General features: G+C 44.9%; 1 protein-coding gene, 2 non-coding genes and 1 pseudogene across 3 annotated transcripts; 2 read left to right on the forward strand and 2 right to left on the reverse strand.

The window, feature by feature from the left end:
• Positions 1 to 26,302: 26,302 nt before the first annotated feature.
• On the forward strand, positions 26,303 to 26,462 carry LOC120970014 (U1 spliceosomal RNA). The gene has a single exon (XR_005764787.1). It is a non-coding gene; the product is annotated as a U1 spliceosomal RNA (small nuclear RNA).
• Positions 26,463 to 27,779: 1,317 nt separating this feature from the next.
• Positions 27,780 to 27,938, forward strand: LOC120970220 (U1 spliceosomal RNA). The gene has a single exon (XR_005764951.2). It is a non-coding gene; the product is annotated as a U1 spliceosomal RNA (small nuclear RNA).
• Positions 27,939 to 27,958: 20 nt separating this feature from the next.
• Positions 27,959 to 31,065, reverse strand: LOC109764382 (uncharacterized). The gene is made up of 6 exons (XM_045230649.1): positions 30,761 to 31,065; positions 29,284 to 29,334; positions 29,066 to 29,199; positions 28,580 to 28,671; positions 28,317 to 28,455; positions 27,959 to 28,219 (listed from the first exon to the last, which is right to left on the reverse strand). Exons 1-6 carry the CDS (start codon positions 31,010 to 31,012, stop codon positions 28,147 to 28,149), a joined length of 741 nt encoding a protein of 246 aa, XP_045086584.1. The 5' UTR covers positions 31,013 to 31,065; the 3' UTR covers positions 27,959 to 28,146.
• Positions 31,066 to 39,895: 8,830 nt separating this feature from the next.
• Positions 39,896 to 41,204, reverse strand: LOC109764398 (uncharacterized; annotated as a pseudogene).
• Between the last annotated feature and the right edge of the window lie 30,885 nt (positions 41,205 to 72,089).

Genomic DNA, 72,089 nt, shown 5'->3' on the forward strand with positions numbered 1-72,089 from the left:
CCCAAAAACTTTGATCACTCCATCAAAGCGTATATTCTGACTCCGAGATGCTTGCTCTAATCCATGGAAGGATCGCTGGAGCTAGCATACCTTTTAGCATCCTTAGGATCGACAAAACCTTTCTGATTGTATCACATACAATCTTTCCTTACGAAAACTGGTAAGGAAACTTGTTTTGACATCCATCTGCCAGATTTCATAGACGCAGCTAATGCTAACATGATTCCGACGGACTTAAGCATCACTACGGATGAGAAAATCTCATCGTAGTCAACTCCTTGAACTTGTGGAAATACTCTTTGCCACAAGTCGAGCTTCATGGACGGTAACGTTACCGTTCACGTCCGTCTTCTTCTCAAAGATCCATTTATCTCGGATTTCATGGCTTCTAACCATTTGTCGGAATATGGGCCCACCATCGCTTCTCCATAGCTCGTAGGTTCAGTATTGTCCAACAACATGATATCTCAGACAGGATCACGTACCACTCTGAAGTAGCACGCATCCTCGTCGTCCTACGAGGTTTGGTAGTGACTTGATCCGAAGTTTCATGATCACTATCATAAGCTTCCACTTCAATTGGTGTAGGTGCCACAGGAACAACTTCCTGTGCCCTGCTACACACTAGTTGAAGTTATGGTTCAATAACCTTATCAAGTTTCCACCATCCTCCCACTCAATTCTTTCAAGAGAAACTTTTCCTCGAGAAAGGAACCGTTTGTAGAAGCAATTACTTTTGCTTCCAGATCTGGAATAGGAGGTATACCCAACTGTTTTTGGGTATTCTATCAAGACGCATTTATCCGCTTTGGGTTCGAGCTTATCAGCCTGAAACTTTTTCACATAAGCATCGCAACCCCAAACTTTTAAGAAACGACAACTTAGGTTTCTCTAAACGGTGTCGTCTCAGCGGAATAGCGTGGTGCCCTATTTAAAGTGAATGCGGTTGTCTCTAATGCCTAACCCATAAACGATAGTGGTAATCCGATAAGAAACATCATGGTATGCACCATATCCAATAGGGTGCAGTTATGATGTTCGGACACACCATCACTCTATGGTGTTCCAGGCGGTATTAATTGTGAAACACTTTCCACAATGTCTTAATTGTGTGCCAAACTCGTAACTCAGATATCTCTATGATCATATCATAGACATTTTATCCTCTTGTCACGACGATCTTCAACTTCACTCTGAAATTACTTGAACCTTTCAATAATTCAGACTTGTGTTTCATCAAGTAAATACACTCAGCATCTACTCAAATCATCTGTGAAGTAAGAACATAACGATATCCACCGCATGCCTCAGCACTCATTGGACTGCATACATCAAAATGTATTACTTCCAATAAGTTGCTCTCTTGTTCCATCTTACTGAAAACGAGGCCTTTCAGTCATCTTGCCCATGTGGTATGATTTGCATGTCTCAAGTGATTCAAAATCAAGTGAGTCCAAACGATCCATCTGCATGGAGTTTCTTCATGCATATATACCAATAGACATGGTTCGCATGTCTCAATCTTTTCAAAAACGACTGAGTCCAAAGATCCATCTACATGGAGCTTCTTCATGCGTTCTATACCAATATGACTCAAATGGCAGTGCCACAAGCATGTGGTACTATCATTACTATCTTATATCTTTTGGCATGAACATGTGTATCACTACGATCGAGATTCATTTTAGGTGTAAGACCATTGAAGGTATTATTCAAATAAACAGAGTAACCATTATTCTCCTTAAATGAATAACTGTATTGCGATAAACATAATCCAATCATGTTTGTGCTCAACGCAAACACCAAATCTCGATAGCAGAGGGAGCATGCGATGCTTGATCACATCAACCTTGGAAACACTTCCAACACATATCGTCATCTCACCTTTAGCTAGTCTCCGTTTATTCCGCAGCTTTTATTTCGAGTTACTAACACTTAGCAACCGAACCGGTATCTAATACCCTGGTGCTGCTAGGAGTACTAGTAAAGTACACATTCATATAATGTATATCCAATATACTTCTGTCGACCTTGCCTGCCTTCTCATCTACCAAGTATCTAGGGTAGTACTGCTTCAGTGACCGTTCCTCTCATTACAGAAGCACTTAGTCCCGGGTTTGGGTTCAACCTTGGGATTCTTCACTAGAGCAGCAAATGACTTGCTGTTTCATGAAGTATCCCTTTTGCCCTTGCCCTTCTAGAAACTAGTGGTTTTACTAACCATCAACAATTGATGCTCCTTCTTGATTTCTACTTTCGCGGTGTCAAACATCGCGAGTTGCTCAAGGATCATCATCTATCCTTGATATTTATAGTTCATCACGAAGCTCTAATAGCTTGGTGGTAGTGACTATGGAGAACCATCACTATCTCATCTGGAAGATTAACTCCCACTCGATTCAAGCGATTGTGGCACTCAGACAATCTGAGCACATGCTCAACGATTGAGCTTTTCTCCCTTAGTCTGCAGGCTTAAGAAACTTGTCAGAGGTCTCATACCTCTTGACGTGGGCACTAGTCTGAAATCCCAATTTCAGTCTTCGGAACATCTCATATGTTCTGCGACGTTTCAAAACCGTCTTTGGTGCCACAATTCTAAACCGTTAGCATTACGCACTGAACTATCACGTAGTCATCAAAACGTGTATGTCAGATGTTTCGCAACATCTACAGACGACGCTGAGGTTCAGCACACCGAGCGGTGCATTAAGGACATAAGCCTTCTGTGCAGCAATGAGGACAATCCTCAGTTTACGGACCCAGTCCACATAATTGCTACTACCAACTTTCAACTAAATTTTCTCTAGGAACATATCTTAAACAGTAGAACTAAAGCGTATGACATAATTTGCAAAGTCATTTTGACTATGTTCATGATAATGAAGTTCATCTGATTATTTAATGAACTCCCACTCAGATAGACATCCCTCTAGTCATCTAAGTGATACATGATCCGAGTCAAACTAGGCCGTGTCCGATCATCACGTGAGACGGATTAGTCATCATCGGTGAACATCTCCATGTTGATCGCATCTACTATACGACTCATGTTCGACCTTTCGGTCTCTTGTGTTCCGAGGCCATGTCTGTACATGCTAGGCTCGTCAAGTCAACCTAAGTGTTTCGCATGTGTTCCGAGGCCATGTCTGTACATGCTAGGCTCGTCAACACCTGTTGTATTCGAACGTTAGAATCTATCACACCCGATCATCACGTGGTGCTTCGAAACAACGAACCTTCGCAACGGTGCACAGTTAGGGGGAACACGTCTCTTGAAATTTTTAGTGAGGGATCATCTTATTTACTACCGTCGTTCTAAGCAAATAAGATGCATAACATGATAAACATCACATGCAATCAAATAGTGGCATGATATGGCCAATATCATTTTGCTCCTTTGATCTCCATCTTCGGGGCACCATGATCATCTTTGTCACCGGCATGACACCATGATCTCCATCATCATGATCTCCATCATTGTGTCTTCATGAAGTTGTCACGCCAACGATTACCTCTACTTCTATGGCTAACGCGCTTAGCAATAAAGTAAAGTAATTTACATGGCGTTATTCAATGACACGCAGGTCATACAAAAATAAAGACAACTCCTATGGCTCCTGCCGGTTGTCATACTCATCGACATGCAAGTCGTGATTCCTATTACAAGAATATGATCAATCTCATACATCACATATATCATTCATCACATCTTCTGGCCATATCACATCACATAGCACATGCTGCAAAAACAAGTTAGACGTCCTCTAATTGTTGTTGCAAGTTTTTACGTGGCTTGTATAGGTTTCTAGCAAGAACGTTTCTTACCTACGTAAAACCACAACGTGATATGCCAATTTCTATTTACCCTTCATAAGGACCCTTTTCATCGAATCCGTTCCGACTAAAGTGGGAGAGACAAACACCCGCTAGCCACCTTATGCAACTAGTGCATGTCAGTCGATGGAACCTGTCTCACGTAAGCGTACGTGTAAGGTCGGTCCGGGCCGCTTCATCCCACAATGCCGCCGAAACAAGATAAGACTAGTAGCGGCAAGAAGAATTGGCAACATCTACGCCCACAACTGCTTTGTGTTCTACTCGTGCATAGAAACTACGCATAGACCTAGCTCATGATGCCACTGTTTGGGAACGTAGCAGAAATTCAAAATTTTCTACGCATCACCAAGATCAATCTATGGAGTACTCTAGCAACGAGGGGAAGGAGAGTGGATCTACATACCCTTGTAGATCGCGATGCGGAAGCGTTGCAAGAACGCGGATGAGGGAGTCGTACTCGTAGCGATTCAGATCGCGGTTGATTCCGATCTAAGCACCGAAGAACGGTGCCTCCGCGTTCAACACACGTGCAGCCCGGTGACGTCTCCCACGCCTTGATCCAGCAAGGAGAGAGGGAGAGGTTGGGGAAGACTCCGTCCAGCAGCAGCACGACGGCGTGGTGGTGGTGGAGGAGCGTGGCAATCCCGCAGGGCTTCGCCAAGCACCGCGGGAGAGGAGGAGGAAGAGGGATAGGGCTGCGCCAAGAGAGAGAGGTTCTCGTGTGCATGGCAGCCCCAAATACCTCAAGTATATATAGGGGAAGGGGAGGGGCTGCGCCCCCATCTAGGGTTCCCTCCCCAGGGGTGGCGGCAGCCCCCAAACCCATCTAGGGTGCGGCCAAGGGGAGGAGAGGGGGGCGCCACTAGGGTGGGCCTTAAGGCCCATCTGGACCTAGGGTTTGCCCCCTCCCACTCTCCCATGCGCCTTGGGCCTTGGTGGGGGGGGTGCACCAGCCCACCTGGGGCTGGTCCCCTCCCACACTTGGCCCACGCAGCCTTCTGGGGCTGGTGGCCCCACTTGGTGGACCCCCGGGACCCTCCCGGTGGTCCCGGTACATTACCGATAACACCCGAAACTTTTCCGGTGACCAAAACAGGACTTCCCATATATAAATCTTTACCTCCGGACCATTCCGGAACTCCTCGTGACGTCCGGGATCTCATCCGGGACTCCGAACAACATTCGGTAACCACGTACATACTTTCCCTATAACCCTAGCGTCATCGAACCTTAAGTGTGTAGACCCTACGGGTTCGGGAACCATGCAGACATGACCGAGACGTTCTCCGGCCAATAACCAACAGCGGGATCTAGATACCCATGTTGGCTCCCACATGTTCCACGATGATCTCATCGGATGAACCACAATGTCGGGGATTCAATCAATCCCGTATACAATTCCCTTTGTCTATCGGTATGTTACTTGCCCGAGATTCGATCGTCGGTATCCTGATACCTTGTTCAATCTCGTTACCGGCAAGTCTCTTTACTCGTTCCGTAACTCACATCATCCCGTGATCAACTCCTTGGTCACACTGTGCACATTATGATGATGTCCTACCGAGTGGGCCCAGAGATACCTCTCCGTTTACACGGAGTGACAAATCCCAGTCTCGATTCGTGCCAACCCAACAGACACTTTCGGAGATACCTGTAGTGCACCTTTATAGCCACCCAGTTACGCTGTGACGTTTGGTACACCCAAAGCATTCCTACGGTATCCGGGAGTTGCACAATCTCATGGTCTAAGGAAATGATACTTGACATTAGAAAAGCTCTGAGCAAAGAAACTACACGATCTTGTGCTAGGCTTAGGATTGGGTCTAGTCCATCACATCATTCTCCTAATGATGTGATCCCGTTATCAACGACATCCAATGTCCATGGTCAGGAAACCGTAACCATCTATTGATGAACGAGCTAGTCTACTAGAGGCTTACTAGGGACATGGTGTTGTCTATGTATCCACACATGTATCTGAGTTTCCTATCAATACAATTCTAGCATGGATAATAAATGATTATCATGAACAAGGAAATATAATAATAACCTATTTATTATTGCCTCTAGGGCATATTTCCAACACTTTGATTATCATTGCGACTTTTGTGTTTGCTGCGTCGTGGCTTGCCATTGCCGTCTCGGATTTCGAAAGTGCCCGGGTCGCAGGCACTGTTGCTTCTACGAGCGAGCCAGCTGTCTTCTCCCACGCAAAAGCGGGTCATTAGAGCGGTAAGGGTTGTCATGGATTTAGGTCTTTCTTGGCCGAGGTGGCGGGCAAGCCATTCATCCCGGACGCTGTGTTTGAAGGCCGCAAGGGCTTCCGCGTCCGGACAGCCGACGATTTGGTTCTTTTTAACTAAGAACCTAGTCCAGAGCTTCCTGGCTGACTCTCTGGGCTGCTGGACAATGTGGCTTAAGTCATCGGCATCCGGTGGCCGGACATATGTTCCTTGGAAGTTGTCACGAAAGGCGTCTTCCAAATCTTCCCAGCTGCCAATAGAATTTTTCGGCAGAATGTTTAACCAGTACCGAGTTGGTCCTTTGAGTTTTAGTGGTAGGTATTTGATGGCATGAAGGTCATCTCCGCGGGCCATGTGGATATGGAGGAGGAAGTCCTCGATCCATACCGCGGAATCCGTTGTAGCGTCGTATGATTCGATATTCATGGGTTTAAACCCGTCTGGGAATTCACGCTCCATTACTTCGTCTATGAGGCAAAGAGGGTGTGCGGCGCCTCTATACTGGGCCACACTGCGACGTACCTCCGATGGAGTTTGTTTACAGTTTTCGGCCCGGGCGTGGCTAGGTTTGTCACGTCCGAATAGGTAGCTGTCATCGCATGTCGAGGCACGTCCTCGCGATCCATAGATCGATCTTGTGTGTCCTGCTCTACTGTCCAAGTCCTGTCGATGGTCGTATGCACAACCCCGAGCTGTTTTATTCTTGCCTTTACAGCGAGGTGGGGCGGTCCGGTGTTCGGTCTGAGTTGCCGCTTTATCCTGACCGCGTGGCGGTCGGTCGGCCGCGTTGTGCGATGATGGTACGGGCTCCAGCGCCTCGTCATTGAACTAAGGTAACAATTTGCGCTTCGGGTAATTTTTGGCTGGGCCGTTGATGCCATATTCTTCGGCGGCTAGGACTTCGGTCCATCTATTGAGCAGATCTTGGTCAGCTTGAAGCTGCAGCTGCTTCTTTTCAGGCTCCTTGCAGTGGCTATTAGCCGCGCTTAAAGCGCTCCTACTCGAGAGGTTCTTCAGGCACGATGAATTCCTCGTTGTCGAGGCTCTCCTCTTCCTCAGAGAGCGGAAGATAATTACTATCCTCCGAGTCCTCGTGTATGGCCTGTTCATCAGGGCTAACGTGCCCGCCCTCCCGTTCATCCTGTCCGGAGATTGCCCCGACAGGGTCTTCATTGTCTTCGGCTTCGTCCGGAGTATTATTTTCTCTGGTGCCGGTGTTGTTGTCTTTTGTACGACGTGACTTAGACCGGCGCCGCTGACGCCGGTGCCGGGGCTGTGTCTCAGGAGGTTTGTCCTTAACTGGATCCTCTTTGTCGTCGTTGTTAGTTTCTTTAGGTGTATCCACCATGTATACGTCATATGAAGAAGTGGCCGTCCAGCGTCCGGTAAGCGGCGGGTTTTGGCCCTGCTCCTCGTCGGCATCGTCGTCCATACCGTTGATGTCATCGGAGTTGTAATCAAGCACGTTGGTTAAGTCTTCGACAATGGCTATGAAGTGGGTGGCAGGTGAGAAGCTGAATTCTCCCCCATCATCAGCCTCTAGTTCGAACCGGACACAATTCGGCTGTGAGTCCCCCGCCAGGGACAGATTCTTTAATGAGATTAGCACATCGCCGAAGGGCGAGTGTTGGAAGATGTCTGCGGCGCTAAACTCAAAGATCGATAAGCGATCAAGTTCGGCGTCCGCAGATGCACGTGGCTCGGAATTTATGACCAGAGACGAGTCCGGAGTTCCGGTGACAAAGACGTCATGTTACTTTAGGTCCATGTTCGGCTCCAACGCCGTGGAATCTGTGGCCTCCGCGGTGGGGTTGAGCCTCCCGTCCTTGGATGGCGCAATATGCTCCGGATCTACGGCTAGAGCAGTTATAGGAGCAATCTCCTGGATGTGGTCCGATGACTAATTTAGGTCATGTTCATTGGGGTGACCAGTAGCGATCGCCGCGGTCTCGAATCCAGCGAAGATCAAGTCTCCACGGACGTTCACGACGTAGTTCAAGCTCCCGAATCTGACCTGATGGCCAGGGGCGTAGCTGTCGATCTGCTCCAGACGGCCAAGCGAGTTGGCCCGCAGTGCGAAGCCGCCGAATACGAAGATCTGTCCGGGGAGGAAGGTCTCTCCTTGGACAGCATCGTCGTTGACGATTGAAGGGGCCATCAAACCTTTTGGGGATGGCACAGTGGAACTCTCAATGAAAGCACCAATGTCTTTGTCAAAACCGGCGGATCTCGGGTAGGGGGTCCCGAACTGTGCGTCTAAGGTCGATGGTAACAAGAGACAGGGGACATGATGTTTACCCAGGTTCGGGCCCTCTCTATGGAGGTAATACCCTACTTCCTGCTTGATTGATCTTGATGAATATGAGTATTACAAGAGTTGATCTACCACGAGATCGTAATGGCTAAACCCTAGAAGTCTAGCCTGTATGACTATGGTAATGAGTCTATATCCCTCTCCGGACTAAGTCCTTCGGTTTATATAGACACCGGGAGGATCTAGGGTTACACAAGGTCGGTTACAAGGAAAGGAATCTACATATTTGGTCGCCAAGCTTGCTTTCCACGCCAAGGTCAGTCCTATCCGGACACGGGTACAATCTTCGGTCTTGATATCTTCACAGCCCATCAGTCCGGCCTATGGCTAATAGGCCAGACGCCCGAGGACCCCTTAGTCCAGGACTCCCTCACTCGCCTCTGGCCACACCTGTGACGCCCGTATCATTAGGCTACAGTAATCCCGCGTTAACGATGCCACGTCACCTCGGTTACTGTTGATGATCTTGCATTAGTTTGAAACGGATTCAAATTCAAGATTCAAATTAAAGTTAAGACAATTAAGTTTTCAAAAGTCAAAACTAAAATGTTCGGTTTGCGGCAAATAATCCATACATTACTTTGATGAAGAAACCACATTTTTATAAAATAATTAAATGCTCTAAGATAAGTAAAACAGTAGTTGAAACAATTATTTGAATGTCTCTTAAATGATTAAATTATTGCAAACCACTTTTTATATTCAAAAATAATTGTGGCAGAGGTATAACTACTATTACTAATTTAGGCGTTAGTAGATTTTGTAAACCTAGATTTGAAAAGAAAAGAAACTAAGCTAAAACAGAATAAGAAATAAAAGAAAAGAAGAACAATTCAAAATTAAAGTAACAGAAAAGGGACCCCCCCTGGCCAACTGGGCCGAACGGCCCAGCCGGCCAGCCCATTAGCCCAACCGGCCCCCTCTCACTCCACCTTATTCCCCCTGGACAGCCAAACCCTAGTGGTTCGACCGCACACTCCCCCCCCCCCCCCCCCGATTCACTCGCTCCGTCTGCCCCTCCCCCGATCCAAATCGAGGGGCAGAGACTCCGGCGAGCGCACCGCCCCGCGCCCGGACTCCGGCGCCCACCCCAGTGCCGCACCTCGCCGCACGTCTCGCCCTCCTCCCCGAAGCCCACCTCGTCGCGAAGCCCCCCCGCCTCTGGATCGTTCCACCGTTGCCGCCCGGAACGCCACCGCCATGGCCACCTCGTCGTCCTCCTCAACACCTCGCCGGAGTTGCCGCGCCGCTGCACCTCATCACCACGTCGTCGTCGTCACCGTCTCCTCCCCGCGCCCCACTGCCTTGACCCTACGCTCCCGCGGTGAGGCCTCGTCCTCCCCTGTCCCCGGGCCGTCCGCGCCTCCCATGATGCGCCACCGCGCGCACGCACACCACAGTGTCGGCCATGTCGTCTCCCCCCTTGCCACTCCTGACCGTGCCCCGCCCCGAGCTGCAGCAGCTGCTACTGTGCTGCGGCGCTGCCGCCACCACCACCGCGCCGGCTTGCCTCGTTGCTGCTCCAGTCGTGCGCGTGCGCACGACACTGCCCATGCACGTCACCTTCCTGCTCCCCTGCTACCGCGGCCTCCCGCCTCCCCCGCATTTGCTCAGCCCGCCGCTCGCCGCCTGTAGCCCCGCCGCCCCTGCCTGCGCCACTTGCTGGCCGCGCCTGGCCTCGCTGGGACCGCGCCATGGCTGCCCTCTTCCTTCCCCGACGGTTGCGGCCGCTCGTTGCGGTGGCCGCCGGCGCATCGCCAGTCCCGCCCCTGGCCTGGGCAAGTGGCCTAACGGGCTGGCACCCACGCGCCCGCACCCGTTTTGGCCTATGGGCCTATGGCAAACGGGGCCCAGCCCCAGAACTATTCTATATTAAAAAAGATTTAAAAAATAGATAATAATAAAAGTAAATTTAATTAATTAATTAACTAAATTAATTAACTTAATTAATCCTGTTTAGTTAACCTAATTAACTATTGTTAATTAATTAAACAGTAATTATATTAATTAAATCCTAATTAGAATAAACATAGTATGACATGCGGGACCCACACGTCAGATTGACCCAGTCGACGCCCTGTTGACTGCTGACGTCATGCTGGCGTCAGCATACACTATTCTGGATAATGTTGAATTAAATTAATTAAATAAATTCTAAAAATGATTTAAAACTTTAGAAAATCATATAAAATAATCCGTAACTCGGATGAAAATACTTTTCTACATGAAAGTTGCTCAGAACGACGAGACGAATCCGGATACGCAGCCCGTTCGTCCGCCACACATCCCTAACCTATCGAAATCACAACTTTCCCCCTCCGGTTCATCTGTCCGAAAGCGCGAAACACCGGGAATACTTTCCCGGATGTTTCCCCCCTTCGCCGGTATCACCTACTACCGCGATTGGGCACCCCTAGCAACACTCATTGCCATGTCATGCATCGTCATGCATTTGTTTGCATTATATTTATTGTTTCTTCCCCCTCTTCTCTCGCTAGACTCCGAGACCGACGACGCTGCTACCCAGTACGACTACGGTGTTGACGACCCCTCCTTCTCGGTTGAGCTTCCAGGCAAGCCCCCCCCCATTGATCACCGGATATCGCCTATTCCTTATCTCTACTGTTTGCATTAGAGTAGTGTAGCATGTTACTGCTTTCGGTTAATCCTATTCTGATGCATAGCCTGTCATTGTTGCTACATCTGCTACCCTTACCTGCAATCCTAAATGCTTAGTATAGGATGCTAGTATTCCATCAGTGGCCCTACATTCTTGTCCGACTGCCATGCTATACTACTGGGTTGTGATCACTCGAGAGGTGATTCACGGGCATATGATATATACTTTATACTGTTACATTACTTATGATACTGGTCGAAGATGAGGGCTGAAGGGGCAGGTGGCTCCATCCCGGTAGAGGTGGGCCTGGGTTCCTGATGGCCCCCGACTGTTACTTTGTGGCGGAGCGAAAGGGCAGGTTGAGACCACCTAGGAAAGAGGTGGGCCTGGCCCTGGTCGGCGTCCGCGGTTACTTTAAAATAACACGCTTAACGAGATCTTGGTATTTGATCTGAGTCTGGCCACTGGCCTATACACACTAACCAACTACGGGAACAGTTATGGGCACTCGACGTTGTGGTATCAGCCGAAGCCTTCTTGACGTCAGCGACTGAGCGGCGCGCGCCGGATTGGAACGTAAGCCTGCTCTTGTATTAAGGGGGCTAGTTCTGCTTCCAGCCGCCCTCGCAACGTGCAGGTGTGCAATGGGCGATGGGCCCAGACCCCTGCGCCATAGGATTTAGACCGGCGTGCTGACCTCTCTGTTGTGCCTAGGTAGGGCTGCGACGTGTTGATCTTCCGAGGCCGGGCATGACCCAGGAAAGTGTGTCCGGCCAAATGGGATCGAGCGTGTTGGGTTATGTGGTGCACCCCTGCAGGGAAGTTTATCTATTCGAATAGCCGTGTCCCTCGGTAAAAGGACGACCCGGAGTTGTACCTTGACCTTATGACAACTAGAACCGGATACTTAATAAAACACACCCTTCCAAGTGCCAGATACAACCCGGTGATCGCTCTCTAACAGGGCGACGAGGAGGGGATCGCCGGGTAGGATTATGCTATACGATGCTACTTGGTGAACTTACCTTCTACTCTCTTCTACATGCTGCAAGATGGAGGCTGCCAGAAGCGTAGTCTTCGACAGGACTAGCTATCCCCCTCTTATTCTGGCATTCTGCAGTTCAGTCCACCGATATTGCCCCTTTACACAGATACCCATGCATATGTAGTGTAGATCCTTGCTTGCGAGTACTTTGGATGAGTACTCACGGTTGCTTTTCTCCCTCTTTTCCCCCTTTCCGTTCTACCTGGTTGTCGCAACCAGATGCTGGAGCCCAGGAGCTTGACGCCACCGTCGACGACGACTCCTACTACACCGGAGGTGCCTACTACTACGTGCAGGCCGATGACGACGATCAGGAGTATTTTAGGAGGATCCCAGGCAGGAGGCCTGTGCCTCTTTCGATCTGTATCCCAGTTTGTGCTAGCCTTCTTAAGGCAAACTTGTTTAACTTATGTCTGTACTCAGATATTGTTGCTTCCGCTAACTCGTGTATGATCGAGCACTTGTTTTCGAGCCCTCGAGGCCCCTGGCTTGTATTATGATGCTTGTATGACTTATTTTATTTTTAGAGTTGTCTTGTGATATCTTCCCGTGAGTCCCTGATCTTGATCGTACACGTTTGCGTGTATGATTAGTGTATGATTGAATCGGGGCGTCACAAGTTGGTATCAGAGCCGACTACCTGTAGGAATCCCCCTTCCACACTCCTTGGCCGAAGTTGAGTCTAGTCGATGAAAATTGTTTTACTAACATGGCTGTGCGGCCCATGGGCCCACGTCGCCATTGGGTGGTATTAGGATCTTTTATTCCTTGACCTATATTCTGGGACTCTGATCTCTCTTCTATTCGGGTTAAATGATTTTACTAACTCCAACTCTAGGTTCTCATAAATACTTTCTTCCGGAGAGCCCCTCGGTCCGAACGATCGCTTGTTTCACCAGAAGATTCCGAAGACACCCTACGATGTTCTCTTGAGGCTATGTGCCATCGCTTTTACAATTCCCTACCATCGATGTATCCTTATGGATAACTACCTACATTTGTCGTTCATACATTCATCCCAGTTGATCTTGTTATTACAAGGTACACCGAAATTCTCTCTATTGTTCCGAGAATACTTTGTGCCTACTGCCTTGCAGTTCTTTGCCACCTGAATACCCCTACGGATAATTCCTCGCTCTTACCGAGTATCCGCTCATCCCCAATTGTTCATGTGTTTCACAAAATTCTTCGAAATACTATCCGATCTTTCAAGAATCCTCATTAGCCTATGGCTCTTGAAATGCTTGTCTGCCTGCATTTTGGTTAATTCCAAATGACTAGCAATATTCATGGATGTCCTTTGCCTGTATCATCTTGGGTCCCTTGATTCAATATGTTGCGAATGTTGCAATCCTTAATCAGATCCTAGAATTCATCCTTTCGGCTCAGACGTCATTTTAAACATGAGCTGGATCTCGACCAATCAAATTGCCATCGATTGTACCCCTAAGCCTACTCAACTTATCCATCCTTGATCAGAGCGTTGCTTCTGATCCCTTGATTTGGAAATCATAATTCTTTTGCATTTGAGCTTTGAATTAGTCAGTTGATTCTATAATCAGATCTCCTTGCATTCTTCTTCCTCTGGTTGAGTACTGATGCTCACATCAGATCACTTGAGGACCATGGGTTCCTTTGTTGGATTTTATCTGAAAGTGTCCTTCATATTGAATAACCTTGTGAGCCTTTCCTTGGGTATATAATGCCTTTGGTAACTTGTATCCTCTGCTTTGTGAACCATGCTCTACTTTCGAGCTTGTATTATTTACTCCGAAGTTTGTGGTATATGTTCCTAAGATGCCCTGATGGGTTGAACCTACGCCTTCCCTAATCCGTGTGAACCCGAAAGATTTCACGGGTCATACTTATCTGGTATTGCACTAGGTAAAAACTTTCAACAACTAATGTCATTTTCGAAATACGAGAGGTGAATGAAAGGTTGTGCGTTGAACAAGTGGGAGTTGACCTTGAACCCTGTGTTCATGCCCATGGACACGATGTATAACTTATCATGGAAGCTTCTCGTAAAAATAATTACCCCCCTTGTTATAAGTTCATCTTGTATCCGTGGTTCGATCATTTATGATCGTGGTTCACAGCCATGTTCTCCTTTAAATACCATTTCTCGTGCAAGTTTAAGCACTTATCTTCTGCAGAGTAATACCCCAGTCCAACCTCTACTTTGAATTGCTGTCGAGTATTACCCCCCTGGTATCTCAAGATTATCACGGAACTGCATAACTTCTTATGAGTTCTTCAGTGCTACATTCTCATTGATTCCAATTTTTCAGGGGCTCTGAGTTATTAAACACTCAAAGACACCGATAACTGACTCGAGCCCGCATCGTGATTAAGCAACTCTTGGTAACCTTCATTACTTACGAGTTTGAACTCAATCACGTCATTCCTAGCCTGCTTGGCTATATCCTTGTCGTGCCAATTTTAACTGTGCTACCTGGTCTTTCTTCCTGGAGCAAAAAAAATTCGACGGTGAGCTAATCTTACGTCGATCTTCCTCGTCATATCAGTTGTCCTTGAACAACAAGCTTGATTTAGAGTTTGTGTCGTACCCATGGTTCCAACAACCTTTTGTTTCATCATTCCTTTAACTTGATGTCATCGCAGATCGATTACATCTTCATGAAGTCTCTCAACAAATGTGTCGTGATCATCATCAGCATTCGGAGCTCTCCCAGGATACCAATTGAATTCATAATGAGAAATACCATCCTTTCCCTCGATGATTTGTGTTGTCATCGACCACTTTAATGCCTCCCCTCCAATGCAAACTTGTTCGTGTTCTGTGTTATACCTTGAGTTCCTTGCTATCCAGCATTTGTTCTTAATTACCTTGGAGTATTACCATCTTTTATGTCAAGAATGTGGTGAGAATTTCACCACCTCCTAAAAATTCTTGGTACAGTGATGCTTCTCGCCATCACCATTCTTTTCTTAGTCCCCGTGATTGAGTGAACTCTGTTGTGCGAATTTATTGTCTCTAGCTACCCTATTGCTTCAGAGTTAATGGACAATAATTCCAATTTGGTGTGTTGGTTGCTCAATCGCCATTCCGACATTGGTCGTGCAACCCAGCCCATATTTTGGGTACACCTTTCAACCAATGTTTAATTGTGTATGTTTTCCTCGAACATACATCATTATATCAATTGATCTGACAAATGTTATCTCCTTGTTCACATAATTGTGGAAATCCATCTTGTTGGAAATCTCGATGAATGGTCGTTGAGCCATCAGCCACCTCCTCACCCTCTCCTTCGCTTAATGATGAACTCTTGTTTCGGAACTCCCTTCCGTAGTTCGTTTCCCGAGAATCTTACAATGTCATCTCGTCAATTGGTGTTGCGCCTTTTCTTCTCAGGCATCCCGAGTCTGAGGTATCCCGACACCAATTAGATCTGAACCTCAATCAGATATGATGGTGGGAACATATTTCCAAGAGTAATGACAAGGGTCTTTATATGACCCAGTAAGGTGATATCGTGCCTAGCACACCTGGCCGGAGGACCTATTGATATAGTTTCCTTTTTGGCAAGGTTAGCCATTCTTCCATGAGGAAATTGTAAAACTTATTCTATAAGTTATTCCTGATGGATCCTTAGAGTATCCAAAGTCGGATCTTTACCCAGTGACCATGTCAATGCTATCTCAAAACATGTTTGCGGTATTCCGATTTTCAATAAGAACATTTGAAGCACAATGCTAAAATTTTCTTTATCAATTATCCAAACACCGTTGTTTGGGTAATGTCATGAAATTCCTCTCCCAATACCTAAATGGTTTTCTACTTTCTATCCTGTCGTGGATATCATGCTCTGCTTGTCCTAGGGAAGGATATACCCCTGATATATGTGTTTAAACACATTTTCCTTTCCGTTGTTTTGTTCAAACTTTCTTATAGTCTACTTAACTGAGTAGTGGTAATTCCCTGCTTAGGTAAGCACCTCGTGGTACAACTCTGCCAGTAAGACCCTATTACTATAATTGATGGCATTCGGTAGCCACCGATGGACGAGAACTTTGCCTAATGGTCCGCCTCGTTCAGCGAGCAGGAAAATGGTTCTCTTCGTCCCTCGCCCTTGGTATCGACATTGTTGCCAACATAACTGATAGGCTACCCTCTGACATGTCTTGCTATCATGACCGTGCAAGATATCAACGCTTCCTACTTTTAATCCACATGGTGGGCCCATAACCCATAGTTCCATAGGATCGAAGCCTGACTCTCTGTACACCCCTGTTTCCAAAGTCAATCATCATGTTTGGCTTCTTATGTAATTCAAGGGTCACCTTCCTAGAGCTCTTTTCTGGTATCAGACGCAATACTTACTCTCATTGCTCCGAACCCCTTTCTCACTCTAGTTCAGACTTCGAGCAACTATCTATCCGCTTGGGACCTCTTATTGTACCTTCGTACCTTACTATCGACGTATTTTATTGGTTCAACTCGAGAGATACTCTTATGCTCATTCATGGGTTAACCCCAGATTGTTTCCCTCATAAGCATTCTGTCATAGCCGAGCTGCCCCTTACCTATTCGTAAGTACGTTGGAGTTCCCGAAGAAAAGGACGACTTCACCATGATGACCTGAAGTAGAGAAATAAAGACGTCAATGTAATGGATCGACCTCTTCGAGAAGAGCAACCCAAGACGAGAAGATCCGTTAGAATTTCGTAACAAAAATTTTCCCGCTTACACCCCTCTTAAATCTCGGGACGAGATTTCTTGTAGTGGAGGAGAATTGTGACGCCCGGATAATTAGGCTACAGTAATCCCGCGTTAACAATGCCACATCACCTCGGTTACTGTTGATGATCTTGCATTAGTTCGAAACGGATTCAAATTCAAGATTCAAATTAAAGTTAAGACAATTAAAGTTTTCAAAAGTCAAAACTAAAATGTTCGGTTTGCGGCAAATAATCCATACATTACTTTGATGAAGAAACCACATATTTATAAAATAATTAAATGCTCTAAGATAAGTAAAACAGTAGTTGAAACAATTATTTGAATGTCTCTTAAATGATTAAATTATTGCAAACCACTTTTTATATTCAAAAATAATTGTGGCAGAGGTATAACTACTATTACTAATTTAGGTGTTAGTAGATTTTGTAAACCTAGATTTGAAAAGAAAAGAAACTAAGCTAAAACAGAAAAAGAAATAAAAGAAAAGAAGAACAATTCAAAATTAAAGTAACAGAAAAGGGACCCCCCTGGCCAACTCGGCCGAACGGCCCAGCCGGCCAGCCCATTAGCCCAACCGGCCCCCTCTCACTCCACCTTATTCCCCCTGGACAGCCAAACCCTAGCGGTTCGACCGCACACTCCCCCCCCCCCCCCCGATTCACTCGCTCCCTCTGCCCCTCCCCCGATCCAGATCGAGGGGCAGAGACTCCGGCGAGCGCGCCGCCCCGCGCCCGGACTCCGGCGCCCACCCCAGTGCCGCACCTCGCCGCACGTCTCGCCCTCCTACCCGAAGCCCACCTTGTCGCGACGCCCCCCGCCTCTTGATCGTTCCGCCGTCGCCGCCCGGAACGCCACCGCCACGGCCAACTCGTCGTCCTCCTCAACACCTCGCCGGAGTAGCCGTCTCCTCCCTGTGCCCCACTGCCTTGACCCTACGCTCCCGCGGTGAGGCCTCGTCCTCCCCTGTCCCTGCGCCGTCCGCGCCTCCCACGATGTGCCACCACGCGCACGCGCACCACCGTGTCGGCCACGTCGTCGCCCCCCTTGCCGCTCCTGACCGTGCCCCGCCGCGAGCTGCAGCAGCTGCTGCGGCGCTGCCGCCACCACCACCGCGCCGGCTTGCCTCGCTGCTGCTCCAGCCGTGCGCGCGCGCACGACGCTGCCGTGCACGTCGCCTTCCTGCTCCCCTGCTACCGCGGCCTCCCGCCTCCCCTGCATTTGCTCGGCCCGCCGCTCGCCGCCTGTACCCCCGCCGCCCCTGCCTGCGCCGCTTGCCGGCCGCGCCTGGCCTCACTTGGGCCGCGCCATGGCCGCCCTCTTCCTTCCCCGGCGGTTGTGGCCGCTCGTTGCGGTGGCCGCCGGCGCATCGCCAGTCCCGCCCCTGGCCTGGGCAAGTGGCCTAACGGGCTGGCGCCCACGCGCCCGCACCCGTTTTGGCCTATGGGCCTATGGCAAACGGGGCCCAGCCCCAGAACGATTTTATATAAAAATAAATAAAAAAATAGATAATAATAAAAGTAAATTTACACTAAATTAATTAATTTAATTAATCATGTTTAGTTAACCTAATTAACTATTGTTAATTAATTAAACAATAATTATATTAGTTAAATCCTAATTAGAATAAAGAGAGTATGACATGCGGGACCCACACGCCAGATTGACCCAGTCAACGCCCTGTTGACTGCTGACGTCAGCATACACTATTCTGGATAATGTTGAATTACATTAATTAAATAAATTCTAAAAATGATTTAAAACTTTAGAAAATCATATAAAATAATCCGTAACTCGGGTGAAAATACTTTCTACATGAAAGTTGCTCAGAACGACGAGACGAATCCGGATACGCAGCCCGTTCGTCCGCCACACATCCCTAACCTATCGAAATCACAACTTTCCCCCTCCGGTTCATCTGTCCGAAAGCGCGAAACACCGGGAATACTTTCCCGGATGTTTCCCCCCTTTGCCGGTATCACCTACTACCGCGATTGGGCACCCCTAGCAACACTCATTGCCATGTCATGCATCGTCATGCATTTGTTTGCATTATATTTATTGTTTCTTCCCCCTCTTCTCTCGCTAGACTCCGAGACCGACGACGCTGCTACCCAGTACGACTACGGTGTTGACGACCCCTCCTTCTCGGTTGAGCTTCCAGGCAAGCCCACCCCCCCATTGATCACCGGATATCGCCTATTCCTTATCTCTACTGTTTGCATTAGAGTAGTGTAGCATGTTACTGCTTTCGGTTAATCCTATTCTGATGCATAGCCTGTCATTGTTGCTACATCGCTACCCTTACCTGCAATCCTAAATGCTTAGTATAGGATGCTAGTATTCCATCAGTGGCCCTACATTCTTGTCCGACTGCCATGCTATACTACTGGGTTGTGATCACTCGAGAGGTGATTCACGGGCATATGCTATATACTTTATACGGTTACATTACTTATGATACTGGTCGAAGATGAGGGCTGAAGGGGCAGGTGGCTCCATCCCGGTAGAGGTGGGCCTGGGTTCGATGGCCCCCGACTGTTACTTTGTGGCGGAGCGACAGGGCGGGTTGAGACCACCTAGGAAAGAGGTGGGCCTGGCCCTGGTCGGCGTCCGTGGTTACTTTAAAATAACACGCTTAACGAGATCTTGGTATTTGATCTGAGTCTGGCCACTGGCCTATACGCACTAACCAACTACGCGGGAACAGTTATGGGCACTCAACGTTGTGGTATCAGCCGAAGCCTTCTTGACGTCAGCGACTGAGCGGCGCGCGCCGGATTGGAACGTAAGCCTGCTCTTGTATTAAGGGGGCTAGTTCTGCTTCCGGCCGCCCTCGCAACGTGCAGGTGTGCAATGGGCGATGGGCCCAGACCCCTGCGCCATAGGATTTAGACCGGCGTGCTGACCTCTCTGTTGTGCCTAGGTAGGGCTGCGACGTGTTGATCTTCCGAGGCCGGGCATGACCCAGGAAAGTGTGTCCGGCCAAATGGGATCGAGCGTGTTGGGTTATGTGGTGCACCCCTGCAGGGAAGTTTATCTATTCGAATAGCCGTGTCCCTCGGTAAAAGGACGACCCGGAGTTGTACCTTGACCTTATGACAACTAGAACCGGATACTTAATAAAACACACCCTTCCAAGTGCCAGATACAACCCGGTGATCGCTCTCTAACAGGGCGACGAGGAGGGGATCGCCGGGTAGGATTATGCTATACGATGCTACTTGGTGAACTTACCTTCTACTCTCTTCTACATGCTGCAAGATGGAGGCTGCCAGAAGCGTAGTCTTCGACAGGACTAGCTATCCCCCTCTTATTCTGGCATTCTGCAGTTCAGTCCACCGATATTGCCCCTTTACACAGATACCCATGCATATGTAGTGTAGATCCTTGCTTGCGAGTACTTTGGATGAGTACTCACGGTTGCTTTTCTCCCTCTTTTCCCCCTTTCCGTTCTACCTGGTTGTCGCAACCAGATGCTGGAGCCCAGGAGCTTGACGCCACCGTCGACGACGACTCCTACTACACGGAGGTGCCTACTACTACGTGCAGGCCGATGACGACGATCAGGAGTAGTTTAGGAGGATCCCAGGCAGGAGGCCTGTGCCTCTTTCGATCTGTATCCCAGTTTGTGCTAGCCTTCTTAAGGCAAACTTGTTTAACTTATGTCTGTACTCAGATATTGTTGCTTCCGCTGACTCATCTATGATCGAGCACTTGTATTCGAGCCCTCGAGGCCCCTGGCTTGTATTATGATGCTTGTATGACTTATTTTATTTTTAGAGTTGTGTTGTGATATCTTCCCGTGAGTCCCTGATCTTGATCGTACACGTTTGCGTGTATGATTAGTGTACGATTGAATCGGGGGCGTCACAACACCCGCCCACAGCCGCCGCCGAGCTCTGCCTCTCTCCCCGTGCGCAGCCGCCGCCGACGTTCCTCCCCTCTCTCCTCAAGCCTGCTCCCTCTTCCCCGCCGCGACGATGGGCGAGCGATTCCCCGACGATGGGGCGGCGGCCAACGGCTTCGGCCGCCGTTCGCTGCACGAGTGGGAGGCATACATACTCTTCGAGGCCAACATTCCGGCGCCTCCCGACATGCGCGCAGGGCCGGGGGGAGGGGGAGTGGAGGCTCAGCGCCGGTGGCGTCCCCATTCCCCCGGTGCCCGATGTCGACGTGCGCCCCGACCTCTTCGCCGCCGAGGTCAACCGCGTGTGGGCGTCGCTGACGGACGAGCAGCGGGGCCTCCCGCAGTACGCCGCCGACAACCACAAGGCGTGGGCGGCGTACTTCCAGCACCGGCAGGCGCGGCGGCTCGCCTCCACCAACGCGGCGCCGGTGGTGCGGGGCACCAAGAACAGCGAGGGCGCCCCCGACCGCTCGCTCCATGAAGTTCTCCGGCACCTCGAGGGCGGCAGCGACCCGCCCTTGACGTACCCCGCCGCCCCGGCCCGGATCGGCGGCCAGTGGATGCCGAGGAGGACGCCGTCCTCTTCTTCCTCCTCCTCCCGCTCCTCCTCCTCCTCCGGGTCGCGGGCGCTGCTCAGCGTCAAGGCCGAGCCAGCCAAGACGCCGCTCGGCCGGCGCACACGCAGCGCCGACATCGTCGTCAACCATGGCGGGCGCGCCTCCTCCTCCGCTCCTCCCCGCTTCGTCAGGCCGAAGACAGAGCCGGGGCTCGCCGCCGTCAAGACGGAGCCAGGGCTTGCCGCGGTGAAGACGGAGCCGGGGCTCTCTGACGAGGTGGCCTTGAAGTGGGCGCACGAAGACTGGGAGCGGACCGAGCTAGATCGCCAGTGCCGCGCCCTAGAGCAGTTCGTCGCTCGTCGCCGCGGCCGCGACGAGGGAGGCGTCGTCGTTCTCGACGACGACAGCGACGACGACGCGCCGCCACCTCGATAGCTAGTGAAGTAGCAGCTGAGATCTTCGATCCGCATGAGTGATCAGTGAATCTCATCGATTTTCTAGTTAATATTTCTACCTAACTGGCGGCTGCCTACATGCATGCTCTGATATCTATCTATGCTTATTTATTTAGTTTTGGGGATATGTCTTTGTCTTTGTGCTAGATAGTTTACCATCCGCTAAGTAATTAATTTATTAATAGCACGAAGACGTGCACACTTTCATACACTGATCAAAACCTCAATAAAAACCTTAGTGAAACATTAGGAAAATGGAGAACTGTTTATACAAAACAAAAGGAATTTAATAACAGTAAAAATAGACCAAAATGAAGGGAATTCTTGAAAGAAGAAAATACGCAGGAAGCTAGGTAAACCATGGACATCAACATATCGGGGTTGTATTTTCTTATACCGACAGCGTGTTGTATATTGTAGTCACCTGTGATTTGCTTTGTTTCGTACCATGTCAGGGTGATCATTAACTAATTGACAGTGACCACAGCAAGGTTCACCTGCTCTCTGTTTGTATGTACGTAGGCGTGGAGGCAAGCAACTGATGCATGGAAATCGATGCATTATTAGCGTTATTAGTTAGCAGCCGGCATGCATGTGTCTACCTGTCTGGTCCTCGTAGCTACTTACATAAAAGTTCATCTCTTCAATTGAAATCGAGAGGGTGCTTATTTTACTTACCTGCGGCGGCTACGGCCAGGGCAGCCGCCTAGTGGAGCAGGAGTTTAGGTCTTTTTCCCGGTGCTTCACTTTGTGTTGTCTCACTCTTTTACATCAGATTTTTTTTGTCCATGTGACACATAACTAATGAAGAGGATAGGATGAAGTTGTCTCTTATCTCATACTCATCGATATTAAACCTCGTACTCATCATCCAATTAGACACAAATAATCTTAATAGACATCGAGTCTACTAGATAAATACTTAACCTACAAATGAAAGATACAATGCATTGAGTTAGTTGTATATAAACATCTAACATACTAGTACACACTAAGAGATAACGTTAAGAGACGGCGCATTGGAAGTGGTCTTAGCTAGAGTATTAATTAGCTAGCTAGGTAAGATGTTGATCAGTCCAACAAATTGATATGGGTTTCAGACTAGTAAACATTCGATTGATTGATAGTGTGGAGATTATACCACCGTTTGAACTAAATAAATGAAGAAACAAATTAATCAATTTGTTCATTTATGTGCTACTAACTAGCAAGTTAAGGTCGTGTGATATTAAGGAGGATCGATTTATGGATGTGAAGTTTTACCACCAAAATTATCCGGCGTCACTTGCACAATTCAGTTCTTATTATTAACATCTTATATCAAACCACAAGTTTAAACATTTTCAAAACTGTAAACAAATGAGTTCAGGATAGATATTCAGCAATTATGAACTTGGACAAAGGTATAAATGCGACTCTCCCTCCATTTCAAATTATACAATGTGTCTTGATTGGTTAAGACAAAGTTTTGGCCAATAATTAGTTGTTAATGTGCCAGGTTGGCATATATTTAACTAGTTGTTGGCCGCTCTGGCATTCTGGAGAAGAAGAAGCAGAAAGGCGGTAGGCGAAACCGAACAATGGACTTGCGGAAGAAGATGAGAGACAAGCATGAGGAGAAAAGGGGCAAGTGGAACAGAAGGGGATGCACATATATCAATGGAAAGATGCGGGTGAATGCCAGGACCAATAGCTTGGAGAGAACTACGGGTTAGCCGGGAGAGTTCAGTTTGTGCTCTGCCTTTTGGTTCCTCTTTTGGAATGGGAAGTTTGTGTGCATGTAGCTGAGCGAATGTTTTCATCTGAAGAATACGGAAGTATCACAACTACCAAGTCAGTGGCTAAATCCAAAGACAAACATGGATGCCACATATGTTGATTGAAAAATTCACATCTAGGTAGAACCAGGATGATGTGCCCTTAATGCGGATGTCTAGGTATTTAATTATTTAAACAAGGGCAATTTTTTGGTTATTTTTGTAATGTAATTAGCATTTATATGTTGTTCCATGCATTAAGCTTAATCATGGTTCACCTGATGAGCAGTGAAGATTTTGTAAAGCTACTAAATAGTGGCTTAAAGAGACATCAAAAGAAGAAGAAACCTATTTAGTTTACCTGTCTCCTTCCCTAACCCTAGGTGGCTAGGGCAAACTTTCCCCTCTATACTTCACCGGCGAGTCCGTGGATTGGCCTCCCCTCTACCTGCCGCTTCGGCAGCCAGTGGCGGGGAGGGGAATCTTGTGCCTCCGCTCCGGTTAGTAGTTTAGGTTAGGGTTTTTAGCCCTTGTAGGTGCAGCTCTTGGGCCGATGGCGGCGTCTCTTCTTCAAGTTTGTCTTCCGGGCTTGGCCCCCCCTCAAGTTTGTTCATTTGGACATAGTCAATGGAGCTCCGGCATAGATTTATGCCGTCTCCTTGGGCGGTGTAGTTTGGGTTTCTCGTTATGTGGCAAGATTTGGTGTCAGGTGCTTCAGACTATGCAAGAGTTCAACGACGACGAGTACTGCTCTAGGACGCTGGTTCTTAGGGGCACGTGCATGAAGACTTCCCGACTGTCATCAGCAAGGTCAAGCCGGCTCCGATACAGGAGTGGCGACATTGGCGCGGCGGCTCGTCCTGGCAGAAGTAGTGATTGTTCGGTGGTCTCGGAATCTCAATAAAGAAAATATGTTTAAGATGCTTCTTTTATAATAGATCTGATCCTTTTCGCAAAAAATAGTGGCATTCTCTCTCTCTCTCTCTCTGGGGTGTGTGTGTGTGTGTGAAAGAACTTGTCAATTCATGTAGGTAAACTGTCAAGTACATGTGCAAGTCACTAAGACAAGTACTACTAAACAAAATGCTAACATGCATAAACATTAAACTTCACGTTAACATGAAAACTGTAACGCAACAACATGTATAAACTACATGCTAGGAAGCATCCTTATGAAAAAGTTGGAGTCCTTTCTTAATTCTTGTCCTTCTCATGCTTCAAAATCTATAACAAGCTGGGATTGAACAGTTACATTTGTCGAGAATAGAGGTTGAAGAAGAAATACATAAAAATCCTTTATATGCTTCAAGAAGAGACATAAGTAATGTTTATAGAGAAGTTGAAAGATAATAACTGCATCCTTTGGCCATGCTCGGTTTATTGCCCCTTGGGTCTTGTTTTTAATGTTGGCAACCTACTTTCCATAGCGTCGGAAGGATGCAAGCGTTGCCCGCTCGCCACCTGCGCGCGTGAGAACCACCTTCATCCTCTCTGTCTCCGGTCGCTGGTGATCGATCTCTCCCTTTGTATCCACGCCAAGAAACGGTGGAATTCTAGTGGTGAGGCATAAAAATCGGTGATAAATGAATGCTTGGAGGGGAAGGAAAAAAGCGAGGTCGTGGAGAGGAGGATTCATGTCGGGCCGCTCAGCAAGAGGAGGAGTTGTGTGCATAGGAAGAGTATCGAAGATGAACATGCCCAGGAGTGGTTGCTAAGGCACAACAATATATCGAAGTAGTAAACATTTAGGCCCATTTTACTTCGGGCCATATTTGATGGAATCCATCAGGTCCTTTAACATGTACCAGGCTCGTTTCCCTCTTGTTTGAGAATAACTAACCAACGGTTACCCCTTTTGCGGGCGACCTCCAGGGGTAATTTTTAGTGGTCTGGGAGCGCGTCAAGTGGTGTGTTCAGCCGCCACCACATGTTGCGTGTTGGGTGCTTGCTCTGGTTTTTTAAAACATTTTAGGGTTTTAGATGGGTTTATTTTTCGGGGATTTTCAGCTTTCTGGTTTTCGCCTATTTTCTCTAGGTTTTGGAGAATTTTTTGCGTGGAAAAATATGTGCTTGCACGGGAAGCACTGATTTGCTTCACGTGGAAGCATTGATTTGCTTCCGGGTTGTGCTTCTCTAAAAAAAAAGGGAAAATCACAACATGTGCCTCCAAAAGAAAGTGAAAAACCACAACCGTGCTTTCAGGCTCTATTTCTTTTCTTTTTGGTATTCATTTTTTTGCACTAACATGCTTTTTGTTTTCCTTTTTTGGGTTTTTCTTTTTCAGTATTTGTTGTCTCACGAATTTCATTTTTTTCGTGAAAATATTCCATCAAAACCTATTAACATAGGATCTAGATTCAAAAATCTTGACGTGAGAGATTCAACGGTGAAAATGGTTCGGTATTTGAAAACACGGTTCAAGAGATAAAATATTTTGTAAAACGAATATATGTAAAAAAAAGGAAAATTCTCAGATTGCGACAAGTGATGCACATACAGTGCGCCATTTGTCGAACAAGAGAAGAGGGGGGAGTGACCTTTGTAAGAGGTACAATGAATTGTGTTCTCTCCATTTTATTATATAAACCGTGATCTACAAGTTGCACCTTGTTGGGCCTAAATGCCATAGTCTCTGCCGCATCTAAGCTACAACGTGGGCCTGAATTAGCAAGTTTGAGTGGCCCCAATAATTACCAAAAAGACAACATTAGCACTCAACTTTCAATAAGTCGCCATGATTTCTTTTTCTTTTATCGGCAAGCCACGAGGATTCTGGTACTCCCGTTTTGTCCCACATCGAAGGCTCAAGCACCCTTGAGAGGAGAGCTGACTATTTAGACGCCAGGCAGGGCGACCTAGAAACTTACCTGAACAGGGTCAATAAGAGATTAAGAAGTCTCATGGCCTAAATCAATGACCTACATTGCACGTTTTAGGCGCATAGGTCTACCATCTGCCTGTGGATAGAGTGGATATTATAATTTGTGGTAGATGGAGTATGCGTTCGCGCGGCCCCTACCAATTCTTGAATTCAAAAACAAATAACACTTCAAATCGAACTACTCCCCCATTTCTTTTTTATTTCGCATATAAGATTTGTCTTAAGTCAAATTTCATAAAATTTGACCAAATTTACATACAAAATTATCAACATCTACAATACTAGGTATATACAATATGAAAGTGAATTCAATGATACATCTAATGGTCATCTAATGATATCGAATTTATATTGTGAATGTTGATATTTTTTCTATAATCTTAATCAAACTTTACTAAGTTTGACTTAAGACAAATCTTATATGTAGACTAAAAAGAAACGGAGGAAGTACTACCCATGAATTGATTCTAATTCTATCAGTATTTTTAGGAGTAACTCTAGGACGTATGAATTGCCATTTGCAAGGAACATACATAATCCAGTGTTCAACAATGGCCAAGGTCTCTTTTTCTTAGACCTCATGAGTGGTGACCAGTAGCCGTGCGGAAGGCTGGAACGTTATGTCCTCAATGAACTACTGACAACCTTCCTCTGAACTACTGACAACCTTCCTCAATTATTGACTGATGTACAGCATGATTATATCGGTAGTTTTATCCTGAAAATATTTACCCTTTCCTTCTTTTACGGAACGGAATTGTTTTACACAATAGTAATATAGTAATGTAAAAGTTGCTATCATGTGCACACAAAGTCATGAGTTAATATCCAGTACTCTGAGAAGGAAAAAGGTAGCATCCGGTAACCAGTCTCCTGCTCATCATCTCCAGCTTCATCTTTCGCCTCAGCAGCTTCGTCAGCCGTGCTGGCAGACTTTTCAGCCATGGACTTGGCAATAATCCTGCCCTTTCTTCAGGCGTCAACTTTCTTATCATCGCAGCCCCTTCAGCCATCCTCATCTCAGACATTACCCTGGCCTTGGGTTTCTTCGTAGCCGCCGTCAACTCTACCGAAGACTCCCCACTCGTTTTTATCTCCAGAGCACCGTGGGCAAGCTCGATCGGTCGCCGCCGCTCTTGTTTTATGGAGGGTTCCTGTTGGAAGTTGGAACTTGGAACGCAATAGAAGCAAGCAGCCGTTCCCGATTCAAACTCGAGCAACGACCGACGCACGTATACGTTGCAGCTTATTGGGCCTGGATTACTACTATAAACTCTACACGGTGGGCCTGAATTAGCAGGTTTGTGGCCCTAATAACCAAAGACGACGCCGCACCCAGCTTTCCAGGAAGACACCAGGATTCTTGTACCGACGTTTTTAGTCCCACATCGAGGGCTGAGGCGTCATCGGAAGGAGAGCTGACTATTTATGCGCCACGCAGGGCAACCTTGAAACTCACTTACCTGGACGGGGTCAATGGGAGATCAAGAAGTCTCATGGTCTATATCAGTGGCCTACATTGCACCTTGTGGGCGCACTGGTTTACCATCTCCCTACGGGGAGAGTGGACGTCATAATTTATGATAGAGGGGGTACGTGTTCGCGCGGCCCCTACCAACGCTCAAACAAAAAGATTACCTGTTATGTAAATATTTCAAGCACAAAATTCAAACTGTTGTGCCAACAAAGATATCAACAGATGAGAATACATAATTCAGTTATCTAAATATGTCCCAAAAAGCTTGTCATGGAATATCTGTATCTAACACTTAAACATGTCAGTTCACCCAATGTAGGACACACTAACTGCCATCTCCTTCTCTTAAACCACACAAGTGGTGACAAATAGCTGTGCGGAAGACTGTAAGTTATGTCCTGCCCGGTTGGACCATACGCTGCTCGTACCATCAGTAACGAGAAAAATTCAGAGACATCGTGTTATCTCACTGTGAGTTATTCGTAGGGCGCTTTGACCAAAATTCTGATGCCCACCTGAAAAGGCTGGCGATGCCGAAGGCTGCTCCAAATCCTGACCGGATGTCCGCAATCAACTCACGGACTTCTCTCACGGTAGTAGCCACCAATGGCTCCGCTACTGCTTTCTTCCGGTTAGCCGCCCCCTGAGCGGTTCCTAAAAAATGGAACAAATGCTAAGGCAAGAAACCTTGGGCATGGTCCTTACGCCATGTTAGAATTTTTTATTGTTTTTGCAGGGTAAGCCATGTAGAAGGTAATGCCACCAGAGCAGAGATCACCTTGTTGGGCTGAGGTTGCCAGCTGGCGAAGTTGAGCGTCAGCTGTATGAACAATGCTCAAGGAACTCCTCACAACCTTCGTCAATTCTTGACTGGTCTAGGGAATGATTATATTGTTAGTTATCCAGAAATTATCCCCTATTAAGGAATTTGAGCTCTTTTACACAACACAGTATGTAATACTGCAAAAGATGCCAACATGCGGACACAAAGTCATGATCTAGTACTCTTGAGAAGAAAAAAGGCAGCATCCAGTAATCAGAATACAATCTCAGAAAGAGTCATGTCTGTGGATGGCAGATACAGCAAGTGAACAATATCTGGAAGTAACTACCATAACCAAAAGTAATTACACATCCAGGTCACTTCGAGTCGAGTCGAGTCGAGTCAATGCAGTTCCATATATGCAAATCAGCCGACCATCTAATAATATATATAAAAGAAAAGATTAAAGGAAACAGGCGTGAGAAGTGTTTAGTTACTTGCCTTAGGTCACTGAGATCAACACTCAAGGCACCGATCTCTTTTGCAACTAGTCTCACTGAAGCCATAGTTTCAGCAAGCTTCTCTCTTGTGAGATCAAAGGACTTTTCAAGAGACTCTGCTGCCCTCTTACCATCCTGAAAATGTTTAGCATATTCATATTCATAGTTGCTACATGTTCCATATAGAAGTTTTAAGTTTTACCAAATGGACCAACCTACCAACATGGAGGGAATCGCCGAAAAGAATATGAAGCTGGCAGACACTGCAACCTACATAAGATAGTAACTGTGATTAACAGAGACAGTAGGCTCCCGACGCCGACAAGCGCAAATTTTGTTTTTGTGCTCAAGATGAGACAATACAACATTTATTCCTTGAATGCCCACTTGCCAAGTTACTTTGGAGAACGATTCATATAGCTTTTAATATCAATCCTCCAGTAGATATTGCGTCTTTGTTTGGGACGTGTTTAGCTGGGGTTGAACAGATCACGGCAGCTCGTATTCGGATTGGAATATGTGCGTTATTATGGGCTATATGGAACTGCAGAAATGATATGATTTTTAACAGACAACACAACTTAACTTTTTTGCAGGTTATCTTCAGAGCTACAGCTTGGATCCGTACGTGGTCCTTACTCACTCCTATGGACTCCAGGGAGCCTTTGGTTACTGGGTGCAACCAATGGGAGATGGTGGCTCGGGTTATATTCAACCGGTTCGGATGGCGTTCGCATAACAGGATAGGAGTCTAGAGAGCTTATCCTTATTATTACCGTATCGGTTGTCTTTGTCCGCTTGTAATTTTCCGGTTTACGTACTTTGTTTTGCTCCGTTTGCGAGCTGTAAGACCTTTACGATGATACTTTCTGGATTTTTAATAAGAGGGCCACATGCATCATCATGATGCAGAGGCCGGGGGTATACCTCCATTTCCAAAAAAAAAGATAGGAGCCAAATTATCCAGAATAAACCTGACAAGATATGGTTCTATATAAGAAGTATTCTTCAGAAGGGAAACTGCGACTTTCACTTGGATGAACCATGCTCGTGCAGTTTTCCCATCATTATCTTTTTTACCAACATACGTTTGCAATGATTTTTTTCTTATCAGAAACTATTTAATTGACGAAAGCACTTTCGCTTGTATGGGAAGTGCTCCTGCATCCAAACTAAGTACCTGCGCATCTAGAAAAAAGAAAACTCAAAATACGCATATACATTATTTACGGACTAGGTCAGTGGCTGAATTTTCTGCAACTTTAACTTGCGGCGTGCTATTTTCAGATTGGAAAATGGAGAGCATTTGGCCTCCGTTTTTTTCCCGCAGGAAGACTGTTGACTTCCTTGATATGTCACTTAAACATCTAAAATTATTGATATTCGTACTAGTATTCATTGTAATTAGGGTACAAAAGTTCAACCTATATCTGTAATAATAAGCCAATCCCTAACGTACGTGCAGCACGTAGATGCATTTCAAACGTGCTTTCAGTTTTGAGTAAGTTTTCCACCCTAAACATCGCTTTAAAAGAACATAAGTTGGTTAGGGATCTGAATCTGCTATGCCTGCACTATTTCAGTGCAGTGACACTAGCCTACCACATGCTAGCTAGCAATCATCTGAGCGAGCGGCTTTGGATAAAGCTCTGGATTAAAAGCTTTGAAATCAGGAGCACGGGGCAGGGTGCCGTACCGCGGAAGCAGCGACGGAGAGGAGGAGGAGGCCGCCGCCGTCTGGGCGTCGGACAGAGGCGCGCGGGGAGGGGGCGGCCACGGAGGCGAGGCGCAGGCTCGAAGCATCCGGGGAGGAAGCCGGCAGATTCTTCGTGGCAGCTCTGCTGGACCCGAGCAGGAGACGGCCGCGCGGGCGGAGGAGGCAGGCGGAGGTGGTCGGGACCTTGGGGTTGGGGCCTTCGGCGTGGCGAGGAAGAGGAAGGGACAACATTTGGTAGTCGCGAGTCCGAGGGATGGAAACGGAAGCGGAATGTCTAATGCCAGGCCGAGCTCGTTTTGATAAAAAAAATACACATATACACATAGTAATATACTACTTCCTCTGTAAACTAATATAAAAATGTTTAAATCACTATTTTAGTATTCTAAACACTCTTATATTAGTTTACGGAGGAGTACATGTTTGTAAATTTTCATTATGAAATACGTTAAAATGAGGGCTCCAAAAGAAATAAATTTGTGGATTTTCAGCACATGCATTGTTCGTTCTAAAAGTCCATGATTCTTTTTTGCAGCTTACAATTCAAGGTACTTCATCGTGAACTTTTACACACATATACATTACATCCTTTTGTGTATAATTGTTTTTAGAATTTTTTGAAACTAAAAAAAAAATTGAATTTTGAATGTTTTAAAATTTCAGTCTCCATGGAGCTGGCCTCCAAATCGCCCTCATGGCACCACAAATATTTTTATATCGTAGGCATTATGCAAGACTTCTCTATTATATACTTAAAAAGAACGTAACCACCTTTCTTCTCATCACCCCTTCATCCAACCTTCCATATATATGATAAGCAATCACCTTAATTTACTTACCTTCTGAATCAAATTTCACTTTCATTTGCTTATCAAACTTCTAATCAAAATATAAGTAATTCACAGTCAGATTATTATTTACACAATCGCATTATTATTGACAGGTAAATCAGAAGCTAATGTGTTAGAATAGAATACTTATATCCCGTTGTAACGCACGTGCATTGTTCTAGTTAATTTTAAAAATTAATAAAGATAAGGCGATAAAGAGCACTGGAAAAGTTTACGCGCAACACCACAACAATTCCTTTCCTTCCTCCCAAGAAAAGTCTTTCCTCCTCCTCCCGCCGGTGCCGCTGCCGGTCCACCTCTTCTCCGATGGCCTTTGGGCCATGGAGGTGCAGATGACCTCGGCCCCTCGCCGGTGGGAGGGACCCCGTTCTCGTTTTCGTTAGTTTCAACGTCTTGGTTGGGACTTGGGACCGTGTGGCCACGGCTGTGTCCCAAAGTAGGTATAATGTCTCCTTGTCCATGTCCCAATGGTGCGTCTAGCTTCACTGAAGGGCGTGTGGAGGTGTGCCTCCGTCCGATCTCGCAGGGTTCGATCGGTGCTGCTCTTCGGTCGATCTGTTTGGATCTGGTCTTCTTCGTTTGGGTGTTTACATGTTTGGTCCTTTCAATCTATGACTTTCTTCATCGGTGATGGTTGCTGCTCTGGTGCGATGGTCCTATGGGGTCTTAGCACGACGACTTCCCGACTATCTACTATAAAAAGGTTTGCCCGGCTCCAATGAGGGAGGGGCAATGACGGCGGCGCGCCTTCGGCTCGCCCTAGTGCTTGTAGTCATCGCTAGGTGATCCACGGACCTGGTTGTAATTTATATTATTTCTGGTGTTCCTTGTACTACCATGATTGAGAATGAATAGATTAGAAGTTTTCTTGCAAAAAAAGCACCACAACAAGGCCAGAGAGTAAGCAAAGTCTTAGAGAAAGCCCATTGTTGAAGGAAAATCATCAAAGTCTTGCAAAAAACAGAACAAGAACTCGGGCACACCCTTGCTCGCGCTCACAACTGACGTGTCAGTGCGGCCATAAAGGGGAAATTATCCCATCTTGCCTAGGATCGAGGGTGTTGCCCCCCCCCCCGGTTGAGTACCACCCGAGGAAGAGGAGCACAATGTGTCCAATTGGAAAAATACTAGCTAGACGGCCACCGTTTGTCCATTTCCTAGAACAGAACTCGTCCACCACCCCTGTTATCCCAAGACGACATCTCCTACGAGGGTACAACGTTGAAGCACCATCAAACTTCAATCCCAATATTTGATATTTGTGAGGAGTCCATATTACAACCTTGAACTCTTTCATTTGTCTAAGATTTAATCATGAACTCTAAAACCGTCTAACATTCATCCTTAAACTACGAAAATGGCTAGGAATCACCCTCCCCTTCCTGAAACTGGTTTTCTCTAAACTCAACCATCCAACATATGCCAATTTTGGACGGAAGATTATTACTGCTGGCGAGCCAGCTGGTTGCGGGGATAGGTACGTGACAGGGTGTATCTCCCTTTGTCCCGGATCGTTCCGGATTGTTGCAGTAGGGGGTACTACACGGTACTACCCTAGCAGAGTAAAATAGAAACAACCCAATGCAAGCAATTCAAAACCGGACTAGTCAAAACAGAAACAATCTGCCTTGCTGTGGTGGAGTTGTAACAACTGACATCCAATCTACGATCTAGGAAAAACTGGACTACAAATCGTTCTCATCTTCTTCTTCTATGTGCAAAGTACTACACGGCGGGAGCCTCGGAACAGCAGAATCCCGATCTTGACTCTTGAGGCTGCAAAGATAAGCTGGTCCGGAGAGGGAATGTGACATGAGATACACTATCACTCTCAATTTCATGAAATCATAAACATCTTTTTAACTCGTGAACATATTTGAAATCATGTCATTTTTCAAATTTATGAACAGTTTAACAAATTTTCAAATATTTTCTAAACTCAAGAATATTTTTGAATTAATGAACATTTTATACTACTTGCAAACTTTTTTTGAAATTATGAACAATTTTTTAACAATTTTCTTGAATCGGCGAGAATTTCTAGAATGGACGAATATTGTTTTGAAAATTGGTGGACCAATTTTTAAAATTCACGAACATTTTTTAAATTTAACAAACATTTTTGATTTAACGAATATTTTTTTGATTTAATGAACATTTTTTGAAATGCATGATCATTTTTTGAATCAGCGAACATTTTATGAATGAGTAAACTATTTTGTAAGTCACGAAGAGTTTCTGAATTTTCAGGATATATTTTTCCATTCATGAATATTTTTTGAATTGGCGAAATTTTGTTCAATTTCTTAGAAAATAATATATGAACTTAAAAAAATCATGAACATTTTTCTATTCGCCGAACTTTTGTTTTCAAAATTTCGAATAGTTTTTGAATAAGCAAACATTTTCTTATAAAACCGCGAACATTTTTTGAATCCACAAACATTTTTATTTTCTAGAAGCTTTTTTGAAGTCTCAAATTATTTAAAGTAGAAAAAAACAAAACGGACAAGGAAAACAAAAAACAAAATTGAAGAAACAGGCCGCCGGGACATGGGCCGGCCCAAACGGACGCGCTGTGTCTTCTCCCAGCACGCGAAGCGCAGTATAGGAGGTCCCTACTGCATGGGCCGGTCGAGGCAGGGGATTCCGCTGTGTGAAACTTTTTTTATCACTTATAGATGGCACTGGTGGGTAATATTTTGCAACTTTGGTGGCAATTTTCATGACGTACCGCAAGAAGCAATAGCCCTTTTATTATTAGGTATAGATTGATTTCATCATCCTTGTTTACAATCCCTGCATTTCGGTACTTTACTTTTATACACGTTACACCGTTGCTACTATATCACCACTGCTTTCGATTTCTCTCAACTTGCAGTCATAGCTATTTAAATCCTTCAAGAGACAAAAGATTGATTCATGTACTCCCTGTGAGATCGATACTTTTATTTCGAAAATTCTACAACTAAACCATGTGCACGTGCAAGACATCAAGACGCATTCCTCCGCGATGCAACCAGTTACGAGGATGAGCTGGCCCTCCGCATCATGTTGTAGCGGTCATGGGTGGACAAGGGCGATAGTTCCGGATCTGCTGCGATGTTGCCTATTGCCCGCAGCTGCAACGCCGACGCCGGAGCTAGCCCTTCCCGCCCTGCGTGCAACTCCGCGTGGGGCAGCTCAATCTGTGACGCCCCTCCATCCACCTCCTCCCCCTTCGGCCGCTGCTCTGGAAGGGCAGCGGTGAGTTTTAGTGTCTGCCAGTACCGATGACCGGACAAGCAAAGGGCCGAGGAAGTGGTGAAGCTCTGTCGTCTCCGTCTTTATTTCAAGTATTTAGTAATCTAGTTTAAACTTGTCTGTAGTTTATATAGATTATGTGAATTGTGGAATTTTTCGGTGGTCAAAATGTTTATTATATGTGCATTTCAATGTATATTTGATTTGTACTTACTTTTTATTCGCATTGCATGCTTTAGTATGGATATAAAGTACCGGATTTGAGATAGATGGTTGTTGACGCGGCAATTCGTGCCTTGCCCGGCCACTGTCCGTGGACATGCCTGGACGCTTCCACGAGCGTTTGGGCACCCGGATTTGGTGTCCGCAGCAGTATATGCTCTTCTAATTGGCTTGGCTGGCGGGAGGACTACTCAACGAGGCAACATATATTGGTTGTATGAATTCGGCTTATCGATTAGCTGCTTCAAATACCAATCGTTTGAATTTTGTTCGATTAATAACACACAAAACAGATTATTTTTTCTGTACTCGATAAACAACCAAAAATTCAAAAAAAAATCGGTGTCGGTTTCGGTTTAGTTTTTGGTTGGTCGGTTTTTATGCCCACCCTTGAGATGAGGAAGCGCTAGAAGTAGAATTGGGGCGCCGAAGAAGAAGAAAGCCGGATTCGATACTCAGTACTGCTTTGAGATCCATTTTGCCACGCGTTAGCCACGGGAGAGGGTCTACCGATGAGGAGCAGATGTATCCCATGCTCCCAGCTAACACGCGCAGCACCAATAGATGATGGTTATCCACTAGAAAGACTTCAAAATTATCACGTGAAGGTTGATTATCCAAGGGCAAAACCTCACGATTGTTGAGCTGGGGATGTGGCGACGATGGGAACGAGTAGTTCCGCTGCTTAAATTCGAGAGCAACTACGTTCGTTAAGGAAATCCTTCCATTTATGTGGGAAAAAATAGTGTATATTGAAGAAGGTGAAGAGGGAGAGGTGCTCTCGTGGAGAAGATGGAGCCTGCGTTGTGAGATTTTTTTTGGGGAAAAGAACGCTGACGCGGAAAAGCACTGGCCATTGGTAACTGACATGCATAGTCTATATGTAAAATGCATGCAGAGTAGGAAATTTAGATAGTGACGTGGCAACTTTGCTGAGGTGGAGGGGCTGCATGTAGAGAGAACTAAGATAGTGGGGTTCATCTATTTAGGTATATATAGGATATGCAAAGTGCTTAGAAATCCTACGTAGCATTATGGTTAGGCACCTCCATAGATGCACTCTAGTGGGGAATTCATACTCTGGAACACCTTAGTATTACTAGCAAGAGGGCATGTGCGTTACAACAAGAGAAAAAAAAATCATAATCTCCAATGGCCATGATCACATTTTTGCTTCACCACCGAGATACACTATCACTTTCAATTTTTAAAATCATAAACATTTTTTTAACTCATGAACATATTTGAAATCGTGACATTTTTCAAATTTATGAACAGTTTAACAAATTTTCAAATATTTTCTAAACTCAAGAATATTTTTGAATTAATGAACATTTTATACTACTTGCAAACTTTTTTTGAAATTATGGACAATTTTTTAACAATTTTCTTGAATCGGCGAGCATTTCTAGAATGGATGAATATTGTTTTGAAAATTGGTGGAACAATTTTTAAAATTCACGATTTTTTTAAATTTAACGAACATTTTTTGATTTAACTAATATTTTTTTGATTTAATGAACATTTTTTGAAATACATGATCATTTTTTGAATCAGCGAACATTTTATGAATGAGTAAACTATTTTGTAAGTCACGAAGAGTTTCTGAATTTTCAGGAAATATTTTTCCATTGATGAATATTTTCTGAATTGGCGAAATTTTGTTCAATTTCTTCGAAAATAATATATGAACTTAAAAAAATCATGAACATTTTTCTATTCCCCGAACTTTTGTTTTCAAAATTTCGAATAGTTTTTGAATAAGCAAACATTTTCTTATAAAATCGTGAACATTTTTTGAATCCACAAACATTTTATGATTTATTAAATATTTTATTTTAAAATTCACTTTTTTATTTTTTAGAAACTTTTTGAAGTCTCAAATTATTTAAAGTAGAAAAAACAAAACGGACAAGGAAAATAAAAAACAAAATTGAAGAAACAGGCCGCCGGGACATGGGCCGGCCCAAACGGACGCGCTGTGTCTTCTCCCAGCACGTAGAGCGCAGTATAGGAGGTCCCTACTGCATGGGCCGGTCGAGGCAGGGGATTCCACTGTGTGAAACTTTTTTATCACTTATAGATGGCACTGGTGGGTAATATTTTGCAACTTTGGTGGCAATTTTCATGATGTACCGCAAGAAGCAATAGCCATTTTATTATTAGGTATCGATTGATTTCATCACCCTTGTTTACAATCCCTGCATTTCAGTACTTTACTTTTATGCACGTTACACCGTTGCTACTATATCACCACTGCTTTCGATTTCTCTCAACTTGCAGACATAGCTATTTAAACCCTTCAAGAGACAAAAGATTGATTCATGTGCTCCCCGTGAGATCGATACTCTTATTTCGAAAATTCTACAACTAAACCATGTGCACGTGCAAGACATCATGACGCATTCCTTCGCGATGCGACCAGTTACGAGGATGAGCTGGCCCTACGCATCATGTTGTAGCGGTCATGGGTGGACAAGGGCAACAGTTCCGGATCTGCTGCGATGTCGCCTATTGCCCGCAGCTGCAACGCCGACGCCGGGGCTAGCCCTTCCCGCCCTGCGTGCAACTCCGCGCGAGGCAGCTCAATCTGTGATGCCCCTCCATCCACCTCCTCCGCCTTCGGCCGCTGCTCTGGAAGGGCAACGGTGAGTTCTAGTGTCTGCCAGTGCCGATGACCGGACAAGCAAAGGGCCGAGGAAGTGGTGAAGCTCTGCTGTCTCCGTCTTTATTTCAAGCATTTAGTAATCTAGTTTAAACTTGTCTGTAGTTTATATAGATTATGTGAATTGTGGAATTTTTCGGTGGTCAAAATGTTTATTATATGTGCATTTCAATGTATATTTGATTTGTACTTACTTTTTATTCGCATTGCATGCTTTAGTATGGATATAAAGTACCGGATTTGAGATAGACGGTTGTGGAAGCGGCAATTCGTGCCTTGCCCGGCCACTGTCCGTGGACATGCCTGGACGCGTCCGCGGGCGTTTGGGCGCCCGGATTTGGTGCCGCAGCTGTATATGCTCTTCTATTTGGCTTGGCTGGCGGGAGGACTACTCAACGAGGCAACATATATTGGTTGTATGAATTCGGCTTATCGATTAGCTGCTTCAAATACCAATAGTTTGAATTTTGTTCGATTAATAACACACAAAACAGATTATTTTTCAGTACTCGCTAAACAACCAAAAATTCAAAAACAAATCGGTGTCGGTTTCGGTTTAGTTTTTGGTTGGTCGGTTTTTATGCCCACCTCTGAGATGAGGAAGCGCTAGAAGTAGGATTGGGGCGCCGGAGAAGAAGAAAGCCGGATTCGATACTCAGTACTGCTTTGAGATCCATTTTTCCACACGTTAGCCGCGGGAGAGGGTCTACCGATGAGGAGCAGATGACCTAGTCGTAGAGGATTTTTTTCCGGCTGCCATGGTTCCCGATGGGGCTATTTTTTTTAATAATACATTTTTAATTAATTTTCATAAATATTACGCTGGATAATTTTTTTTCAAAATAATACACCGTCGGCCCACTGCAAGCCGACTGGCCTAGTCGGCCCACAGCAGGCCGATTGGACTCCAGTCGGCCTACAGCTGGATGACTGGCCCCTGAACATTTTTTTCAAACATATTTTTTTTGGTGTCAACTTTTTTCATACACATTCAATATTTTTTGAATAGATAAGAAACATTTTTTATACACACATTTAACAATTTTTAATCATGTATTTGAAAAAATGTCAACTTTTCAAACATATTTTTTTGGTGTCAACTTTTTTTCATACACATTCTATATTTTTTTGTATAAATAAGGAACATTTTTTATACACACATTTAACAATTTTTAAATACATGTTTAACACTTTTTAAAACATATTTTTATGTCAACTTTTTTGCATATATATTGTACATTTTTTGTATACATTAGGAACATTTTTTATACACGTTTAACATTTTTTAATTACATAATTAACATTTTTATAAACATATTTTTTATGCCTACTTTTTTTGCAAAAACAATTAGCTCACAGCGAGCTAATTAGCTCCAGTCGGCCCACAGTGGGCTGACAGGGGCCAGTCGGCCAGCTGTAGGCCGACTGGAGTCCAATCAGCCTGCTGTGGGCTGACTAGGCCCAGTCGGCCTGCAGCGGGCCGACGGTGTATTATTTTTGAAATTTTTTATCCAGCGTAATATTTATGAAAATTAATAAAAAATGTATTATTTAAAAAAAATTAGCCCCGATGGAAGGAGGTGAGCCACATTTCATAGGAGGATACGGTGGCAAAGCGGCGGTTAACTGAGTCGTGCACGGGATTGGAGAAGACCTCTCGGGGAAAAGGGAGAAAATAGAGAGATAAGGGCGGCGTAGTGTCGAGAGCGTGCTTCTCCCCCTTTAGCTACAGGCACACGGGAATGGTACCTGCCCATGTACCCAGAATTACACGTGTCTACAACTGATTAATCTGATTAGAGACTGAAAAACTTCAAAGGAAGCAAAATAGAATTGAGCTAAGGAATAGAGAAGGTAGTATTATTACTGTCAGTGCAATAGGAGCTAGCAAGGCCAATGATGCTATACACTTATGGACGGACTGCCACGGAAATTATCTACGCACCGAGGTGGAGCCAGCTGATTGGCGCTCAATTTTTCACTTTGCGTGAATTACGGCTCACATCGCTGTCTCTTTCTGCCACATCAGCGCGTAGCCATGCTTTCCGTAACAATTGCCCGTAAGTGTATCATTTTTATAGGAAAATGTAAGTGGTTTCAAATGGTGTCTCCAGAGAAAATTATAAGAACAAGTCACTCATCACAGAAACATGACCAAGCAACGGCAACTTCCATACTACAGAAGCCAAGACTAAGATTGATTAGGCTAATGCCAGCCCTCTCAGGCTTAAAAGTTGCCTCGCTACTCTCAACAACTTGTTTCTCATTAATCGAAATTGCCATGAGATAAACCTTTAGAAACTTCTCAAATCCAACAGAAACCACGCGACGCGAGAGCTTGGTCACACCATTGGCATCGACAGGCAACCCGTCATGTCCGGAATCAAGTAATTTGACGAGGACATCATCAGTAGAGGTGCCAGCAGTGAATACACTTTGGAAACCAATTGGCCATGACCCACTAGTGAGTTTTATACAGATTGTGGCCTCCACAGTGAAACTAACGTGGCTGAATTCAAATTTCAGCGTGCTGAGCCTGCTAGGGTAAACACCAGTTAGGCAATACCCACTTCTGTAAGTCACAACAAGATCACTCAGATCTTTATCCTCAGCTTTTGTAGTGCCCTTGACTTTCAGGGAAACCTCAATGTAGGAAGGGTCTATTGACACCGCAATAGCTCGACTGGGCCGGTCAATGCAAGATATGGATCCTGCATGATCGAAACAAGTATGTAGGTCAATAATTATGTTCTACTTAGTAATAAGACTACATCAAGTGGATATAATGCAACAACCAATCTATTATAATATATTCCATGCACTCTCTCCTTGTCAAATTATAATGCATATTTTCCAAAGTCAAAATTTTGTAAACTTTAATTAATGAGGCAAGGAGAGAGTGTGCAAGAGCAAAATGCATGCAACTTGGGAAAACAAATAAATGCGGTGGAAAATAATGTTGCGCTTGTTATCCCGGATATCACGTGCAGCAACGATACCAAACACTTGCAGTGGCCAGTGTAAGCACTCTTTGATTGATGTGATTTTGACTGACTTGAACTGTAGAGTAGCCATGGGATCGGGCGTGTCACGGGAAGCAGGGGACGTATAACGCATGGCAGGGATAGATGCTGCATTGTCCCATTAATATCAAGTTAGTGAAAGAATGAAACAAAATACTTAAAGTCATGGTAATTACTCCATCCGTTCCTAAATAGTTGTCTTTCTAGAGATTTGAACAAGTGACTACATACAGAGCAAAATAAATGAATCTACACTATAAAATATGTCTATATACATCCATATGTGGTAGTCCATTTGAAATCTCTAAAAGACAAATATTTGAGAACGGAGGGAGTAGGTCATAGTGACATTTTTTGGCCTCTCTGGCCTTCCTCTTGGCAATCCTGGCGGCCCGTACAGCATCCGCGTCGGCTGCCATCTCGGCCTCGTAGGCGTTGGCCCTGTCTTGGCTACTTCCGCGGCTTTGGCCCTGTCAGCTTTCGCCTTGGTTCTCTTAGCCGTAGCCATCGTCGCACGCAGCAGCTAATTCTTCAGCCTTTTAAACAGATTCTAATTCTTGATCCAAGAGCACCCTTGTTTCGTGGCCGCAGGGGACGCAAGGTAACGGAGCAGGAGACGCAAATGGTGATTCGCAGGCCGGGTCGCCGTCGCGGGGCCGCGAAAACAATACTCGTACTAGCGTGTTTCTGGCTTCGATGGACTTCTTCCGGCGCCGTGCACGCGCGTATTTATAACAGATGCGGAACCGCCTGTGCGGTTCAATTCAAATCTGACCGCGCTAGGAAGTCGGAGTCCGACGGGCTGTTTAACGCTTTAGCAACATCAATCAAACGGGGAAGGGAAGATGTGGAAGATCTGCTGCAGAGGCTCGATCTGCAACAAGACGGAGATGATTTCGTGCGGGAAACAGAGGTGGAAACACCACATCTTCAGGTATGCTAGAAGTGCATATAAATGTATTATTAGTTAGAGGTTAGTATTAGCTCCGTCTAGGTTTATTAGAGCATCTACCACCAGACTAGGAAAATCTGGGCCCTCAAACGCCCGCATGAGCCCGCCGGACTCGTCTGTGGGTACTGATCGGTCACTTCTCAAATCATTTCGTCCACATCCGTGTATCTCATATCCGATCCCGTGTATCCATACTAAACGATGCAACATCAATCGAACTACAAATGGACATAGAAACGAACGTAGCCAAGCACAATACGTTCACCAAAAGATCACCAAGGGATGTTCAAAAGACCGTCAAAGTTCACATAAACGACGGACAACTTTAAACTACATCTAAATACTTGAAATTAAACGAGCAAAAAAGCCCATGGGTTGCAACGGGAGGAAACAAATACCACACGGCCCTAACACAATAACCATGACTACTCAAGACCCCAATAGGTCCATCCTTTATTTATTTCAACAAGGCATCTTACCAATCTTGCCATTTATCCTTCTTCCGACTCTCGCCGATGGACATGCATGGTTATAGATGGTTTCTTTCGCCTCCAATTTGTTTTTGTTAAGGTGTTCATTTTCCATTTGAATCGGCACCAGTACAAAAAAAGACGGATCATCCACTACTAATTAACGGTCCATCCTAAACAACATTTAAAAAATTATTGACATGTGAAACAACATCATATTGAGATTCTACATATATTTACAGTATAACATATTAAAATTGGAGTTAAGGTTTAAAAGACATGAATATTTTTTACAGCATTTGAATCTGTCCCTAAACAACATTTAAAAATGGTTAATGGATAAAAATAACATCATGTTCATATTGTAGACATTTTTCTATTCAATTTTCATATATAACATTCTAAAATAGGAGTTACGGTTTAAAAGATACGAATATTTGGAAAAAAAACATTTGAATCTATATAAAAAGGTTAATTTCTAGACGGACGACATCTTAATTAACAAAACTCTCGGGGGGGTTTCTGAATAAATCAAGGAGTTTTATGTTCCCACTTAAAATAGGACTGCAGATTAATTAACCGAAACCTCTGGGGGTTTTATGCAAAATACGAAATGTTTTTCTGCTCTCACTTATGGGACCGCGCGTGGGTTGATTTCACGAACGTGCAGGGACTTCTTTGTAAAATGTATGCGACGAATGACCAGAAGTACTCGCTGCTTTATTATTAGGGGTAGATTGAAGAAAGCGGATCTTCACCACTTCCTCGCCGGCCCTTTCCTCTTCCGGTCGCCGGTGCAACTGTAACCGTCGGCGGATGGTGAAGGATTGTCCGAGTCATCGGACGAGGCGCCGTGGTTGTCGCCGTCGTCGTCGTCATCGGAGGAGGAGGAGGAGACGACGATGAGCCCTTTGAGCCGCCGGACGACCCGGTCCTGCTGCCGCTTGAGCTTCGCCAGCCGAGCCGCCTCCGTCGCCTTCTCCTTGGCCTCGCGCTCGGACTGCTTGATGGCAAGCCGGAGTGCCCTCGTGTTCTTCCAGCGGAGCCGCCGAGCGTCCGTCTCTGCCATCGTAAGCGACCAGCGGTAGACCCACGCGAGGAGCCGCTCGTCCTCATCGGGCTTCGCTGGTAACCCGCGGCGGCGGCGGACAGAGCTCTCCGCCGCATCCCTCTCCCTTGCCCACCACCTCTCGCGGCGCGCGGTGCGCACCTCCGACTCCTGTGTGCGCCTCCAGGCCGGCTGGGCGCGCACAAGCACCCACCGCTGCCCGCGTGGGGAAGCAACAACCAGTGGGGGCAGGGGACAACGTGGGGGAGGCGCGGACTATGCAGCCCTCACGGAGCTATGCGCGGGCCGGAAGAGCCAGCGCCGGCGGGGAGAGGCGAGGCGGCCGATCCGAACTGCCCCCCGTGTCCACCTTGGACCTCTCGGGGGCAATGCGGAGGGCCAGCTCCTCGTCGATGTGGAGGTCGGAGTCAAAGCGGCTATTGGCGCTCGACATGGTCGCCGGAGTCATCGGACGGGATCGAATCGGAGAAATAAGAGGGGGAAGAAGAGACGGAGAGAGAGTGGAGCGAGGTAGGGTTTCTGAATTGGGAATATTTGTGGGGATGGAGTGGGGTCAGGGTAGGCTGGGCTGACGTGTCGGACGCGCTCGGGTGCGCCCGGGCAGCCTCATATCCGCCATATATTTGGGCTGGATATGAGGGGCGCCGGACAGCCCGGGCGTTTGAGGCCCGTTTGAGGCGCCCGGCTAGGTCACATTTTCGTGATCGGTTAGTGAACGGACGGCCCGCCCAGGCGTTTAAGGCCGGTTTGGGGCGCCCGATTGTAGATGCTTTTAGGTCAACTCTAGCCGACCCGTAAAAATAGGGGAGCATAACGGTGGAGTATACTTAGTGGAGTATTTTTTTACTCCATTAAGTTTTGATCGGACCTAGCCAAACTCCTAAATTTGGCGGAGTAAAAAGCAAATATTCATAAGTTCAACATAGAATCGATTTAAACAAACTTCTAAATAGAAATTTGACACGTAATGTACATAAGCATCTACCGAAACATAGTCTAGTTTAAACCTGAACATGAACTTGAACTTAAAACTAAACATAATTTACATTAAAAACCACGGAAGCATAGTCAAACTAAAACATTAATCGTCGGACTTTGCGAGGGCAAGCCACTCCGCCCACCAAATCCCACTGCCCATGGAGTCAGGCCCTGTGCTATCATTGCCACTGTCGGGGAAGATCCTCGACCATTCTTCAATGTCGAAGTCGTCGTCGGCGTCGCCGTCCTCCTTGTCGCCCGATACGTCGATGACCTTCCTCCTGCTGGACACGTGCTCCGCGAAGATCTGGCGCTCTGCCTCCACCAGCTCAGGGTATTGGCACCGAAGGTCCGCCATGTACTCCTTGTCGGTGGCCTTTGCCGTGATCTACTCCCTCGCCACCTGGTACTCCCTAGCCACTGCCGCAGTCACCACCCCCGGTGGTGGCAGGTCGATCTTGACGAGCGCCTCACCCCACGAGAAGTTGAGGTGGGCATCGACGCTGTGCAGCCGGACCTGCCACCGTTCACGCTCGGGGGCGACGAGCTCGGTTGTGTGTAAGGAGCCAATCCAGTGCTACTTGTGGGTGTCGCGGTCGGTGATCTCCACCACCCACGTCCCCCACGCCCGTTGCTGGACGCCGAGGTACTTTCATTGTGGCTGTCGCAGTGCGGGGAGGTCGGGGAAGTCGGCGAGCCGACGGGATCTGGCCGCATCATCGCGACGGCAGCCGCTTGACAACGCGCCCATGTTGCACTCATGGCGGCACGGGTCCGCGCTACGGATGGGCGGTTGGGACTGATAGCCATACGATCCGCCCTTTGGGGAGGAGCGGGCGGCGAAGGACAGTGGAGGAGTCGCCGACGATGGGGATTGGGGAGGAGAGGCATAGGAGGGTGGGGATTTTTACTCGGACGACGAGCGATGAAGTAAGTATAGGCGTCGAATACGTTGTGGAGGTAAAGTTATTCTCCTCTATGGGTTTTACGGGTTTGGCTAGGTCCCGATTAAAGGAGTAAAACCTGATTTTTACTCCTCTAATCGGTTTTAGGAGATTGGCTAGAATTGGCCTTAGTCCTCATTGTATTTTGGGTCAATGTTTGACCACATCTTTAATTAGCAAAATTTTAATGCATGTCATAAATAATTATATTGTTGGAATCATATTTGAGTGTACTTTTCAATGATATTATCTTTCCTACATATAATTTATATTTTATTAGTTATTATGGATGGTTAATATACATGACCTGAAATATGTGGAGACTAATAAACCCAGACGATAGTAGAGATAGAGATACATTAGGTTTGAACTAACAATGACTTGCCTTAAATTGCTAGGAAGTCGAAACAACTCATGGGCGAAAAAAGGGCGACACCATCTCTCACCCGCGGCTGCTGGCGTGCCCATGGGTTCCCTCCTCTGTCTCAGGTGGCGAGAGGGTGGGACCCAGATCTGCACTCTGGCGTCTACATAGGGTGTCGTTGTGTGAGCCTCTAGCCGGTGCGTTGAGGAGGCAGAGGTGCTGCCAGATTTGGAATAAGGTGTTGTCGTTCCTTTCTATGTTAGCGTCTTCGAGGGCTTCTGTTGAGGAATGTTGCATGGAAAACAAAACAAAAATATACGTACACGCAAAATCTGTCCATGAAGATGCTTAGCTACGAGAGGGTAAGAGCATCTACGTACCCTTGTAGATCACTGAGCGGAAGCGCTTATTACACAGTTGATGTAGTCGTACTGTTCACGATCTGTCACGATCCAACCGATCTAGTGCCAAACGGACAACACCTCCGAGTTTAGCACACTGATACGTCTCCGACGTATCTATAATTTTTTATTGTTACATGCTATTATATTATCTGTTTTGGATATTTTATATGCATTAATATGTATTTTATATTATTTTTGGGACTAACTTATTGACCCAGAGCCCAGTGCCAGTTTCTGTTTTTTTCCTTGTTTTTGAGTTTTACAGAAAATGAATATCAAACGGAGTCCAAACGGAATAAAACTTTCGCGATGATTTTTCTTGGACCATAACACACACGTAGGACTTGGAGAGGAAGGCAGAAGAGTCCCGAGGGCACCACAAGCCCTCAGGGCGCACCTGAAGGAAATATGCCCTAGAGGTAATAATAAAGTTATTATTTATTTTCTTATTTCATGATAAATGTTTATCATTCATGCTAGAATTGTATTAATCGGAAACTTAGTACATGTGTGAATACATAGACAAAACATAAGTGTCCCTAGTATGCCTCTATTTGACTAGCTCTTTTATCAAAGATGGTTATGTTTCCTAACCATAGACATGTCACTGGTGCGCGTCGGTGCTATACAAACGGTTTTTAACTCCTTTCCGCGACGGCATTTGGGGCCGTCGCCAAGTGAGTGTGTGCAATAGGGTGTCCTTCCCACACGACCCAGAAACCGTCGGAGATATGGAGCAGTGATCCAGAGGCCTTCCAAAATGTAATCGTGTGTGATGCAGCACACACTAAATTCTTTCGCACATGTGGTATCGGTGATTAAGCGTTTCTAATGACGCAGTGAAACCATATGGTCTGTCGTAACGAGCCGTTTGGAAAACAGTATGTAAGGCACACGGGCCAACATATGAACTGTGTGCGATTTGTGCCGCATCGCACACGAGTTTTCTGCGTAACCCGTCTGCCATGCTAGACTCCATCGCACACGTTTGCAAACAATTACCGTCTACGATAATGTTCTAGCACAAACGGTTCAGGAGCCCCTTCGCACACATACAAGTGCTGCAGACAGTTTGTGATTTGTTGGGTATCACCCACGGTTGCCGCAAGAGTGACGTGTGCTTTTCGTTGGGGATCTGTCGTGGAATTGTCACGGCAGATGTCCTAGTGTGAGGACTTAGTCGTGAGACCAACGCATCTATGTGGCAGCTTGAGAGGGGTTGAGCGGAATCGAGAGACGCAACACAAGACAAGGGTTTAGACAGCTTCGGGCCCCGGGAAACATCATCCGGTAACAACCCTACATGCTATTGTGGCTAGGTCTCATTATCATTACGAGGGAGTCGTCGTAAACCGGCTCTCCCAGTTATGTCTAGCCCTAAGATTGTTTCTTCTTACTTGTCCCTCTTTGGGGAGCCCTGCCCCTCCTTATATATGTTGAAGGGGCGGGTTACATGACTAGTCCTAGTAGGATTATGATTACTCTATTACAAGTGGAGTCCTAGTCTTGCTTCCTTTGTAGGAGAATATTCCTTGTGCTTTCCCCATAAACCGGCCCACCATTAATATAAACCGGCCTTCTGGGCCTTGGGCCTTGTCATCCGTCTGTCCCGCCCGCCGGGTTACCAGTGAGTCTTAATGTTCAGGCAGGTTGCTTGTAAACCGTCTGGTCAGGGCAGGTCGCTAGTGAATCGCCAAGTGTCAACCGGGTCTCAAGTAAACCGCCAAGTCCGGCCGGGTCATATTTCCGGCCGGGTCATACCGCGGGGTATATCCCCGACATTAGCCCCCAGTTTAATTTGGATTTATCCATGTTAAAATGATCTGCAACATAAACACAAGAACAAATTTGGCGGGTTGTGCTCCGGGTTAAATATTCTTATAAACCGACACTTGATCATCCTTAAGTCCTTGTCATTTCCTCCTTTTGAAAAATCCGAGTCAATAGACCGGCTTCATAATCAATTTGCTTGCAGAAGATATTTTGTAAATAAAGAATCCATTTGAATCGGCCTTCAATGCTCTGATTTGACAAAAATATTGGTCTTCAAATATTCAACTGATATTCAGCTGGTTTGAAAATGTAGCACTTGCCGGTTTATCATTGCCAAAATTGCCGGGTTATAAAAACTGATGATCCCGGGTCATGAACGTTTATAGACACCGGGTTATGATTGTTGCCAATGCCGGGTCACACAATTAATCTTCATGATTTGCCCAAAACTGAGAATTTGAAGATGTTCCTCCTTTATGTGCATATTACCTGTAGCCCCCAAGTCTTAAGAGGGGAACATAATGATAGCTTAAGACTTGTTTCAATACAAATGTTGCAACCTTGAAGAAATCCAGATTGTTCATCTCAGTCACTAGTCACAACTGAATATTCCACATATGTAGCCCCCAAGTGCCGGGTTGTTATGCTTGCAGCAACCTGGGACTTGTAATTGCCTTATACTCATAAAAATTTCAACCAGTGTAGCCCCCAAGGGCCGGGTCATTATGCAATACTGAGCAGGGACTTTATAAATATGATCATGCTTCATTGAACATAACATCATATGATGTAACTCCACCATGGGGCTTTGAACCCACGTCCACAAGGTTAAGAGCTTTGTGCTTTACCAACTGAGTAGTGGACCTTTCAATATAATGGTTTTAAAACTTGTGTACCTTGAATTGTTGATAGGAGCAATTGGTAGCCCCCAAGGGCCGGCTCATTACAATGTGATGAGTCGGGTCTTCAATAAGGTGAGCAAAAAATGACTTCGCATTAGCCCCTAAGTATCATGGTGCATGCTTGCAGCGACATGAGACTTGTATACTTGATGTAATCTCAACTTGAATAATGTAGCCCCCAAGTGCCGGGTCATAAGCCTGCAGCGACTCGGGACTATTCCTTCAATTGTATAATAAATCATATCCATTGATAAAATAATAGCCATTGCGCTAAAGCGACTTTGAAAACCTCAATCATAATACTGGTTATTGATAACCATAATAAAATCCAGCCATGTTGGCTATTTGAAGATTTGAATAATATAATCCAATGATTTATGAGCGCATGATTCCAATGGCGCAATCCAAATATATACTGGCGACTTATAGTCCCAAACCAGTCCGGCTTAATAAACACTGGATAATTTATCATTATACTGGCGATTTATAGCCGAAAGCCAGGCCGGGTTAATAAACGCCAGTGATTTATAATCATGCTTTATTCAACCTGTTTCTGCATACAACAATTTTAAAGTGTCCTGGCGGTTTACCGCCGGACGGGTCATAATGCCCAACATATAACCCGGGTTTATAACCAAGGCTGCACTTAAGAATAATCAAATATGAAATGTATCATACCTGTGACATTGAATCACATCGTTGGTTTACCAACTTTTTGTAGTAAGGGTGATAATCCTAATCATGAGTACTGATAACTCCTTCCATATTGTGCCGGTTTATGATAAAACCGTACCGTGTTGTGATAAACACCGGATTATCCATATATAACACTGGCGACTTATAGTCGAAACATTTTTGGCCACTTCCTTCTTGGTACTTGAAGCATTTCTGGCAGAACATCTGGTTGGCTGCAAGGTAGACTGTCGAGCAGACGGTGAAGCTTGGACGGTCTGCTTAGCAGACGATTTATCTATGCAAGACCACTGAGCTGGCAGTGCTGCTATGACGGACTGCTGGGCTGTAGGAGCAGAGGCATCGGACTGCTGACCATGCGTTGAAGCTATGTCGGGTTTCTGCGCAGGTGGTGCCAACTTGTCGGTGTGCTGAGGAGGCCGTGCCAACGCGTTGGTTTGCTGAGCAGGAAGTGCTGACGCATTGGTATGCTGATCACGCGCCTGCGGACCGACGGACTGATGAGCAGTCGGTTCTGGACCTACAGACTGCTTAGCAGGCGGTTCTGAAGCATCAGACTGCTTAGCAGTCTGTTCCACCAGGTTGCTCTGCTGAGCATGTGCTGCAGCTGGGTCTCCCCCTGCTGCTTCAGCGGTCGGCATCTGAACCGGTGGTGCGTCATCAGCAGTTGTAGGCCTTGCCACTGGCTGCTTTGGGGCGGAGGATGGCATGGCCTGTACACCAGAAAGTCGGGCCGGCTGATCACAGGTTGATGCATCAGCCCGCAAGAGCTGCTGTGGCAAGGAGAGCGTCACAGGTTGAGGGGCGACAGTGGTTGCTCTTGGCGGGGCTTCAGTAACTCATCGATGAACTCTATTTCCTTTCGTGGCCACTGGATGTGATGTAACATTGTTTCTCCCAAGGTCCTTTGCTCATCGAAGTCTCCTAGGACATTCTTCAGGGCAAATTCATTAAATCCAGGCTTTAATTCAGCCATGTAGCACTTCACACAGCCCGCCTTCAATGGCACATTGTCCAAGAAGAGGCCATCTTCCAAGAAGGGTGGGCAAACCCAGGCTGTTGCCCATTTTAATGCACCTTCATAATGTGTAAGCACACCCTTCAGTCTGTCTTTCATTCCAGATAGATCAGATATAACATCATCACGAGCAGCTGCAGTCTCAGTGTCGCTGGGGTCAGCTGATGCACAGCTACTCTTGTGCAGTGTTGTCGCGCAATAAGCAGCATCCTCCATGCCCACCTCCCATCCGATCTGCTGGCTATTTGTTAGTGTTAGAGTCTTCTGCATCATCATAGACTCCTCAACATCCTTTCGAACAACCAGATAAATCTCCTTCTTCAACCTTTCATACAATGCATTCTGCTTCATTTCACTCCTCGCTTTTTTCATGCTGAGCCTCTCTTCTTTGCTAAGTGTGAAAGCCCTCTTGTGCGGGACATTAACACCTATACCCCTTACACGACCAGGGGCTCTTTTGTGTCCAGAGCAATGGACAGAATGTCACATGGCCCTGAGTTCCTGTAGAACCTTCCAGGGATCTTGGAAGCCTCTAACATCACTTCATACAGTTTGGTGTCACGTGCGTTTTCAAAGTAATAAGTTCCGTCATCACGCCTCTTTGCACGTGCCCGCAAGTAGTCTCTGGCGCGTTCGCCCCTGATTTCACTAAAGGCCGGATTCCCACCCGCCGCTACTGCTTCTTTGTCCTCCTGTTCCAATATTAGTTTCATGCCGTAGTATCCTGCCACACCCATATGGTGGGGGTGTATGTTCTTCTTCTGAAGTTCCGATTTCTTGAAACTCTTCTCAGCAAACTCTTTAGTTGCCCTGACACTTTTGAATTCTGCCCAGTCTGCCTTTGTAATTTGGGGATATGCGGGGATTGGGTCCTTGCCTTCACTCAAGTACTTCTTGTACAACACGTGCTTCTAGTTTCTCCAAGCATCCCTAGCCTTCTTCAGTGCAGCATGTTCCACCTGCATTCTCCACTGCTCTGGAACGTTGAAGTCATCCATGATCTCCCGGACTATCCTTCGCTGTGTTTCTGTGTCAGCCTTCCAAAACCCCGACAGATTAATGTCGAGCCTTGCCCTGCCAACAAATCCACACACACACTCCTGAACCTCACGCGTGCTTTATCTGGTTTAGTTGGAGCCCAGGACTTTAAATCAATCTCAGTTACTTCAATATACACCTTTAGGCTGGTGTGTGGGCTTCCTTGGAGCGTTCCTCAGTGTCCTGACTGGAAGGGTAATTGCTGCAGCTCTATCCCGTTCAAGACTACTTGATCCCTCACAATCTGCTGAAGACCTAGGGTTGTCCGAATCAGATGAAGATACATGGCCTGAATGAGTGCTGTCGCTCCTACTCGGCATCTACAGAGAAAAACTCAGGAAAGGAGGATAAGCATAAAACTAACAACTTGGTATCAAGCTTTCTAAACATGCCATGCAATAATTTAGAAAATGTACGACTAATTGGTTAAGTTTGTGTGACTCGGGCGCCCACGATCTGTAAATAGGCAGTAACTTATAGGAACAAATACAACTTATATGTAGTAAGGAAGGTCGATAATGAACATATATACGCTCTCCGTTATTTATAGCCAATTTGGGAACATACGGAACAAAACTGGAAGAGGGATTGCGAGGAAATATGCCTCACCGCGATGGAGAGCAGTAACTAACAGGCTTCTTAATGCAAACCCGGCCGGACCACAGGAGAGGCGAGGCTTACTGCATTGATATGCTTGAGGGTGGCTGGCAAGCAAACGAAGACGGCGAGGCATGAGCCGCCGCGTGTTGGGAACAACAGTGGAGGTAGGCTTGACGCCGAAGAGCGGGCACACGACTGGGGTGAGCACGGCGGCGCCGGAGAGGGTTCTGCTGTGGATCTGGGGGAGGGAGGAGCTGGCGAAGGAGATTGGGTGGACTAGTTGAGTGAAACGTGGGCGGACGGTGGGGGGTGTTGGGGACTCCGGGTGTTGGCGGCCTAGGTGAAAAGGGTGAAAAATATCCCTGGTCGCCGCGCGCGCGGAAAGGCCTATGCAAACGGTTGCCTCTAAGTGCTCGTGTGCACAAACAGAATAATTTCGTTTGAAATGAAGACGTACTAATTTTGAAATGAAGACATGAGTTCATCGTTTCGCCTCTAAATTTTTCCCACGTAAACCAATCACAATTTTACCACGGGTTTGATTTCCTGGCGCATTTCAGGTCTCGTGTGCTATATGTAAGACATTTTTTGGCATTTACCGTGCATGTTGGCATCTAAATCAATTCCTAGCCGGACTGCATTTCCTGTCGAAAGGGATGAGGATTGCCGTTTGATCTAGGAGCATCCAACGGTGCAGACGTACAATCCACGGGGTTTGGGTTCTGTCCAATCAGAACACACAACTCAGATCGCGCGCGCAGCAAGGGGGGCATCGGCCACAGTTTGGTAGGCACACAGCTTTCGTGTGTGAACCGTGTGCTATTTGAAAACATTTTTTTGGGAGGGGCTATTTTAAAACATGTACATTTGTTGTCGAAAGGGATGAGGATCGCCGTTCGATCAAGGAGAATCCAACGGTGCAAACGTACGATCCGTGGGGCTTGGGTTCTGGCCAATCAGAACGCATGACTCAGATCGCGCGTGTGGCAGAGGGGTGTGTGTGTGGGGGGGGGGGGGTGCATCAACCACGGTTTAGTGGACACACGACTTTCGTGAGTGAACCGTGTGCTCTTTGAAAACATTTACATTACCTAACATCATATTTTTGTTCGAATGAAAACATGAGTTCATCGTTTCGCCTCCAATTTTTTTCCACGGTAAGAAATCACGAGTATAGTGGAGAGTGTCATATACTAGTATCATGAATATACAATATATATGATACTAGTGTATGATACTACCTTTAATTAATTATAGCGCATAGTATAATACATAGAGTATAGTATCATATATATAGATCATATTTATTGCCATGCATGACACAAATTAGCATCGTATTTAACATGATACAATATCTACCTATATGTTACTCTAACCCTCTTTATATATATTTAATTCTTTGCCACATCAGCATACTTGCTATTTCCGAGTGCATGACATCGTCGGCTATGACACCACCACTATGGCCAGCCTTATATAGTGGGGAGTATCATATACTATATATATATATAGTATCATGCATATGATACTAGTCTATGATACTACGTACGTACCTTCATAGTGCATAAATAGTATCATAGAGTAGTATATATCATAGATGACCGTATTTATGGCCATGCATGACACAAAGTAGTATATCATTTATTATATATATATATATGTTACGGTATCTACCTATGTTACTGCTTCTTTGCCACATCATCATATTTTCTATTCCCGAGTGCATGATACCGACTATGATACCCCCACTATGGCCACCCTAATAAGGCTGGTCGTAATATGGGAGTATCAAGCGGTATGATGCATGCCAACTAGACTTTTTGCATGATGTGGCACACAGTTAAATGAGGAAAGAGAGGGTGTTGTATCATATCATGATACCGTATCATATTAAATGTTGTACTACTTTGTGTCATGCATGGCAATTAATAAGGAACCTAAGATACTAACTTATGATGCTATGCATGCGCACATTACGGAGGTATTGCTGATCATATACCAGTATCATGCATATATACTCCCTCCTTTCCGGTTTATAGGCTTATCTCAAAATTTTAGTTTTTCCATTTTATAAGGCTCAATTTTGTTGTTCACCATCACATGTCCAGATTCAAAGGTGCATTAAATCATTGCATGCAAGTATTAAGAGAAAGTTGACCAATGCATGTACTTTATATATGCATGCATGTATTGCAATTAATACATCGGAAAACATAATATTTTGAGGAAAACAAAAGCATTAATTGGGTGTTTTTGCAAACTACAAAAAGTATTCCACCACTCACCATCTACCTTGGTTGGTGAGATTTTTGAATTGAGCCCTATAAGGCTGGTTGTAATGGGGAGTATCATATAGTAGTATCATGCATATGATAGTGTATATATGATAGTACTTCCGTAATGCATAGTATCATAAGTTATAGTATCTTAGGTTGCCTTATTAATTGTCATGCATCACACAAAGTAGTAGTACAAAATTTAATATGACACGGTATCATGATATGATACCACATTGATACGTCTCCATCGTATCTACTTTTCCAAACACTTCGCCCTTGTTTTGGACTCTAACTTGCATGATTTGAATGGAACTACCCGGACTGACGCTATTTTCAGCAGAATTGCCATGGTGTTATTTTTGTGCAGAAATAAAAGTTCTCGGAATGACCTGAAACTTCACGGAGAATATTTTTGGAATTAATAAAAATACTGGCGAAAGAATCAAGACCAGGGAGCCCACACCCTGTCCACGAGGGTGTGGGGCGTGCATACCCCCTGGGCGCGCCCCCCTGTCGCGTGGGCCCCCTGAGGCTCCACCGACGTCAACTCCAACTCTATATATTCACGTTCGGGGAGAAAAAAAATCAGAGAGAAGGATTCATCGCGTTTTACGATACGGAGCCGCCGCCAAGCTCTAATCTCTCTCGGGAGGGCTGATCTGGAGTCCGTTCGGGGCTCCGAAGAGGGGAATCCATCGCCGTCGTCACCATCAACCATCCTCCATCACCAATTTCATGATGCTCACCGCCGTGCGTGAGTAATTCCATCGTAGGCTTGCTGGACGGTGATGGGTTGGATGAGATTTACCAAGTTATCGCGTTAGTTTTGTTAGGGTTTGATCCCTAGTATCCACTATGTTCTGAGATTGATGTTGCTATGACTTTGCTATGCTTAATGCTTGTCAGTAGGGCCCAAGTGCCATGATTTCAGATCTGAACCTATTATGTTTTCATGAATATATATGAGTTCTTGATCCTATCTTGCAAGTCAATAGTCACCTACTATGTGTTATGATCCGGTAACCCCGAAGTGACAATAATCAGGACCACTCCCGGTGTTGACCGTAGTTTGAGGAGTTCATGTATTCACTAAGTGTTAATGCTTTGGTCCAGTACTCTATTAAAAGGAGGCCTTAATATCCCTTAGTTTCCAATAGGACCCCGCTGCCACGGGAGGGTAGGACAAAAGATGTCATGCAAGTTCTTTTCCATAAGCACGTATGACTATATTCGGAATACATGCCTACATTACATTGATGAACTGGAGCTAGTTCTGTGTCACCCTATGTTATAACTATTACATGAGGAATCGCATTCGACATAATTATCCATCACTGATCCAATGCCTACGAGCTTTTCACATATTGATCTTTGCTTAGTTACTTTACCATTGCCACTGTTACAATTACTACAAAACTGCTACTATTACTTTTGCCACCGTTACCGTTACTTCCATATTACTTTGCTACTAAATACTGTACTGCAGATATTAAGTTTTCCAGGTGTGGTTGAATTGACAACTCAACTGCTAATACTTGAGAATATTCTTTGGCTCCCCTTGTGTCGATCAATAAATTTGGGTTGAGTACTCTACCCTCGAAAACTGTTGCGATCCCCTATACTTGTGGGTTATCAAGACTATTTCCTGGCGCCGTTGCCGGGGAGCATAGCTCTATTCTTTGAGTCACTTGGGATTTATATCTGCTGATCACTATGAGGAACTTGAAAGACGAAAAAACCAAGATTTATCCCTCAACTACGAGGGGAGGTAAGGAACTGCCATCTAGCTCTGCACTTGATTCACCTTCTGTTTTGAGTAAACTTGCGACACCTAAACCTGCTCCTGCTATTGATTCTGCTATGTCGCATGTTATTGATAATGCCACTTCTGCTATGCATGATACTTATGATGAAACTACTTCTATGCTTGATACTACGGTGCCATTTGGTGAATTTCTTGATGAACAACTTGCTAGGGCTAGAGAGAATGAAATTATTGAAACTGATAATATTGATGAAAGTGATGATGAAGATTCTCCCCTTAGATATGAATTGTCTGTTGTGCCTGAGGGTTATGTTATGGATGAAGAAACTGCTAGAGACTTTCTTGCTTGCAATGATATATATGATCTTAAGAAATTATTAGCTAAGCTGAAAGAAAAGTCTTTGAATGCTAGAATGAAATATGACCCTGCTTTTGCTACTTCACCTATCTTTATTACTGATAAGGATTATGATTTCTCTGTCGATCTTGAGATAATTACTTTGGTTGAATCTGATCCTTTCTATGGCTATGAATCTGAAACTGTTGTGGCACATCTTACTAAATTAAATGATATAGCCACCCTATTCACTCATGAGGAAAAAATTCGTTACTACTATATCCTTAAGCTATTTCCGTTCTCATTAAAGGGTGATGCTAAAACATGGTTTAATTCTCTTGATCCTGGTTGTGTGCGTAGTCCCCAGGATATGATTTATTATTTCTCTGCTAAATATTTCCCCGCTCATAAGAAACAAGCTACTTTAAGGGAAATATATAATTTTGTGCAAATTGAAGAAGAGAGTCTCCCACAAGCTTGGGGGAGGCTTCTCCAATTACTTAATGCTTTGCCTGATCATTCCCTCAAGAAAAATGAAATACTTGATATCTTTTATAATGGACTAACCGATGCTTCCAGAGACCACCTGGATAGTTGTGCTGTTGTGTTTTCAGGGAAAGAACTGTTGATCAAGCTGAATTGCTATTGAATAATATGTTGAGTAATGAAAATGATTGGACACTTCCTGAACCAACTACTAAGCCAACTCCAAAGAAAAGGGGTATTCTATTTCTTAGTCTTGAAGATATGCAAGAGGCAAAGAAATCTATGAAAGAAAAGGGTATTAAAGCTGAAGATGTTAAGAATTTACCACCTTTTGAAGAAATACCTGGTCTTGATAACCCGACACAGGTAGTAAAGGTAAATTCTCTCTATAGATTTGATGAAGGTGATATTCCTCGTTATAAGTCTGCTAGCCAATGCTTAGATGAGTTTGATAATTTTATTGTTAAACAAGAAAACTTCAATGCTTATGTTGGTAGACAATTGAAATGCAATGCTTATATGATTGAACACTTGAGTGCTTATATGTCTAGAGTTAAGGGTGAACTGAAACTTATTAGTAAACATGCTTCTATGGTCACCACTCAAGTAGAATAAGTGCTTAAAGCTCAAAATGATTTGCTCAATGAATTGAATAATAGGAAAACTGATAATGCTATTAGAGTTGTGACTAGAGGGGGTAGAATGACTCAGGAACCCTTGTATCCTGAGGGCCACCCAACGAGAGTTGAGAAAGATTCTCAGAGAACTAATGTTGATGCACCTAGTCCTTCTAAGAAGAAGAAAAAGAAAAATGATAGGACTTTGCATGCTTCTAGTGAACCTGTTGTTGACACACCTGAGAATCCCAATGATATTTCTATTTCTGATGCTGAAACACAATCTGGTAATGAACATGAACCTAGCGATAATATTAATGATGATGTTCATGTTGATGCTCAACCTAGCAATGACAATGATGTAGAGATTGAACCTAGTGTTGATCTTGATAACCCACAATCAAAGAATCAACGTTATGATAAGAGAGACTTTGTTGCTAGGAAGCACGGTAACGAAAGAGAACCATGCGTTCAGTAACCCATGCCTTTTCCTCCTAAACCATCCAAGAAAAAGGACGATGAGGATTTTGAGCGCTTTGCTGAAATGATTAGACCTATCTTTTTGTGTATGCGTTTGACTGATATGCTTAAAATGAATCCTTATGCTAAGTACATGAAAGAAACTGTTACAAATAAAAGAAAGATACCGGAAGCTGAAATTTCCACCATGCTTGCTAATTATACTTTTAAAGGTGGAATACCTAAGGAACTAGGAGATCCAGGAGTACCAACTATACCATGCTCCATTAAAAGAAACTATGTTAGAATTGCTTTATGTGATCTAGGAGCCGGTGTTAGTGTTATGCCTCCCTCTTTATATCGTAGACTTGATTGAATAAGTTGACACCTACTGAAATATCTTTGCAAATGGCCAAATAAATCAACTGCTATACCTGTCGGTATTTGCGAGGATGTGCCTGTTGTAGTTGCAAACGTTACTATTTTAACAGACTTTGTTATTCTTGTTATTCCCGAGGCCGATAGTATATATGTCTATTATTCTTGGTAGACCCTTTCTGAATACTGTAGGGCTGTTATCGATTGCAATAAAGGCAATGTCACTTTTCATGTTAATGGTAATGAGCATACGGTACACTTTTCGAGGAAACAACCTCAAGTCCACGTATCAATTCTATTGGAAAAATTCCAACGATTACTATTGGAGGCTTTGAATTTCCTCTTCCCACTTTCAAGAAGAAATATGATATTCTTATTATTGGGGACGTTCATATCCCCGTTGAGGTAACCTGGTGCCATTCGAAAATTCTCTGGTTTCATGCGATTCAGAATGAGTTTGTTAACAAGACTTGATCAACCTTGTTAGTGGATTCCTTTTGATGAACATGAGATGGATGAATTTATAAAGTACAACTCTCTGTATCCTCATTTTACTTTCTGTTATTTAGATTAAATAAAGCAAAAATAGTATTTTCTGTCTGTTTTCTGAATTATCCGTGCAATAAAAAATACCCCGAAAATAAAAGTTCTCCAAATGCCCTGAAAATGAAATATGATTTTTTGTGGAATATTTAAGAATATCTGGCACTGAGAACACACCAGAGGGGGCAATCACCTGGCGACGAGGGTGCAGGGCGCGCCCTACCCCCCCTGTGCGTGCCCCCTGCCTCGGGGGCCCCACGTGGCCCCCTCCACTTATTCCTGCACCCACACACTTTGTCTTCCTCCAGAAAAAATCACCACATAGCTCAAACCCGTGTTCTAGCTCGTTTTGCTGCCATTTTCCATCTCCTTGCTCAAAGGTCCATTCACAAAACTGCTTTGGGGGATTGTTCTTTGGTATGTGACTCCTCCAATGGTCCAATTTGTTTTTGTTCTAGTGCTTTATTTATTGCAATTTTTTGTTGCTTAGGTGTCCCTGTTCTTGAGCTTGCATGTCAAATTTATTTGGTCCCAAGTAGTTCTAATGCATGATATAGTCTCTAGGCACTTGTGGGAGTAGTTGCTATCAATTTTGTTGAGTTTTGTTCACTTCTATTTTGAGTCACTAAAAATTTCAGAAATTTTTCAGGGGAAGAAACATGTTTAGGAAAATGTACCAAGGTGGTTCCTCAAAGAAGCAAGAACCCAAGCTCGTGATACGTGAGCCGGACCATGAACTACCAAGAGAAGCTCAAGTTCGGCCGTGTGAATGGCCGTCAGAAGACTTTATGGTCCGAGTAGGAATTAAGGAGGAATTTTGTAGCGACCAGACCTCAAATGGTCTGTGCTGCTGTGCACCAGTGTCATCCCTGGATCAGTAATGCTGACAGGCACAGTACAAATGGAGGATTTATAACAGAGTAGCAATCACACACTTATTACATCGAATATCTCCAAAGAGATTAAGTATGATAAATATGGCTTAAGGCCATCTAAAACGATAACAGCGGAAGACTTGGAAGATAAGTGAGTCCATCAACTCCAGCGGCATCACTGAGTATAAGACCACGACCTAAGGCACCTTACTTGTCGTATGAAAAGTCTGCAACATGAAACGTTGCAGCCCGAAAACGGGTCAGCACATGGAATATGCTGGCAATGTAACACATAGAGAATAATGAGCAATAATAATGCTATACTACATGCATATATGGCTGGTGGAAAGCTCTACGGTTAAGTTTTTGCGAAAAGCCAATTTTTCCCTACTTCAAAGGAATAAATTTTATTTAACTATCATGGTGGTTGTGAAACATTGAGATGGTTGACAGCATCTCAATCCCAATTAAAAATCATCATTAACCCAACAAAATTAATTAAAAGTAACATGGTGATGAGATTCAAATGATAATCCAGGTACTAGATACTCAAATTGTCCATAACCGGGGACACGGCTAACCATGATTAGTTTATACACTCTGCAGAGGTTTGCGCACTTTTCCCCACAAGACTCGATCGCCTCCGCTTGATTCTCGCACTGCATGATGTTTGAGAAACGGATGATCGAGACACAGTCTTTCAGGAACAATCACTCTTTACTCCGGGTGGACCGATACACCTACTTTCCCCTACATCTGCTTGCTCACCTCTTCAAGAGATCATGTAACCTACTCAACTATGCTAGAGCCCATAATAGCTTGTGGCTTCACACGGAAGTTTCTAGCATGAATAATCTTATGATCCCTTTGAGCCTGGGTGGCGGTCCTTATACAAACAGACAACACTGGATTCTCCAGGTGCCTCAATCCACCCAGATGTGAGTTTTAGTTGCCACCTTAGGTAAACCATTATTAAAAATCTCACATCTGTCATGAATATCTCTCAAAACCAATCCACGTCTACGAGCATAGCATGGCAATATAATAGCAACATAGAAGTAACTCCCAAGGGCTTGATAAGAAAACAGGTAATAGGTACTACCTCAACTATTTCCCAAAATCCCACAATTTAATTAGATCCTAATCATGCAATTGTTTGAGGAATAGATCTAATGCAATAAAACTGGGTATGGAAAGTATGATCAAAGTGTTACTTGCCTTGCTGATGATCCGCGAAACCTAGCGATTCGAAGTAACAAGCGGCACACTCCGGGTACTCTATCGCAAACAAACAAGCAGACAATCAGTACTTATCTAATGCACAGGTAAAACTCGAATGAAAGATCCAACCAGAAAGTTCAACTTATGAACTCCGGTTTGCAAAAAGAATCAACTCGAACGAAGCAACGAAAGTCAAACGGCGAAAGAAACAATCTTCGTTTACTAATCTGGATCTAGGTCAAATTTTACAGTAGCAAAAACTTGTTTGAGTAGGTTAAACGGAAAGAGAATTTCGAGACGAAACTCTAGGCGCTTGAATCGCCTGATTCCGATAAACGAGCGAAAAGTTAAACAGAAACGAAGATTCGATCAGAAATCGATATCTGAGATAATCGCGGAAAAATCCGACGAAAAAGAAAAACGGACGAACGGTTAAAGAACGGACGTTCGTTAACAGAGAAAATCCGACGAACGCGTTCGTTAAAATGAACGAGTCGGTGAACGCTCACAAAATAACAAAAACCGAAGAAGAAAAAAAAACCGATCTAGGTTTTTTTTTTAAAACGAACGGTTTTTTTAAACAAAACCGGCAAACGACGGCGAGGTAATACCTCGTCGGGACGGGCTCCGGCGGGGCTCGGCTGGCTCCGGCGAGGGGCGGCGGAGTGAACATTTTTTTGTCACAAAATAAATTTTTGAAAACATGCAATATTTTTTAATGCAATTAAAATTGCAAACAAAACTCCGAATAAAATCCAATAAATGATTTTTACACTTTTCCTCCAATATTTCAATTGTTTTGGAGAAGTCATATTTTCTCCTCTCATTTTTTTTGAAATATTTTTCCGGAGAGAAAATAATTAAAACCAAAAATCCTCGTTTTATTATTTGATGGAAATCAAATATGAAAATTCGAGAAAATCCCCAACTCTCTCCGAGGGTCCTTGAGTTGCTTAGGATTTATCGAGGATTTGTCAAAATGCAATAAAATATGATATGCAATGATGCTCTATGTATAACATACCAAATTGAAAATTTGGGATGTTACAAACCTACCCCCCTTAAGATGAATCTCGCCCTCGAGATTCGGGTTGGCTAGAAAACAGGTGGGAGTGGTCCTTCCGTAGATCTTCCTCTCGCTCCCAGGTGGCTTCATCTTCCGTGTGGTGACTCCACTGGACCTTGCAAAACTTGATAACCTTACTGCGGGTAACTCGGCTGGCATACTCAAGAATCTTAACTGGTTTCTCCTCATAGGTCAAATCACTTTCCAGTTGAATTGCTTCCAGTGGCACAGTATCTCTCAGTGGTATCTCAGCCATCTCTGCGTGGCACTTCTTCAACTGGGAGACGTGAAATACATCATGAACTCCAGACAATCCTTCAGGCAATTCCAGCTTGTAGGCAACCTCTCCCATACGTTCCACAACTCAGTATGGTCCGATAAAACGGGGCGCTAACTTTCCCTTAACTCCAAAGCGCTTCACTCCTCGAAGTGGTGATACTCAAAGATAAACTCGGTCTCCGACTTCGTGAACTGTCTCCTTTCATTTAGAATCAGCATAACTCTTCTGCCTGGACTGGGCTACCTTGAGCCTATCGCGAATCAACCTTACTTTCTGTTCAGACTCCTTAATCAAATCTGGTCCAAACAACTGACGGTCTCCAAGTTCGTCCCATAACAACGGTGTTCTACACCTCCTTCCGTACAAGGTTTCGAAAGGGGCCATCTTCAAACTGGTCTGATAACTGTTGTTATAAGAAAACTCCGCATATGGCAAGTTGTCGTCCCAACTAGATCCATAATCTAGTGCACAAGCTCTCAGCATGTCCTCCAAAATCTGGTTGACTCTCTCGGTCTGTCCATCTGTCTGTGGGTGAAAAGCTGTACTAAATTCTAGCCTGGTTCCCAATGTTTCATGTAACTGCTTCCAAAACTTCGAGGTAAATTGGGTTCCTCTGTCTGATACAATGGTCCTCGGAACTCCATGCAAACATATGATCCTGGTCATGTATATCTTTGCCAACTTAGCACTGGTGTAAGTGGTCTTCACTGGAATGAAATGAGCCACTTTCGTCAAACGGTCGACTACAACCCATATTGAGTCATAGCCTGAACGAGTCCTGGGTAATCCTGTGATAAAATCCATGCCTATTTTATCCCACTTCCATTCGGGTATCGGCAATGGTTGTAGCAATCCTGCTGGTTTCTGATGCTCTGCCTTCACTCTCTGACACACATCACAAACTACTACGTACTCTGCAATATCCTTCTTCATTCCGGTCCACCAGAAAGTATTCTTCAGATCCAAATACATCTTGGTATTCCCTGGGTGAATCGAGTACGGTGAATCATGGGCTTCTTGCAAAATCAACTTCCTGATCTCCGGATCATTTGGCACATATACGCGGTCCTCAAACCATAAGGTATCGTGCTCATCCTCACGAAATCCCTTGGCTTTTCCTTTGCTCATCTTCTCCTTTATCTCTTCAATCTCCTTGTCTGTCTTCTGAGCTTCTCTGATCCTTTCCATCAAGGTAGACTGAATCTCCAATGTCGCTAAATAGCCTCTTGGGACTATCTCCAAACATAGCTCGCGAAGGTCCTCGGCTAACTCCTGAGGTAACTCTCCTGTCATGAGGGTGTTGACATGACTCTTGCGGCTCAACGCGTCTGCTACTACGTTAGCCTTTCCTGGGTGATAATGCAATCTCATATCATAATCCTTAATGAGCTCCAACCATCTCCTCTGTCTGAGATTTAACTCCTTCTGCGTGAAAATATACTTCAAACTCTTGTGGTCTGTGTACACCTCACAATGGTTTCCGATGAGAAAATGTCTCCATGTCTTCAATGCATGCACCACGGCTGCTAATTCCAAATCATGCGTAGCATAATTCTTCTCATGGGGTTTAAGTTGTCGTGAAGCATATGACACAACTCTTCCTTCCTGCATAAGCACTGCTCCAAGTCCTCGACGGGAAGCGTCGCAATAAACTTCATAATCCTTGCGTTGATCTGGCAGAATCAACACTGGTGATGTAACCAATCGTTTCTTCAACTCTTGGAAACTAGCTTCACCTTCCTCAGTCCAATTGAATTTGGTGTCTTTCTTCAATAGCTCAGTCATGGGCTTAGCAATCTTCGAGAAATTCTCAATGAATCTCCGGTAGTATCCTGCAAGTCCAAGAAAACTCCGGATTTCTCCAACTGTCGTGGGTGATTCCCAACTTGTCACTGTGTCAACCTTGGCAGGGTCTACTGCTATTCCTTCTCCCGAAATAACATGTCCAAGGAATCCAACTTCCTTCAGCCAAAATTCGCATTTGCTGAACTTGGCATATAACTGATGTTCTCTGAGCTTTTCAAGTACCAATCGTAAATGCTCCTCATGCTCTTCCTCATTCTTGGAAAAGACTAGAATATCGTCAATGAACACCACGACGAACTTATCCAAAAACTCCATAAACACTTTGTTCATCAGGTTCATAAAATAGGCAGGTGCGTTAGTCAGACCAAATGACATAATGGTATACTCATACAATCCATATCTGGTGGTAAAAGCCGTCTTAGGTATATCCTGCTCTCGAATCTTTAACTGATGGTATCCTGATCGTAGATCGATCTTGGAAAATACTTTAGCTCCTTGTAGGCGGTCAAACAAATCATTGATCATCGGCAGTGGGTACTTGTTTTTGATGGTCACTTCATTCAATCCACGGTAATCAACAACCATCCTCAGCGATCCATCTTTCTTCTCCACTAGAAGTACTGGTGATCCCCAAGGTGACGAACTTGGGCGAATATAGCCTTCCAGTAACTCCTTGATCTGCTTCTTAATTTCCTCCAAATCCTTTGCGGGCATCCTGTACGGTCTCTTAGATATTGGCCCTGTGCCTGGCAAAAGTTCAATCAAGAACTCAATGTCTCTATCTGGAGGCATGCCTGGCAACTCTTCTGGAAATACATCCGGATAATCCTTCACCACTGGTACTTCCTCCTGTACAACTCCTGATAAGGAATTCACTTGAGTTCTCTTCGGCGTATGTCGGGATACATACTTGATCCTTTTTCCTTCCGGGGTGGTAAGCAAAATTGTCTTGTTGGCACAATCGATGTTTCCTCCATACAACGATAGCCAATCCATTCCCAAAATCACATCCAAACCTTGCGACTCCAAAACTATGAGGTCTGAGGGGAAAACATGCCTACCAATGGCCAATGGTATCTGAAAACATCCTTGGCTTGCCATATACTCTGCTCCTGGTGAGGTTACTAACATAGGGGTTTTGAGAACTTGGGTGGACAGCTTAAACTTATTCACAAATCCCCTTGATATGTATGAATGCGATGCACCAGTATCGAAAAGAACGGTTGCAGTAAATAACTTAACCAAAAACTTACCTATTACTGCATCAGGCTGAGCTTCAACCTCCTCCACGCTCACGTGGTTCACATGTCCTTTGTTGAACGGGTTCGGCTTCTTCCCAGAGCTTCCATTGCCATTTCCATTTTGGGCTTCAGGACAATCAGTTGCATAATGTCCAGTCTCCTGGCACTTGAAACAAGTAACATGACTTAGGTCCCTCTTGGCTGGGGTAGATGGGTTGGTACGGTTCTGTCCGTTGCTTCCTTCATTCCCATTACCATTCTTGGAGCCATTATGGTTGTGCGAACTACCTCCTCCATGGGTATGCTGAAACTGTCCTCCCGGTTTCGGGGCAAATCGTGGCTTCTGCTGAGCTCCAGAATTGTACTTCCCTTGTCCATACTTCCTCTTACGGTTTTCAATCTGCTGTTGCTTCCCTTCAATCATGAGAGCTCTATCTACTAGCTCCTGGTAGTTGTTGAAGGTTGCTACCATCAACTTCATACTCAGTTCATCATTCAGTCCTTCCAAAAATTTCTCCTGCTTGGCAGCATCTGTAGCAACGTCATCTAGTGCATAACGTGCTAACTTACTGAAATCCTCCACATACTGGCCTACGGTGCGTCCTCCTTGGCGTAGGTTGCGAAACTCGCGCTTCTTCATAGCCATAGCTCCTGCTGAAACATGAGCTGTACGGAAAGCTTGCTGAAACTGGTCCCATGTGACAGTGTCAATAGGGTGCGTGGCTGTATAATTCTCCCACCATGATGCTGCGGGTCCATCAAGCTGATGTGCGGCAAAACGCACTCTTTCCGCATCTGTGCATCCTGCAGTGGTCAACTCCCTTCCAATTTTGCGGAGCCAATCATCTGCAACAATCGGCTCGGTGCTACTGGAAAACACCGGCAGGTTTAGCCTCAAGAAACGGGCTAAGTGATCAACAGGTGGTGGTGGCGGTGGGTTGTTGTTGTTGTTGCCTTGGTTCTGCACTAACACTTGCATCAGGGCATTCTGTTGCTGAATCAACTGGGTGATCTCCGGTGGGAAAACAAATCCGGTGTCGCGTCTCGGAGGCATCTGATAGGTTAGAAAAGATGAGAGTTAAGAATAGAAGGAGGTCTAGAGAGAAAACACTACCCATAGGCTCATGAGACAAATACAATCAATATCACTCAATCAATTCAAACAAGGCATACCAGTCGATCTAACTAGCGTTACAAAGTGCTTCAACTATACTATTAAATGGGGAAAACTACTACTAATATGGTGGTCTACTAGAAATTCTGATCCGTTGAAGACTCCATGATGTCTGCTCCGGCTTCATCAACAAAGTCATCTTCACTTGGTTCCGAGTCAGTGTCGTCGATGATGATGTAGTTATCCGGACAAGTGCATTCGTCATCCTTTGCTTTTGGCACTGGATTTCCCATGAATACTCCAATCTTCTTCTTCAGGTCGTCATTCTTCCCTACTAGTGCGATGATTTCCTCCATATAATCCTCGCGTGTAGCCTTAAGTTCTTCCTCCAGCTCCTTGATCTTCGTCAATGCCTTCTTCATTTCTTCCTTGTCTGAGCACATCTGGTTCTCCTGGCGACGAATATGTTGGTTTTGCTCCTGGATGAAAGCTGCGATTGATCCATCCTTCTTGGTTCTGATCATCTCCCATTGCGCGTCTCGGCGTCCACAAATCTGATAAATTGTATCCTTAAGCTCCTGGTGGTAGACTTCTCCAATGCGTCCCATAGCGATGTGTGCGGCCATGCTCTTCCCTAAACTCCAGGTTGGTGCTTCGAAAACCAATCTTATGGGTTCAGTAACGGGCACAAACGTCCTTCCTGGAATGTGAACTTGAATCTTCCAGCTCTCCTCTTCGGGTAATGTGGCATTGTAGGTTCCGGTGATGCTTGGTATTCCTATGTTCAAATACTTAGTGACTTCCTTCAAGTGTCGACCAAAAGGCGTGTCTTCATCTGGTTGCATGAACTTGCTCCTTGCATCCGCCATTCCTAAAAGAGTAGAAAAAAGGAGAGGGGTCAGAAATGAGAAGAGAGAAGTGTTCTAGGGCGTAAGCTTAGTGGTCGTGTCCTACAGTCAGCGTGTGCTCTGATACCACCTTTTGTAGCGACCAGACCTCAAATGGTCTGTGCTGCTGTGCACCAGTGTCATCCCTGGATCAGTAATGCTGACACGCACAGTACAAATGGAGGATTTATAACAAAGTAGCAATCACACACTTATTACATCGAATATCTCCAAAGAGATTAAGTATGATAAATATGGCTTAAGGCCATCTAAAACGATAACAGCGGAAGACTTGGAAGATAAGTGAGTCCATCAACTCCAGCGGCATCACTGAGTATAAGACCACGACCTAAGGCACCTTACTGTCGTCTGAAAAGTCTGCAACATGAAACATTGCAGCCCGAAAACGGGCCAGCACATGGAATATGCTGGCAATGTAACACATAGAGAATAATGAGCAATAATAATGCTATACTACATGCATATATGGCTGGTGGAAAGCTCTACGGTTAAGTTTTTGCGAAAAGCCAATTTTTCCCTACTTCAAAGGAATAAATTTTATTTAACTATCATGGTGGTTGTGAAACATTGAGATGGTTGACAGCATCTCAATCCCAATTAAAAATCATCATTAACCCAACAAAATTAATTAAAAGTAACATGGTGATGAGATTCAAATGATAATCCAGGTACTAGATACTCAAATTGTCCATAACCGGGGACACGGCTAACCATGATTAGTTTATACACTCTGCAGAGGTTTGCGCACTTTTCCCCACAAGACTCGATCGCCTCCGCTTGATTCTCGCACTGCATGATGTTTGAGAAACGGATGATCGAGACACAGTCTTTCAGGAACAATCACTCTTTACTCCGGGTGGACCGATACACCTACTTTCCCCTACATCTGCTTGCTCACCTCTTCAAGAGATCATGTAACCTACTCAACTATGCTAGAGCCCATAATAGCTTGTGGCTTCACACGGAAGTTTCTAGCATGAATAATCTTATGATCCCTTTGAGCCTGGGTGGCGGTCCTTATACAAACAGACAACACTGGATTCTCCAGGTGCCTCAATCCACCCAGATGTGAGTTTTAGTTGCCACCTTAGGTAAACCATTATTAAAAATCTCACATCTGTCATGAATATCTCTCAAAACCAATCCACGTCTACGAGCATAGCATGGCAATATAATAGCAACATAGAAGTAACTCCCAAGGGCTTGATAAGAAAACAGGTAATAGGTACTACCTCAACTATTTCCCAAAATCCCACAATTTAATTAGATCCTAATCATGCAATTGTTTGAGGAATAGATCTAATGCAATAAAACTGGGTATGGAAAGTATGATCAAAGTGTTACTTGCCTTGCTGATGATCCGCGAAACCTAGCGATTCGAAGTAACAAGCGGCACACTCCGGGTACTCTATCGCAAACAAACAAGCAGACAATCAGTACTTATCTAATGCACAGGTAAAACTCGAATGAAAGATCCAACCAGAAAGTTCAACTTATGAACTCCGGTTTGCAAAAAGAATCAACTCGAACGAAGCAACGAAAGTCAAACGGCGAAAGAAACAATCTTCGTTTACTAATCTGGATCTAGGTCAAATTTTACAGTAGCAAAAACTTGTTTGAGTAGGTTAAACGGAAAGAGAATTTCGAGACGAAACTCTAGGCGCTTGAATCGCCTGATTCCGATAAACGAGCGAAAAGTTAAACAGAAACGAAGATTCGATCAGAAATCGATATCTGAGATAATCGCGGAAAAATCCGACGAAAAAGAAAAACGGACGAACGGTTAAAGAACGGACGTTCGTTAACAGAGAAAATCCGACGAACGCGTTCGTTAAAATGAACGAGTCGGTGAACGCTCACAAAATAACAAAAACCGAAGAAGAAAAAAAAACCGATCTAGGTTTTTTTTTTAAAACGAACGGTTTTTTTAAACAAAACCGGCAAACGACGGCGAGGTAATACCTCGTCGGGACGGGCTCCGGCGGGGCTCGGCTGGCTCCGGCGAGGGGCGGCGGAGTGAACATTTTTTTGTCACAAAATAAATTTTTGAAAACATGCAATATTTTTTAATGCAATTAAAATTGCAAACAAAACTCCGAATAAAATCCAATAAATGATTTTTACACTTTTCCTCCAATATTTCAATTGTTTTGGAGAAGTCATATTTTCTCCTCTCATTTTTTTTGAAATATTTTTCCGGAGAGAAAATAATTAAAACCAAAAATCCTCGTTTTATTATTTGATGGAAATCAAATATGAAAATTCGAGAAAATCCCCAACTCTCTCCGAGGGTCCTTGAGTTGCTTAGGATTTATCGAGGATTTGTCAAAATGCAATAAAATATGATATGCAATGATGCTCTATGTATAACATACCAAATTGAAAATTTGGGATGTTACAAACCTACCCCCCTTAAGATGAATCTCGCCCTCGAGATTCGGGTTGGCTAGAAAACAGGTGGGAGTGGTCCTTCCGTAGATCTTCCTCTCGCTCCCAGGTGGCTTCATCTTCCGTGTGGTGACTCCACTGGACCTTGCAAAACTTGATAACCTTACTGCGGGTAACTCGGCTGGCATACTCAAGAATCTTAACTGGTTTCTCCTCATAGGTCAAATCACTTTCCAGTTGAATTGCTTCCAGTGGCACAGTATCTCTCAGTGGTATCTCAGCCATCTCTGCGTGGCACTTCTTCAACTGGGAGACGTGAAATACATCATGAACTCCAGACAATCCTTCAGGCAATTCCAGCTTGTAGGCAACCTCTCCCATACGTTCCACAACTCAGTATGGTCCGATAAAACGGGGCGCTAACTTTCCCTTAACTCCAAAGCGCTTCACTCCTCGAAGTGGTGATACTCAAAGATAAACTCGGTCTCCGACTTCGTGAACTGTCTCCTTTCATTTAGAATCAGCATAACTCTTCTGCCTGGACTGGGCTACCTTGAGCCTATCGCGAATCAACCTTACTTTCTGTTCAGACTCCTTAATCAAATCTGGTCCAAACAACTGACGGTCTCCAAGTTCGTCCCATAACAACGGTGTTCTACACCTCCTTCCGTACAAGGTTTCGAAAGGGGCCATCTTCAAACTGGTCTGATAACTGTTGTTATAAGAAAACTCCGCATATGGCAAGTTGTCGTCCCAACTAGATCCATAATCTAGTGCACAAGCTCTCAGCATGTCCTCCAAAATCTGGTTGACTCTCTCGGTCTGTCCATCTGTCTGTGGGTGAAAAGCTGTACTAAATTCTAGCCTGGTTCCCAATGTTTCATGTAACTGCTTCCAAAACTTCGAGGTAAATTGGGTTCCTCTGTCTGATACAATGGTCCTCGGAACTCCATGCAAACATATGATCCTGGTCATGTATATCTTTGCCAACTTAGCACTGGTGTAAGTGGTCTTCACTGGAATGAAATGAGCCACTTTCGTCAAACGGTCGACTACAACCCATATTGAGTCATAGCCTGAACGAGTCCTGGGTAATCCTGTGATAAAATCCATGCCTATTTTATCCCACTTCCATTCGGGTATCGGCAATGGTTGTAGCAATCCTGCTGGTTTCTGATGCTCTGCCTTCACTCTCTGACACACATCACAAACTACTACGTACTCTGCAATATCCTTCTTCATTCCGGTCCACCAGAAAGTATTCTTCAGATCCAAATACATCTTGGTATTCCCTGGGTGAATCGAGTACGGTGAATCATGGGCTTCTTGCAAAATCAACTTCCTGATCTCCGGATCATTTGGCACATATACGCGGTCCTCAAACCATAAGGTATCGTGCTCATCCTCACGAAATCCCTTGGCTTTTCCTTTGCTCATCTTCTCCTTTATCTCTTCAATCTCCTTGTCTGTCTTCTGAGCTTCTCTGATCCTTTCCATCAAGGTAGACTGAATCTCCAATGTCGCTAAATAGCCTCTTGGGACTATCTCCAAACATAGCTCGCGAAGGTCCTCGGCTAACTCCTGAGGTAACTCTCCTGTCATGAGGGTGTTGACATGACTCTTGCGGCTCAACGCGTCTGCTACTACGTTAGCCTTTCCTGGGTGATAATGCAATCTCATATCATAATCCTTAATGAGCTCCAACCATCTCCTCTGTCTGAGATTTAACTCCTTCTGCGTGAAAATATACTTCAAACTCTTGTGGTCTGTGTACACCTCACAATGGTTTCCGATGAGAAAATGTCTCCATGTCTTCAATGCATGCACCACGGCTGCTAATTCCAAATCATGCGTAGCATAATTCTTCTCATGGGGTTTAAGTTGTCGTGAAGCATATGACACAACTCTTCCTTCCTGCATAAGCACTGCTCCAAGTCCTCGACGGGAAGCGTCGCAATAAACTTCATAATCCTTGCGTTGATCTGGCAGAATCAACACTGGTGATGTAACCAATCGTTTCTTCAACTCTTGGAAACTAGCTTCACCTTCCTCAGTCCAATTGAATTTGGTGTCTTTCTTCAATAGCTCAGTCATGGGCTTAGCAATCTTCGAGAAATTCTCAATGAATCTCCGGTAGTATCCTGCAAGTCCAAGAAAACTCCGGATTTCTCCAACTGTCGTGGGTGATTCCCAACTTGTCACTGTGTCAACCTTGGCAGGGTCTACTGCTATTCCTTCTCCCGAAATAACATGTCCAAGGAATCCAACTTCCTTCAGCCAAAATTCGCATTTGCTGAACTTGGCATATAACTGATGTTCTCTGAGCTTTTCAAGTA

The sequence above is a fragment of the Aegilops tauschii genome, chromosome 7 (assembly GCF_002575655.3).
Source record: "Aegilops tauschii subsp. strangulata cultivar AL8/78 chromosome 7, Aet v6.0, whole genome shotgun sequence".
Classification (NCBI taxonomy): Eukaryota; Viridiplantae; Streptophyta; class Magnoliopsida; order Poales; family Poaceae; genus Aegilops; species Aegilops tauschii.

Bases quoted from the DNA above. Each gene is read 5' to 3' on its own strand.
- LOC109764382 (XM_045230649.1), bottom strand. From the start codon at position 31,012: ATGTTGTCCCTTCCTCTTCCTCGCCACGCCGAAGGCCCCAACCCCAAG. The intron at 29,335-30,760 runs GTACGGCACCCT...TATCTTATGTAG, and splicing joins TCTCCGTCGCTGCTTCCGCG to GTTGCAGTGTCTGCCAGCTT. The intron at 28,220-28,316 runs GTGGGCATCAGA...TGGTACGAGCAG, and splicing joins GGCATCGCCAGCCTTTTCAG to CGTATGGTCCAACCGGGCAG.